This window comes from Callospermophilus lateralis, chromosome 3, assembly GCF_048772815.1.
Source record: "Callospermophilus lateralis isolate mCalLat2 chromosome 3, mCalLat2.hap1, whole genome shotgun sequence".
Lineage (NCBI taxonomy): Eukaryota > Metazoa > Chordata > Mammalia > Rodentia > Sciuridae > Callospermophilus > Callospermophilus lateralis.
This window is the reverse complement of record NC_135307.1, coordinates 157,275,123-157,346,646: the sequence shown is the minus strand read 5'-3', so window position 1 is coordinate 157,346,646 and position 71,524 is coordinate 157,275,123. Positions and strand designations below refer to the sequence as shown.

Genomic DNA, 71,524 nt, shown 5'->3' with positions numbered 1-71,524 from the left:
ACACCTGCATGCAGAACATTGAGTCATCACCACCTGAGGGGTGGAAACAGGAATGGGGAAGAGGCACCCCATGGAAAAATTGGGAGGTGGGGTTTTTCTCCTCAAAAGCAGTTTTAACATCTAGGTAGACAAAACTCAATGCCTATCCACTCTAGCTTATCACACCTTTCCTGACCTCACAAGGGAGCTACTCTGATGACCATAAATTTCTTTGGAATTGAGTCAAATCCTGTCTCCCCATCTCTTCTACTTGCCACCTCTGGTTTGGCCTCACTGTTCACCTGAGAGTGCTGAAAGGTTTGCTGGCAGTTCTCATGACCCCCGCCAAACCCCACCCTGCTCACCTCGGTGCATCCTTGGTCCTGCGCTCTCACTTCTTCATGTGCCACCACTTCAGTTCATGGATTATAGACCCACCCTGTGCTGATGGCCTGCCACAGAAACCTGTCATTCCCTAAGCACGGATTGCCCACTTCTCAGTCCCTCAAATGGGTCCACATTATCTACCACCACCACACCAAAATCACTCTGGTTCCTGATTAGTTAGCTTTCTGTAATTAAAACAAAATACCTGAGATAATAAAAAAGAGGAAAACCTTCTTTTGATTCAAAATTTTGGCAATTTCAGTCCATGGTTTGCTGGCCCCATAGTTCTTGGCAAGGCAAGTACATCAGTGTTGGAAGTGTATGTCAGAGGAAGCCTGTTCACTTCATGGCAGGGAAGCAACCTCCTGAAAACTTATTTGCCTGTGAGTGTGTGAGAATATGTGTGTGTGTGTGTGCATTTGGTGTGGGAGGTATGGATTCACATGTAGTGTGTAGAAGAGGCTAGAAGGATATTTTGGAATTATCACCTCAGGGTGCTGCCATTGCAGTGACTTTATTTGTTTTTCTGTATTTTGTACCTTAGTATGGAATTGGGGGGAAATTAAAAGATCAATTCAAGAAAATTAAGCTGGGCAGAGGTTGCATAAACCTGAAGTCCCAGAGGCTGTGGTCAAAGGATCACTTGAGTCTAGGGACTTGAGGACAGCCTGGACAACATAGTAAGATCTGGTCTCAAAATAAAGAAAAGAAAAGGGTAAGGGGGAGGAGAGGAAAAGCAGCAGATTGTACTGGAAAAGACAAAAAACTTGAAGTTAAATAGGATTGGGTTTTGCCATATTTGTATGACCTCAGATGAGCAGCTTGTGCCTTTAGCCCTCTTAGCCCTGGTTTCTCAACTGAAAATAGCAGAAATGGTTATGATCTTTACAACTTCTCCCATCAAAATATGGAATTTATTTTTCCGGCTTGAACATAGGCTGCCCTTGTGAATTGCTTTGGCCAACAGAAGGAAGCAGAGGGATGGTGCCTGTTCAGAGTCCACCTGATGGGCCCTGCAGCTTCCCTTGTGCTCTTGGATCCCCGCCCAGCTGCCATGAAGACAAGCCTGAGCTAGCCTGATGGAGGATGAGAGCACACATGGAGCAAAGTCCACCCCTGCCCATGGAGACCAGTCAACCTAGCCAGCTCCAGAAGACCTACCAGTTGATCTACAACTGAGTACAATCACCTACCAGAGGAACTGCCCCACTGAGTAGAGCCATTAAACACAAGTGGCTGCTATGGTAAGCCCCTAAGTTTTGGGGGTAGTTTGTAATTGTATCAAATTAAGTAAACAGAAACATGCTTCCCCAAAATGTGAAAGGTTGTTAAGTTGAAGACAGAACACAGGGAGCTCTCTGCTTACAAGCAGGACAGAGATTCATAAAGATAAAAGATATTTTTATCCTCCCCGCATCTCCAGCCTAAAGGCAGGATCTAAATCCTCCTTTACAACCCTTAGCAGCTTAGAGATGATGGCAGAGGACTCAGCAGACTTTACTCCATTAACATTTTCCATACACAGTGCTTTCCACGGTTTCCTGCCACTGGAAGCCTGGGACTGCTTTCCTTTGTCTTGTCACTTGTCTAAAATGGCTGGACTTCTAAACCATTGCCTTGAGTTACTTTTCTGCCTGGCATGCAGGGCATGAATTAATAAACTTGTTTGTTTCTCTCTTGTTAACCTGTTTTAATCAGATTTTCATCACAGTAACAAAACACCTGAGAAAGACAACATAAAGGAGGAAAGATTTATCTTGGTTCAAGGTTTTGGAGGTCTCATTTTATGTTTATCTGGTTCCACTGTCTTAGGCCTGAGGTGAGGTAGAACATCATGGTGGAAGGGCATGGCCAAGAAAAGCTTTTCAGCTCATGGAAGCTGGGAAGCAGAGACAGAAAGAAAGTGAGGGAGGGTAGACAGCAAGCTTAAGGGTTTAGGACAAGATACGGTCCCCAAGGGCACTCCCCCAAGAACTCACTCCCTTCAACTAAGTTCCTACCTCTTACAGCTTCCACCACCTCCTAATAGTCCACTATGAATTCATCAGCTGATAAGACCAGAGCCCTCATGACCCAATCATTTCCTAAAAGCCCCATCTGTTCCCATTGCTGAATTGGGAACCGAGTCTTTGGAGTGGAGGACAGTCCAGATCTAAACTAAAACACTGTAGGATTTTGTCCCAACTGTCCCAATTCGTGAGGATTGAGGAAAAATTATTTTTCTCTCCTTTAAAACAATAGCTAACTAATACATCTCTATCTCTAGAGTAAGGCTTTTGCCCTTACTCTATCCAAAACTCTCTTCCTACAAATTCCAACTGCCTCCCTCCCTCACTGCCCCAGGTGAGGGGCACTGCTCTGGAGGCCTCCGTGCAGGTGGAATGAATGAGCTCATCCTACACCCTAGTGATTCCAATCCAGTTGGCCATGAACTTCCACTGAGACATTCTGGGCCTTCTCCATCTGCTGCCTTGCTCTGGGCCCTCATCTCATCAGTCACAGTAGTGACTCCATTTGAATAACCCTTCAGAGTGTAAAAAGGGACTTCCACACTTATTTATTTGATCTTTTTCCTCAATCTGCCAGTGGAGTCTGCAGGCCCTGCTTCCTACCCCTATTTTTCAGATGAGAAAACCAAGACTAAGCAACTTGTACAAGAAAGTAAGGGTATTTTGAGGTATACCTTGCCCACAGCTCTATTGACCAATGTACAGAGGTGCCTCCTCCTTCTGCCAAAGGTCCTCCCAGGCCCCCCACTGAAGACACCCATGTACTAGCCTTTTCTTTCCTCAAATTGCATTGAGGCCTGAATTGTCCTTAGTATGGAAAGACAAAAAGTAAGAAATAAGCAGCCCCGGTGCTGGGATTGTGGCTCAGTGGTAGAGTACTCGCCTAGCATGCATGAGGCCCTGGGTTCGAACCTCAGCACCATATAAATGTAAAATAAAAATGTGTGTCCACCTAAAACTAAAAAATAAAATAAATAAGCAGCCCCTAACATTCCCAGCACTACTTACATTAACTTTACATGGTAAACCCACCAAAGGAAAACAACAAGGGCTATTAGACCTTGCCCGCCTCTCCGAGCCTCAGTGAGACTAAGGGAAAGGCCCAAGAAGAAGGGTCTGAAACAGGGAAACCTAAATAAACCCTTGAGCTTCACTTGCTTTCAAGCTACTTGTTTTGGGCACCAATCTTAGAGGTCACCTAGCTTTGCAGTATACTCCCATTAACTTTGCTATAGATAACACCTCTGATATATGGCCCCTGTGGAAATGATTGCTTCAGTTGTTTTTCAGGAATTTGGAGGTAACCTTGTATAGCTCAAAACCATTGAAATTACCTATCCCTCACTTGGCCCTATGCAGGTGTCCAGAGGATGACCTTTTGAGGTCAGAGTGCTGAAATTCCACCCTCAAGGCATGCTGACACCACTATTTTCTAAGCATGAATCTTAGAAGAGCCATGTACTTTGACCATGTATGGGCAGGGCAGAGGGCTAATTACCTCATTTTTCCTGCCTCAAATCACCTTTCCCTATGCCTCAGTCCACCCTGCTTCCTTTTTTTTTTTTTAAACTGTAGATGGACATAATACCTTTATTTATTTATATATATTTTTTAAAGAGAGAGAGAGAGAGAGAGAATTTTTTAATATTTATTTTTTAGTTTTCAGCGGACACATCATCTTTGTATGTGGTGCTGAGGACCGAACCCGGGCCGCACGCATGCCAGGCGAGGGCGCTACCGCTTGAGCCACATCCCCAGCCCTATTTTATTTATTTATATGTTGTGCTAAGGATCAAACCCAGTGCCTCACACATGCTACGAGAATGCTGTACCTCTGGGCCACAACCCCAGCCCCCACCCTGCTTCTTTACCTCATAAATAGCCATAAACCCTGTCCTCAGGGAAGCAGATTGGAGTCTCAGGGCTGCCTCATTTAGTCACCTTGTGAATAACCCCTCTTTTGCAAACTGCTCACTTCAGGGATGGGCATACTGCATGGTGGATCAAAGGGGAACAGGCCCACCAAGTACGTCCCACAGCACCTCATGGCCCAGCTGAAAATGGCTGCAGCTTAGTAGCCCACCCTCCATCCTGGGCACATTAGGGGGGAATCCAAAGGAATTTGAGAGGAAAACCACAGAGTCTCTTAATTTCCCTTGTAACTGCTTCGTAGTGTTGCCTTAGTTCAGGCTTTCCCGAAGTCCACCAAGAGGAAAATACAGGCAAAGCATTTGATAGGGAGGTAGCCACAGGAAGCTCTGGTAGAAAACTATGCAAGTCAAACAGGGTCATCGAGCAGACCACTGCTATGGACCCATGGGGCTTGGCCCCCACTCTGGGGCTTCCTTGGGACTCTGTAGAGCTTGCCTCTGATTTACTGCAACTGGGGGCAATAGCCCACCTGTTGCTGCCCCTCACTGGGTAAGGAACACTCCTAGGGCACCAATTCTGGGCATTCACTGCCTGGCAGAGCATGTGCTGTGGTCAGGGATGCCACTGGACAGAGGCAGGTAGGTCTTGAGGTGGGATGCAGATGTGTGTTCAGGAAGGTGCTGCAGGTGGCCTAAGTGGGCCAGGTACCTGTAGAAAACTGGGAACAGCATTCTTGACTTCAGGGGACCTGCAAGGCCCCAGGGCACAGAGCGCAAAAGATAACTGGGGTTGGGAGTGCTTTTCAGCAGAGCAGACCAACTAGGAGCAGGAGGACCCTCCACCTTCAGGCTGGATATTAAATTTTCCAAGCCTACCTGGCTAAAGGTGCCCACTGAGGCACCTGAGCAAAGGGTCAGCACTTTCAGAGAGGGTTCTGAGCCACTACTGGAGCACTACTCAGCCTTAGAAAAGCCACAACAATCACCTCTGGTTACATCCTTGAAGTCCAGAGATTAAGACTCTTCTGCAGAGATGGAACTCCTAGAATTAGCCCCCAAACCAATGGCATTGCATGCAAAGGTACAGGCAACCCTGATTAAGAGCCTACTATGTGCATACCCACACCAAAAAATGAGCAGGAAACAGTAATATAAAGCCAATATCACATTTATGAAGAACTTGCTAAGGCTTCATATCAGTTACCTCCCTTTGTCCTCCCAGCTCCTCTTGCCAGACAGAGTTACTATCCTCATCTAGGATGGGGCCAATATTCCAAATGCCTCTCAGGGAGGTAGGGGGCACAAACTGGATCCCCCTTCTTTGCCCAGAGTACTTTCCTTCATTTAAAAAAAAAATTTTTTTTTTTTTAAATAAGTGTGGAAAGGTTTGAATTCCACATCACCACTGCCAGAGAGTAGAAACCACAGGAAGTCTGGATGAATCAAACACATCAGATTTCTTACCTTAAAGGAGCCACCAGGGAAAACAAGACCTTGAGGAAAATCAGTAAGAGACATTAAACTGGATTGGAGGCAAAAGGACAATAGAGACAGGTAAAAGGACAAGAGTCCCAACCTAGAGCCAGTTGTGCACATTCAGGTGTTGGATCCCATTGCCTTTTATTCACTCCTAGGATGTCCTGCCTCCTACTCTCTTTACTGGTCTGTGGAGTTTCTCAAGAAGTATCTATCCAGGCAGAATTGCAAACACCTGTAATCCCAGAGACTCAGAAGATGGAAGCAAGAAGATTGCAAGTTCAAGGCCAGCCCGGACAACTTGAGAGACCCTGTCTCAAAATAAAAATAAAAAGGGCTGGGGATGTAGCTCAGTGGTAAAGCATCGCTGGGTTAAATCCCCAGTACTAGAAAAGAAGAAGAAAAAGACCCTAAAAAAGTACTTAGAAAGGGGCTGGGGATGTGGCTCAAGCGGTAGGGCGCTCGCCTGGTGTGCGTGCGGCCTGGGTTCGATCCTCAGCACCACATACAAACAAAGATGTTGTGTCCGCCGAGAACTAATAAATAAATATTAAAAAAAAAAAAATTCTCTCTCTCTCTCTCTCCCTCCCCCACTCTCTCTTTTAAAAAAAAAAAAAGTACTTAGAAGGGCTGGAGATGTAGCTCAATGCTTGCTGAGCATGTGCAGGGGCTGATACCACCATCACCAAAAAAAGTATTTAGAATGGCATTTGGTGGAGCTGGTGGACACAAGGGGTTGTCACCTCCTGTTCTAAACATTTGCCAACACATTTTCCCATCTCGTGGGCTCTGAAATGAGCCAGCTGCCTCTTCCTTATGCCAGGGAGGGACCTCCCCAGGTCCCCGGAGTTGCTGAAGGAGCAATCAAATGAGAGGGAAGCACTGTGAGCAAATTACAGCGGGAGAATGGGCAAGATGAGAGAGGCTTTCATTAACCTGATTATCTATCAAACAGACCCAGCCAAAGGGAACAAAGCAGTTATTATCTACCCTTAGGGTGGGAGGTAAAGGACAGGGTGTCTAAAGTCTAGGGGCTCTAGTCCACGGGGCCCTAGTCATAGGCCTCTGCCTTCTGATCAGACTCTGCCTTTCACTGAACGGAGAGGACCCCAGGGAGGCCCAGGTGCACTGTTTCTCACACGTTGATCCTGGGCACCTGGCCTGGCCTCCCTGCACCTTAATCTCTTCCTCTGTAAGGTGAAGCTGATGAGAATCCCCAGCTCACAGGATATGACTGAGACTGAACAATCAAGTGATCTCAACGTTGGTTGCATATCAGAATTGCCAGATATATCTGTTAAACTACCAAGATCTGGGCTGTACCCTGTGCCATTGGAATCTGGTGGAGGTGGAGGGGGAACATTCCAGACAAGGTGGCCATTGATACAAAGGCCCTGAGGCAGGAGGGAGCCTGGAGTGTTCAGGAGATTCAAGGAGGCCCAGGCTGGAGTGGAATGAAGGAGGGGACAGCACATGGAAAGGTCCAAGAGGCTAGGGGATTTCCGGTTACAATTATTGAGAAAGAAAACACCCATACTGAGTGCCTGAAATAACCACCATTTTATTACCATTTGGACATTTGTGGTCAAGAGTCCAGACAGAGCTTAGGACGAATGACTTGTCCCTGTTACACAATGTTGGGGACTTTGGCTAGGAAGACCTGAACATCTCAGCCAAGAGTGGTGATGATGAGTCCCAGGGACTCAGGAGACTGAGGCAGGAAGTTCAAGGCCAGCCTCAGTAACTTGGGAAGATCCTAAGTGACTCAGTGAGACCCTGTCTCAAAATAAAAAGGGCTCAGTGGCTAAGTGCCCTGGGTTCAATTCCCTGTAACCCCCCCCCCACCAAAAAAAAAAGTCTCAAGGTGACTTCCCTTCTGTGGGAAGGGATGTAATTAGAGTATTCACCTAGCACTGAGAGGCCCTGGGTTCCACATCTAGCACATATACCCTTCACCGACGCCCCCCCAAAAAAAAGGAAAAAGAAAAAAGAATGCCTATTGGCATTATCTAGAACTCACTGTCTAATACTTAGCTACTAGTCATATGTGCCTATTTAAACATAAATTAAAATTAAACAAAATGTAAAATTCGGTTCTTTAATTGTACTAGTCCCATTCTGGGTGATCCAGACAGAATTGCAAGGCTTGGCAAATAAAAATGCAAGACACCTTGTGAAAATTTGAATTTCAGATAAAAAACACACAGTGTGACATTATATGGGATGTATTACACTAAAGTAGCGTATATGTTATCTGAAAATTAGATTTATCTGACAGGGCCTCTTGTGTTTTATCCAAACCCTAACTAACACGGGGCTAATGGCCACCATCCTGGATAGCACAAACACAGCATTTCCATCATGCAAAAAGTTCTATGGGACACTGCTGATGGGAAGACATCGTCACTCATCTGCATTCTTGGCTGGAATGACTGGGAGGCTCCACAGACTTCACTGGGACACCAGGCCTCTCATACATGTGGCTTGGATCCTCACTGCAAGGTAGCCAAGTTCCAAAACTTCCTCTGCCCTATACATGAAAGTTGCCCCTCAATGTTGCTTCTGTCCTATTCTCTGGGTTACCTCATAAACCACTTCAGATTCAGGAGGAGGGCAATTAGATTCCTTTTTCTGGGAAAACAACAAAATTCCATTTCCAAAGAGCAAGTAGAATTGGAACTATTGCTGTGGACACTTTTGGAAAGTATAATCTTGGAGTAGCAGGCATCAAATTAGGTAAGGCCTTGTAGTCATTGGAAAGATTTGGGCTTGATTTGGGTATTGATGAGAGTGCACAGACCCCCCTGATCCAGACCCAATTCTCAGAAGTTCAGAAGTTCTGCTTCTGCCTGTTCTATGTCATAAGGATTAGCTGCCCACTGAAGCCTATCTTTTATAGATACTAAAGTTAGCTAAGAAGGCATAAAATCCTCCCTTCCCACACTCCCTGGTCCCAAGTTACAAAAGAAGGTCACACCTGGAAGAGTGCTTGCCAGAAACATTGACCACAACAAAAACCAGACACAGGTCACTTTGATAAGCACAGAAACTTTGATCATTTGTGTCTTTAGATCCGCTGCACTGCAAGTCTCAGCGGACTACGTGAATGAGATAAGTACACAGCCCACATGTCAAAAAAGCTACTTTAAAAAACACTGGACAACTGAGGCGCCCACTTGTCTGGGACCCACATACCTTCCCATGAAAAATCATATCAAAGTGTCTCCCTTAGGGTAAGGACATTGGAGGAAAGAGCCAACCGTTTTCCACCATGCTGCCTTGTTGCTCCTAAAAACTCTATTGGGTGGCAAAAAAAGGTCATAACCTGACATACATTCTACAGATACCTTTTGGGGCTGGGGATATAGCTGTCGGTAGAGGTGCTTGCCTCACATGCACAAAGCCATGGGTTCAATCCCAGCACCACACACACACACAAAATCCCTTTTGTTTATTTGTAGTTATAAGGACTGAACACAAGGGCATTCTACCACTGAGTTACATCCCCAGACCTTTTTATTTATTTTTTTTTTGCAGAGCTGAGAATGAAACCCAGGGCCTCACACATGCCAGGTAAATGCTCTACCACTAAACCACACCATTAGCCCAACTTTTTTATTTTTTAGAGACAGTCTAAGTTGCCAAGGCTGGCCTCGAACTTGTGAACCTCCTGTCTCAGACTCTTGAGTGACTGGGATTATAGGCATGTACCACTACACCCAGCCTAAAAAGATCCCTTTGATTGCCTTAAGATATAAGTGTGTGATGGCAGGGCTTGGGACTGTATTTAAGTCAAGCTCAGCCTTGACTAGGCTCAAATCAGACCCCAGCCAAAGCCTTTGTGATTGAGTCAACATGAGGATCCTGGTCTCCAGACTCCACGTCCCTCATGAGCAAGAGACACTTCACATCAGCTTTCTCTTGTCCTAACTCTGAAGCAATTCATGTGTGATCAGTTTCATTGCTCCAGCCTCCTTACTGTGCAACGAACATTTTAACAGTGCAGAAGGGGTCACAATGCACTACAGACACAAACCAGACTTTAAAAAAACATGTAGTGCAAGGCCTGTTGAGATTCACAGCAGGCTTTTCCAGTGTTTCTCCAGCCGTGAGCCACAGGCTCAGGATTTCCTGTCTTCTCAGGCATTTGTTGAAGCCAAGATCAGCTTCCCAGGGAGGAAGGGATGGGGCTTTGCATTTTTACCTACTCTCGTTCTCTTTCATCTGTCCCTTAGGATTCTTTCATGTATTTTTCCTCCTACTCCTGCCACTTTTTCTTCTCCAGATAAATGTCTGGCCACTAGTCTCCAACACAACCAAATCATGGGATCATGATAAAATCAACAAATCCAAGGAACACCAAGAATTGCAGCTGGGTTCTAGAAGGCCCTAGCTTGAAGTTTCCACTCAAACGTTCAAAACCTCCCTGACCTCAGCAGGGTGGGGCTAGGAGGAGCTGAGACTTACAGGAACTATGCCAAGAATTATCACATGAATAGGTCTGAATCTGGAACCGCTGATACACTGTCTGACTCCCCAGCAGCACCATTTGTACTTGCTTTTTGGTAGGATGAATTGTCCTCTTCCGTGGTTTTGCAATGTGGAGAGAACATGGCAAACAAGTTGGGCATGGTAGCACGCACCAGTAACCCCAATGAATGAGGCTGAAGCAGAACAATCTCAAGTTTGAAGCCAGCCTCAGTATGCCCTAACCATAGTGAGGTCTAGGGATGTAGTTCAGTGGTTAAGCACCCCCAGGTTCAATCCCCAATACAACTACTACTGTTACAACTAATAATAATATTGCCAGTAAACAGTATATGGAACATAAGTAGCTGGCTAACCTTCTAGTTTCCTTGAAGCAAGCTCAGTGGAAACTCCACACTCGAAGCCCTCCAAATTCTCCCCTTTGACTGACGCTAAAAATTCCCCAATAGGCACTTTGTTTCATTAGCCAAGTTTCATTAGTGCAACAGGTGAATTAATGCAACTAAAAGGTGACCATCCAGAAAATGGCTGTGGGGTGGGATTATAGATTCTTCTTTTCATGTTTTGACTATTACAGCCCCCATGCTTTTAATTCCTTAAAAGGATTCTTATAAAGCATGCATTAGAAAACAAAATCCCAGTAAAAATCAAATACAGCTTTGTAAGTCATTCAGAACTTCCAGCTAACAAGGTTTTTGAAAGGGTGGGAGTTGCTGAAGGGAGGGAAGAGTCTGGGAGGACTGAGGAAAGGACCAAGATTCTCTTATTCATCTGCAGGGAAATCTGCCCTTTTAATGGGAAACTAGCAGTGGAAGGACAAAGATACACAAGTAGTTTCAAGTCTCTGGAAGTTTTATTCCTTAAGTCTGTATGAGGCCTAGCCCATGAAGAAGAGGGACTGCAGATGTAATTCAGTGGTAGTGAACTAGCATGCACATAGTCCTAATCATTAGCACCACTAAGCAAAACAGCCAGGCATGGTGGTGCACACTTGTAATCCCATCAGTTCAGGAGGCTGAGACAAAAGTATCTCAAGTCCAAGGCCAGCTCTAGAAACTTGGCAAAACCCTGTCACAAAATCAATGGTTAAACACCCCTGGGTTCAATTCCTAGTACCTGCCCCCCACCCAAAAAAGATTCAAGTCAACCAAACCTCCAATAAATAATCACTTTGGGAGTGCCATCTTAGCAGAGGACACATGTGTTAGGGGGTAAGTGAATAGGAGAGTGCTTCCCTGGACCTTATAGTTCCAGCTGTCTAAAGTTCCACTGTACAAAGTTTTTGTATAGCTGTGGTCCTCTGCTTCCTTTTCAGGCACCTGACATGGCCAGGCTTTGAGCTCCTATTAACCCTCACTAGCTGCTAAACAGGCTAGGTTCTCTTCCTGGAACAGAAAGGCTTCAGCCAGGGAGGTTTTCGTGGGTCACTGAGAACCTGAGGCCCAGAAGTCTGGGCAGACACAATCCACAACTACTAGAGATCCCAGGTAGCAGGACACTCTTCTTCCTGGTACAATCAGCACCTGAGCAACAGGACATTGATCTGAGGAACTCTGCAGGAATGCTGGGTTCCCTCAGTTGCAACAGAGGGCCCACCTGCATCACCAGCCCTGGGCCTATAACTGTGCCGGGTCTGGTCTGCCATCTACAGGTAGAAGATTGGTGGTGCAAGATGCTTACTTCACCTGAAAAGACCTTCAAAGTGGAAATCCCCCCTTTAGGGATGAGCCCAAGCATTACCTCAAATGAACTTCCAAAAACATTGTGCAAGAAACATGAAGAGAAATCTGGAACAAGTATAGATGTGGAGAGGTGAGCTGCCTACTGTTTGTAGTGTTACCCCATACAGCATGGATCTCAATTTGTCTACAAAGTTTAGACTACTGTTTTTTCTCTTGATCATTTTAAAATTTTTCTTTAGGAATAATGTATAATCTGAATTTGGGGTCTGTGAGTTCAGTGTGACCCCAGCAGATGAGATCCTTAGTACTAGACTTCATTAGGTGGCCTATCTCCCAAACTATTCCCCATTCATTCCATTCCTTGCTTTTAGAATCCTTCTCGAAGGGTTCCATAAAAACTGTGCATACAACCAGTATGAGATTTCCTGAGGGATGACTAGCTAATTTTTCAAGACAACCCTTAATCTAAAAGCACTCTAGCCAGGTGGCGCGGTGCACATTTATAATCAGGAGGCTTAGGCAGGAAAATCCTGAGTTGAAAGCTAGCTTCAGCAAATTAGTGAGGCCTAGTCTCTAAATAAAATACAAAACAGGATGGGGATGTGGCTCAGTGGTTAAGTGCCCTGGGTTCAATACCCAGTACCAAAAACAATTTTTTTTTTTTTTAAAAAAAAAGCACTTTAAAAAGATAGACCAAAAGCTCTGCATCATCTTTAATAGTTCAAAAAATTTCCCATAAGGAGTAATTCTACCTAATTTCCCATAAGAAGTTCCTCAGTAGCTAGTTTCCCACATTGAATTATCCCTGCTGAGGCTGTGCAGAACCTGCTTGCCCAGATCTCAGCTCCAGCATTCCTGCATCTGATCCCAAAGGATACAGTATGCATCCAGTCCCAGCCTTGCCTTCACGATTCAAGACACCAGTGACCTCTCCTGCCAGTTCACTTACTTCCATAAGGACACTATTATTACAGCCTAATTCACTGCATATAATATTAACTGTAAGCTGACTGACATGGGTAGAAGAAAAAGGACTATATATAAACACCCCTGACCCACTCAGGCTCTCTCATCACCATCAAATTTGGGTAGTGTGAAGCAACATTATAGCAGCGTGGAAGGTACACACATCCAGAATCGTGAAACAAAGGCCAATTTAGAGACTAATGGTAGTTAAGGTAACTTGAGGGGCACCTAGTCTAAAATGCCAACTCCAGCTTGCACAAAATTCAGCTGGTTCACATGGGGAGGCTGCTTAAGCCACTATCCCACTTTTTTCTTAATCAAGTTTTATTTCATATTTGAATAACACAATTACTATATAATCCCACTATCTTATAACCAGCAAAAGATCCAGTCTGAAGAAGTGTAAGACCCCAAGCCCAGTAACCAGACAGCTAAGTAAACCAGGTCTGATCACATGGGTACTCAGAAGCTATGGTCAAGGTCTGAGTACTAGCTCTGTACTGTCTGTCACCCATCCAAATACAGGACCTGTGGTTGTGCTACTATGAACACTAATGGGAATGACAGAGAAGGAGAACAGAAGCTAGACTGGAGAAGTAACTTAAATTCATCCATTACATGAATCACACTTCCCAAATAAATACCAGAGGCAGTAGAGGACAGTGTGGCCAGCCACCTGTACCTAGCTGGGAAGTCAAGACATCAACACCTGCTAAAATAGAAAAGTGCTCCCTGTGATATTCAAATGATCAGCTAAGTAACCCTTGTAGCAGCTACTGATTACACTATAATAAATACTAAAGATGCTGGGTAATAAGATTTTACCTAATGTCAAAGTATCTTATTACAAAGGTAAAAATTAAGATTTAAAGTAAAGAAAACCTGACAGACACAACAACCTTGGGTCCTTTGGATTCATCACCAATAAAAGATGACACAAACCGCACCACATACAAGATATTGTGTCTGCCAAAAACTAAAAAATAAATATTAAAAAAAAAAAAAGATGACACAAACCCAAAGACACTAGTGTCAGACATGCCCCTGTCAAAAAATACAAACCTGAATAAAAACAGGAAAACAGACCAGGATTAAGAGACCTCCTAACTCACCTAAAGTCCTCAAAAATTAAGATTCGATAGAAGGAAGGATCGCCTCAAAAACTCAGGAGACCCTGTCTCTAAATACAAAATAGGGCTGGAGATGGCTCAGTGGTCAAGGCTTAGCTTAGATGCAAACGCATTTCATCTTTTCACAGAAAAACTCCATAAGTAGTATGATTTATTATTTTATTGCATACTTTATAAAAACAAAAGCCCAAACACATTCCCCCCAACATCAGGGAAAGAGCTTACATCTTTCTTGTGTAGCCATCTTTAAGCAGGCCATACTGTTTATTTCTATATATACCCCTACATACTTCTCTCCCCTCAAATATTTATATCCCAACTATAAAAATGGAACTGCAAAGGGTTTTTAAAAAGATAAATGAGATCTTTTTTGTCCTTGTTATTATACAAACACTTTACGTGACTCAAGAACATGAAAGTAACGAGGAGAAAAAAAACCCTAATGAAGGAATGGAATGTCTGTTAGCTGTAACAAGTAGTTATTATCATTTGTTGAACTGGCACCTCCCTGACAGATCAGTCTGTAGGGACATGGGCACATGAATCGGGGTGATAAGACATGAGCCTGGTGATTGCTTCTACATATTTCCAGAAGGCACATGTCTTCCACACCCTTTCTTAAGTAACTGAAAACAAACTACAGGAGAATCCAGTATTTAGATTCTGTCCACTCTGAGGTATTAAACGCATAAGGAAAAGATTAGTTATATCCAAGTTGCATGCAATAAAAATATTTTCAAACCAACATGGTTAAGTGTTAAGATTTTTAGAAATCAAAATATTTTTTATTCACATAATTTTAAACTAAAGTCAAAGCTAATCATATTCTATGGTAATGATTTAAGTGCAAGTGATGCAGTTTTCACATTTGTTTCCTTCAGCGAAAAGGCAGATAGATCAGTTGTTCTTGAATAGGTCAATGCAGCTCTGCAAGAGGGAGACATTGTTCTGGGGAAAAAACAAAACACAAGTAACATCAAAGTCAAAGTAGACCAAAAAAATCATTCTAGAATTGTTATATACTCAAGAATGAAACATAAATTCAACTGACATAGCATGTCTATAGAGAACTAAAACTAGCCCAAGTGGGTTGGCATTTTTCTCCTCTAAATCCCAATTAAAGTGCACAAACTACTCACCACCTATTTCATGTGGAGAGTTTCTCTCCCTTAAGAGAGTCTGTCTGGAACTACTGGTCACTACTCTACCATCTCCCACCCTATCTGCTCCCAAATGCAACCATGCCTATTCTGCTTTACAAGGCCTTAAAAAGACCAGATAAAGAGTTGCTTAAAAATTAGTCATTAATGCCGGGCACAATGACCCACACCTATAATCCCAGTGGCTAGGGAGGCTCAAGTAGGAGGATCACCTCAAAAACTCAGTGAGACCCTGTCTCTAAATAAAAAAAGTCATTGGCAAGATTAAAAATTGCTTTGCGAAGTAATCTCAGTGACACAGGAGGCTGAGGTAGGAGGCTTGCAAGTTCAGAGTCAGCCCTCAGTAACTTAGCCAGACCCCGTCTCAAAAAGGACTGGAGATGTAGCTCAGTGGTAGAGTATCACTGGGTTCAATATCTAGTACCACCCCAAAAACAACTTAAAAAAAAAGTGCCCAGAACATGGCTGATTTATGCAAAATTATGCTTTAAGCTCCAATGAAAAGTTATAAACAGAAAGCTGGACCCAATTAAGAAAAAAATGAGGACTGGGAATGTGGCTCAGTGGTATGTACAAAGGCCTTGGTTGGATAAAAAGTAAGCACAAACTGAAGGCCAGTGACAGTTCCTTCCAAGGGAGGAATCCCTGTTATGGCCCTTAAGGTTGACGGGCTGACCTTGTCCACAGCAGTCTGAAGCCAAGTCCTTGGAATGGCCCAAGGAGATACCCTCAGGTACCAAAAACTCTCAAAAGACCCCATTAGATCTAACATGTTCCCAGCATTGAGAACAGTGTCCTCTCGCTTCTGTGCTAAGCTACAGACACATGCAACACAAGATTGTCTTCCTTTCTAAACCAAGAAAAGAGTACTGAAAAGAAGCTTGGCAAACAAAAAGTTGTTTCTTCTGAAAGCCAATGAAATCTAAGATACTAAAGAGCTTACTGCTTACTAGAGCAGGCGTGTCAGTGTGGCTCACAAGGCCCGTGAGGGGGTCAAGGGAGCCGTAACCAAGAATGCTCTTCTCAAAACTATTTCAAGGCCAGGTACTGTGGCACATGCCTGTAACCCCAGCACCCTGGGAGACTGAGGCAGGGAGAACCACAAATTCAAAGCCAGCCTCAGCAAAAGCTAGGTGCTAAGCAACTCAGTAAGACCCTGTCTCTAAATTATAAAAAAAAAAAAAAAAATGGGAGTGTGGCTTAGTGGTGGAGTGCCCCTGAGTTCAATCCCTAGTACCACCCCCACCAGGCAAACTGTTTCAAGATAAGGATTTCTGATTTGCAGTAACAAAAATATTCTGATGGGTGGTTCCCATTTACTAATTAACACCACACGGCAAACCCTATCTGCCTGACATTGGGGCAATGAACTGGGAAAGGGGTGGAACCTAAAATGTTATTGGTTTAATTTGAAAACACTTACTCTGGCATGCTTTATTTCCAGTTCAGACATCTCAATTAGATTTTTTCTAAACGCTGCCACTCTCTTCCGTTTGAAATTTATAAGTTCTACAGGAAGAAAGAGTTAATGTTTATCAAACCAAGCAATGTTAAATTTTCATATTCACGTAGCTTCCAAATATCATTATGATCAAACCACCATTATTTCCTCCTTCTTAAGCAATCTGACTGGGACATATACTAATTGTCTTCTTGTTACTGTGATCCTAAGCCGGCCACACACTACTCAATCACCAAGCACCACTGAAGAACTTGTGAGGAACTGCCTCACTCTTGCCCTCAAGGAACTGCCTCACTCTTGCCCTTGCTTGCAGAAAGGGTCTTATTGTGGGAGAAGTGAGTCAGGAGGATCCCAGGGTGAAAACTCTTCTCAAAATACAACAGTCAAAAGCTTCTTGAACTCTCACTGCAACTTTACTAACAATAGCCAAGACATGGAATCAACCGGTGTCCATCAATGGACAACAATTAAAAAAAAAAAAAAAAAAAAAAAGAATTACAGACACAATTGAGTATTATTCAGCCTTAAAGAAAAAAAATAAATAAAGCAAAATTCTAAACTGGTGGAGTACACCTGTAATCTTAGAGACTCAGATGACAGCCTGGGCAACTCAGCAAAATCCTGTTTCAAATAAAAGATAACAGGGTAGTATAGTGTAGAGCATTTCTGGGTTCAATCCCCAGTTTAAAAATCAAACAAACATGGGCTGGGGATGTGGCTCAAGTGGTAGCGCGCTCGCCTGGCATGCGTGCGGCCCGGGTTCGATCCTCAGCACCACATACAAACAAAGATGTTGTGTCCGCCGAGAACTAAGAAATAAATATTAAAAAAAAAAAAAAATCAAACAAACAACAACAACAAAAAAAATAGAATTTATTTTTTAAGAAAGAATAGGGCAGTAAAAAGATACTTTGAAACAATCCAACACAGCCAGCAACATAAATATTTGCATGCAATTGCCAACTTGCAATAAAAAGCTCTTTGCCATACAGTTAAAGCATTAGAAGCAAAGCACAGACATGAAGCAAAGCAAGATATTATACTCTACAAAATCTAGGCTTAGACATGCCAGGTAGTTACAAGCAGGTTGTTATCAGACCACTGTTATTATGAAGACATTTCCAATACACATAAATGGCTCTACCACTGGCCAAAAGAAAACCAAAAAGTCCCGTGACAAATATGCTTTAAAATGAGATAGGGATGGACATGGTGGCACGTGTCTGTAATCCCAGAAACTTAGGAGGCTGAGACAGGAGGATCCCAAGTTCAAAGCCAGTCTCAGCAACTTATTAAGGCCCTAAGCAAGGTCCTGTCTTAAAAATAAAATGAAAAGGGTTAGGGAATGTGGCAGCTCAGTGGTTAGGACCCCCTGGGTTCAATCCCAGGATTTTTTTAAAAAATAAAATAAATAAAATAACCTGTTCTGGAATGGGGTAAAGGCAAGAAAGAATATAATGGACACAGACTGGAATTGAGTCATCAGGATAGACTCATGATCCCTAAAACTTGCCTAGGTGTGCAATCACATGTATTCACCTACATCTCCCAATTCTGTCTCCTAAAGGGCCTAGATGCAAAGACACTCCAAACAATAAGTGCCCCAGCACACCCAGATCTTGGCTACTATTCCCTAAGAAAAAGAACCTCGGCTCCTTGAAAAATGGTCAAATCCAGGGTTGGAGTTAAATGTCTACTGATTACATAGAACAACTAACTACTTAAAAAAAAAAAAAAAAAGTGTGTGTAATGTGTCACAAAGACATGCTAGTTTCAAGATGTTCCCATTGGAAAAGTTTGGACACTTTGAGCACCAAAATAATTAAGGACAGTAACAAATTAAAAGAAAAGGAAGGGCTGGGGATGTAGCACAGTGGTAGAGGGCTTGGTTAGCATGTTCAAAAGCCTAAATTCAATCCCCAGCGTCCCACAAAGAATTAAGATGATATTTTAAAAGGGGTGGAGGGGCAGGGCTCTTGTTTGAAGTACGTAGGCAACTGCTGACCTGCAGATGAAATGCTAGAATTGAGGGAGGAGGCATCACCTAATTGCAACCATCAGAATAAATGCTGGTTAGGAAAGAATCATACACACTAAGACCAGGGAAGTTTAGTGAAAAGCAGGACATGTATGTGATCTTCAGTTATCTCTCCTATAGTAGGTGATGGGGAATATTAAGTGCAGTGGAGAAAGTGGACACTTGACTAAGTAACCAAAATGAACACCACAAATGGAAAGAAGATGCACACAAACATTACAATCTATTTGTAAAAATCTTTTTACAAAGAGATATTTATAAAATAGTTAAAACATATAATTATTGCAAACAACAACAAAATCTAAATAACCAAAAACTTCCTCATAAAGGAGACTAAGATCTAGGATAACTAGACAGGAATCCCAACAAAGTTTTTAGGACATTCATATGGACTAGGAACACCAGACATCCATGTTTATGCCATGTGAAGGCAAGTGTTAGTGTCCAAGTGATAAAGGATATGTGGAACATGTGGTTATTATTGCACTTTTGAAAAACTTTTCCTCTCTGTAAGCTTTTCCAAATAAAACGTAAAATAAGTAAAGAATGTTCCTGCTCAACCTTCTTTTGCAGATTCAGAAAGCTGTTCAAATTTCTGGCAACATTCCTGTTGGTGTGCCTCAGCCAACTTGACATCTTTGCTTTTTAACCGGGCCTTATCCAGAGCTTTGTTTGAGTTCTCATAGTCAATGAGGGCTTTGGTGCGTCTGTATAAGAGATCCTGAGAAGAAAATTAACAGTTATAACATACAAATCTCCAGAGAACAAAACAGGAATACCAAATAGCTTACACAATCTAGAATCTAATCTACCTTTATGCTTATATCTACCTTCATAAGATTAGCAGGGATATGCCACTCTTATATTTGAGGGCTTTCCCAAAATTCTTTATGTGTAAGGTTAAAACAGAACAAAACTCAACAGTGGGGCATGGTGATGCATGCCTAAATCCCAGCAACTCAGCATGGGAAGAATCCCAGGATCCTGGTCAACCAAGACAATTCAGCAATATTTTGTTCCAAATTTAAAAGGGTAGGAATGTTGTTCACTGGTAGAGAGCGCCTGGATTCACCCCTGGGGCAGGAATGGCGGGATGATCCAACAGAGTAAAAATAAGAATTATTTTCTAGTTGATTCAATAATTGAAAGCAATTAACAAAATTAAATGTTGTATACTAAAACACATGCAGCACAGTTGGTTGTGGTGGCACATGCCTAATTCCAGTACTTGGGAGGTTGAGGCAGAAGGATCACAGGATTGAGGCTAGCCTCAGCAACTTAGTGAAATCCAGTCTCAAAAGAAAATAAAATTAGAACACTTGACTAGCAAAACATGAGGCACTTGGGTTCTACCTCTAGTATCACAAAACAAATAGCAGAAAATCTAATAATGACAACAACAAACCACATGTTACTGCTGGCGAGTCAGAGCAGAATACTGCAAGAATACAACTAAGCAACAAAGCAGTCTGGATCACATATAACCCTACACTGCAAATCCTGCTTCTGGAAATATATGCTAGGGACTAACCTAATTTGAAATAATGAGTAGAAGTCACCTAAACACCTAACATCTACAATTAGAATGCAAGTATTAAAAAAAAAAAAAAAAAAAATCAGTCACACTTAAGTACTGCCAAAAACTATTGAAGCTCAGAATGCAAGTATTAAAAAAAAAAAAAAAAAAATCAGTCACACTTAAGTACTGCCAAAAACTACTGAAGCTCAGTGAAACTACTGTACCTAGTTTTGTAAGTTAGCTCTTAATTCCATGAAAATCTATAAAGCATTAAAAATGTCCAAATATAAGAATAAGAAAAGGTATGCTCAGGTCAAGAGATTGGAGTTTATTCTGCATACTACTTATGGATCCAATACCAAAAACGGGCACATCACTTAAGAAGTCTGATAAAATTCCTATCTCCCTCCTAATATAAAGCAACTTTCCTTTTTACCAAAAAAGGAATAGCTCTAGCATTAGGTTTCTGGTCACAACAGGTAGTCTAGCACTGTGTTGGGTTTCCCGGTTCCTCATCTTACCTTTGCAGCCTCTATATTGAGCATGTAGTATCGGAGAAGCTCTGTCAGCTTTAAATCTTCATCTGATGAGACACGACCCTCTACTTTCTATTTAAAAAAGTAAAGGTCACCATCAAAGCAGTTATCTACAGATTACAAAATATATATTTTATTAAGACAGAAACAAAAATTCTTACCCTAAGTTTTTCAAACAGTTCAGCAACCTTCAACAGGTATCTGAAAATAAACACAGTTGTGGTTTAAGGTATTAAATAAATGATCTTATCAAAACTCAAGACATGAATGAGTACAATGTGCTTTGATTTTTAAAAGTAGTGTTTTCCTTCCAAATGACTATAAAACTGAGCACATTTTCAGTGCCACAGCCTACTGGCATTAGCCTCTCTTTCTTGCCATTCAGTCACCTTGTGTCCAGGATGCTGTTATCAAAGGCCTATCCTATGTTCAAAGAAGGTCAGGTTCTAATGAGCTTCCTCCAAAGGCATCATAAAGCAAAAATATGCTACCATCTCATCTTGGTTCTACTATTAGCATGACTTTCAACTTCAAGTTAGAGGTTGTATCACCTATTATACCAAGTAGAGATGTGTTAAGTTAAAGTCTTATACTCAAAATGCCCAGTACAGAGAAAAAGTGGAAAGCAAATGTAAAAGTCCAAGATCAGGATAGAGTCATTGAATTGTTCCCCAAACCAGCAAGAGCCAGGTGTGGTAGTGCTTGTCTATAATCCCAGCAACTGAAGAGAGGATGAAGCAGGAGGAATAATAAATCTGAGACCAGTCCCAGCAACTTAGACACCCCAAGCAACTTTATAAAAACCTGTCTGAAAAAATTTTTAAAAGGGCAGAGGGGGTGGGGGTGGGGGAACGAAGAAAAACTGCTGGGGTTATAACTCAGTGGTAAAGTATCCCTGTTCAAACTATAGTGCAAAAGAAACAAACAAACACCCCAATAACAACAAAAAGAAATCTCTTCAAAAGAAAGACCAGATAGAACGGCAAGAACCAATTAACAAAGAAAACCAAGGCAAACTTCTCTCAAAGACGACCACAAAATTAAAATGAACAAAAAAGAAGTCATTTGGGCTGGGGTTGTGGCTCAGGAATAGAGTGCTTGCCTAGGATGCATGAGATCCTGGGTTCATCCTCAGCACACACAAAAATAAAGGTATTGTGTCCAACTAAACTAAAAAAAATATATTTTTTAAAAGAAGTCATTTAATGTGACAGAAATAAAGGCTCTACACCATATCTATTCAGCTATATACAGAAGAATCCAAAGTCTCCTATGATTCTCTTACTAGTGCCTTCCAAACACTTTAGTGCTGAACAGTGTAGTGTTTTTGATAAGTTTGTATTCCAGGGAAGAACTGCCTGACAGTACTCTTTATTCTTTAATTATATCACTCAGTAGTCCTCAATCAGGAAGTCAGGGAAATGCTTTCACAACAATAGCTTACTTTTTGATGACTGTGGGTTCTTCTAAAGCCAGGCTCTGCAAGGAGGCCGCAGTGTGAATATAGTCATCAGCAACATCTGGAGAGACAGTGCAATCATTATTATATGAGCAGAGCAGGCACACTAACAAAGCCAAAAGTGGCTAGTGGGTAAAAGATATTTACTTTTGTGAGATCTGGTCATTCTGTCAGCTTTAGCACAGGAATCCTTGATCCTGTTGTAATAGTTAATAAGGAAGTTCTTCTCTTGCTCAAAGAAGTCATCTACTTCCTAAAAGAAGAAGAAGAAAAAAAAGAACTTTAGCATAAATTACAAGAATGTATTTTGTGACAATTTTCTAAGTAAAAAGTTTAACCTCGATAGATAAGAGGATTGCAAACTTAAAACACAGTGATAATACCCAGGACTAGCAATAATCAAGAAAATGTCGACAGAGAATCATTTTGAAGAACAATCTCTGGTAACCCAAGACCCAATGTTTTTATTACTATTGTAGCAGTTCTGCCAAGTCAGGTACTGCCACCCAGACTTGAATACTAGAATATCCATGTGGTTATATTTTATTTAAATTTAGATGGCTTCAGTTTGAGAGGCCATACTGGTACACCTGGTAGGCACTGGCCAAAGATGCTAAATATCATTCAATGAATTGATAGGACAGTCCACACATCTCAGCACTGTGCCAAAGAGTTTCCAAATTTATGAAACTACCTTCTCTACTATGCACCTGTACGGTTTCCCACTTAAGCCTTACCCTGGAAAGACAAAGTCAGATTCTGGTAGTAAATATTAAAGCATCTCAGTTTAAAAGGAGGGAAATGGCCTGAAGAGTAAAAAAGTTTGAAATCACATCTATGAGGGTAATGAGAGACTTGTGCTTTAATTCTTATTTTCTAGAACAGCACTACCCAAAAGGAATTTCTGATGCTAACTTCTCTACTGGTATTCTGGGAAGAGTAAAATTAATATTAACATTATACTTAACCGCATAACTAATGTAAAACATTAGTAAGACATTTTATATTTTTTTTCTTTGTAGTAAATTCTTAAATCCAGTATGTAAATAAAACAAAATCTATTTTTTTCACCATGCCTACTAAGCTACATGTCAAGTGCTCACCTGCCACCTGTGGCTGGCGGCCACCATACTGGAGAAAGGCATGAAATACTGATCTTCTAGCTTATTTTCTTTTTAAAATTGAGTAACCTCTGTCCTTACAAAAGGAGAAAATACTCAAGTGTGGAAAGGTTCACGTCACTTCTCCTGAGAGAGAACAAGGTGTTTTGGAGAAATAAGCAAAAACTGAATTAAGTAAATGAAAATAACCCATTCCTTAAAATTAGTACATTGTGGTATTATCTCATCCAAAGAAATAGATGATCTATTCTGATAAAGTTATCAATTTTCTTAAAAAGCTCAAGTCCCTTACCTTAACTCCAGAAAAAAGAACTTCATCAGCACTTTTCACCACACTTTTAAAGAAGCCACCAAACATTTCTTTGGTATTTTTCCGCCTAACACTTAGCTAAAAGAAAATTCCAAAACAGTTTGTTACATATTTTTTCTAGGCTCTCAAGTTAAGAAAAACATTCCAAACAATTCTAATACAGAAACATAGATATCTTTAGTTCTGCTTTACCAACTAAACTGAAAAACATAATAAATGGATAATGTTAAATGTAAGTCATCTCTTTCTAAAAGGATCACATATGTAGGAACCAAGTCTTTGAGGATTTTCAGTCCTTGGCAGAATTACATTCTTTTCAATCTACATTGTTGATTAGGCTTTAAGTTTCAGAACTCTAAATCAGGGCTTGTTTCATCAAGGGACAATAAATATAACATGTTAAAAAAAATACAAAAATAAGGACACAAGCACATCTCCTTTAACAGAAAGGGTAACCAAAAGAAATCAATGTAAATCATTTCCATTGTGTTTCTGTGATAAGTCATTTTTCAGAAAGAATAAATTTTTCTTTTCCAGTACTGAGCTACACTCTCAGTCATTTTTAAAGCTTAAGACAGGATCTTTCTAAGTTGCCAAGGCTGGGTTCAAACTTGCAATCCTGCCTCAGTCTGAGTAGCTAGGATTACAGGCATTTGCCATCATGCCTGGGTCATAATCATACATTTTGACTGAACCATGGAAATGTGAGTAAAATTGCCTTACATCCTGATCATATTCCAGGAAAACATGAAAGTTTCGATCTTTACTGAGAACAGGATGAGAAGAAAGCCGCTGAAGAAATACTTCATGAGAGGACACAGTCTTCTTAAAGACAGCGAGATATTCACTGAAAAAACAAATGCATACACAATTCAGTTGGCATCACTCTACTACCTGATGGATACTATCATGTGCTGCTGGTCAACTATATATAATCTAGTGATCTGCTCATTTTTATTAAGTAAAATACTACAACTAGGCCAAAACAACATACTGGTTTGATTTGGTAGTTAATCAGTTGGCATTTTAGAATCTGGAATGAACCAATAGAGGAGGAAAGTGGTGCTTTTCTGCCTTCTGAGACTCCCCAAGCCTACATGTAATTACTTGAAATTCAGCAGCTACATTGACATTTGTTGCTTTAAAAAGGATGAGACCCCTTTAGGCAGTCATGCACACAGCACAAATCCTTAATAAGGATTGGAATCAGCAGAAATTACAAAGCAGTGTTACCTCAATTAAGGCATTCAAGATGTTAGGGTTTGGAAAGTTGTGTTGAGTGCTTTATCCCCAGGGCTGGACTCACAGGCACTCCAAAGTGCACAGAGTTGTTCAGGTGTGAGCCCTGCCCTATGCAACATGGGCTTGGATAGAGCATTGAAGAGTTGCTGAAAGGAGCACCTGAATTCCAACTTGCTGATGATGATAAAAGGAAAGGATGAATGCTTTTGAGCCAAGATAAAGAAGTTCAAGAGTAGAGGAACAAGAAATTTTTTTTAAAAAAATCATCTATAAGTAACCAATTTAGCAAAGTGAAATACATAGTTGCACACACATATAATTCCATGGATTTGAGAAGATGAGATAAGATGATGGAAAATTTGAGGCTAGCCTTGACATCTCAGTTAGATTCTGTCTCAAAAAATAAAAAGGGCCAGGCACTTAGCTTTACAATACAAGGTGTGGTGGAGAGAGCACAGTACCTTTACTCTAACCTTCCAGTACTTAAATGGTATGGTATGTGATTTTAGAATTCATATTTGATTTGTTTTAAGGAGAGAAATAATAGCTGAAAAACATCTGCTATAAGCTTTTCAGTACTCAGTAATGCAAACCTATACCTATGATACAGAATAAAGAATACATTTTTGCTTTAAAATTACAACCAGATTAAAATATGCTGCCTATGTACCTGACCTCTTTCAAACCATCAATATGGTTATTTAGAATGCTTTGTAACAGCATTTGTTACAACCTAGTTTCTTCTAATACTTCTTGTAAAAAACCTTCAAGGGAGAAATTTTTATACATTTTAACACTTTGAAAATGTTGTTTATGAAGATTTAAAGGTCTACTTTCTTCCCTATGCCAGACCAGTATGCCCTAATAAAAGTATGGTTTATGTGGGAGAAAAAATGAACTTCAAGGAATAAAGGTCAGAAGTACAAAAACTGTACCCCACAAAACTATATTTACAAAATGTAGTTTTAGAAATCAACACTAGGCAATTAACAGCTACACTGTTTAAAAAGAACCCACCAGGTGTGGTGGTACACACCTACAAGTTCACAAGTTCAAAGCCAGGCTCAGCAACTTAGTGAAACCCAGTCTCAAACTTTAAAAAGAAAATCCACTTACGCTTCCAGTTCTTGCTTCATCTTTGCAAACTCTTCTTTGGTCATAGACCCTTCACCCTCTCCCAGTTTCTGCATCTTTTCTCGAGGACCATCAAAATCTGGTTTTGTAGGAGCAGGGGGAATCTGCAACATAGTCAGGTAATACATGATGAGCATTTCTAGTTGATGCGTCATTCAACTCTGGCCACCCAAGTGGGGCTATTTAAAGTCACTGGGTTTCACCCAAACCTTAAATCTTTTGACCCCAAAGTATGTTTCCCACAGTTGGGCATTCTGACATAAATATTTGTCCAGTTTATAGAGAACTAGCAGCTTAAAATTAGCTTAAAATTAAGATAATCAATGACAAAAATGATTAAATAAAAGCAAATTTTTCAACCTCTAAGGACAATCAAAAGATCCTAATTTTAAATGAAGGGAAGACCCCTGAACAGAAGTTCCCACGACCAAAAATTAATTCTCAAAAGGTGACAATGGCCTCCTTACTCTGGGAACTATAACAATACTGAAGTATCCTAGAAATCAACTTACTAATGCCCAAAAATGATGCCAGAGAAAAGGTAGATAGGACTTGAATCATTAAACATGTTTACCTACTTATAATGTATATACTATATTCTGTGTATGCTTCATCTCACAGCACTATTCACAGTTAAAGACTATACCAACCTGGAGTTAGCAAATATTCTAATAGGCAGATAAAAACCAAGAGTTTTCACAACCCATTATAAAATGTTGGTGAAATCTAATACCAAGGTAACATAACTTAATTACTTGGTATGCTAAAACATACTCACAATAAGCCCAGCATAGTCTGTGGTTTCAATAAGCGTATCATGTAGCCATACGAAGTCTTCATGTTGCCTTGTAACAGAAAACTCTGGGCTCTGAAAAGTGGGCAGTGTAGTCTGTAAAGAGGAAGAAGTTAATTGCTAACCATCACCTGATAATGTGGTTTGGGTTTCCTGGGCTGCACTATGGGAAAATTCTGCATAATACAACATCATGATAAAGAAGTAGCAGTATATGATCTCCAACTACCACTTAGCCACAGCTAAGACTCAATCTGATCTTCAAGGAAGACTTTTCACAAAACTACACTTTTTGGAAGTTTGCCAAAGGTATCAAATCAAAGAGAAAAATATCTACTAGTAAAAGAAAAAGTTTCAGGAAGTTAAACAACCCTACTTCCATCTTAAAAAAAGAAAAAAAGGAACTTATCCCAGTTATGACCAAAAAATATCAATCATCATCATCATCATCACCATCATCTTTTTAAAAAAGTCTTAGCTACTAGGGTGGTGGAAATCATCCGTGGCTTCCTTTGAACTCCTGTGAATGCTAATTTTATCTACTATGATCAAGTCAACTCAAGCAGAGAATCAGGTTGCCCATCTTGACACTTCCCCTGAAGTATACCTGAGGTATACGAAGAATACCACAAAGAAAAAAGGGCCTTCCAAACTTAAGATTTAAAGCAAGCCACAGACACTACCTTCAGATGCAAATAAAACCAAAGGTGCAAGGTTTGAATTATATAAATAGGCAGCACCCAGCTACATCACTTTGTCATTGTGGCTTCACCACAGCAGAAGGATGCTGAAGCAACAGCACTTGCTAACAGCAAGCTATACATATGAGAGAGGTTCACACTTTGCAGTTGGTACACAGCAAACAGTAACCACTGTAGTTAATGGAATCAGTCTTCTCACATCCGAACAAGGCTATAGCCTAGCACTGTTAGTATTACCAAAGCCATTTTTTCACTTACCTTGGTGTGCACTGTAAACTTGACCTTATCTCTCTCACTGAGTGCATCAGGTATGTCAATCTGAAGTGAGGGATCAACATTCAGGTCCACAGACACAGACCTCAGCTGAAACACATTTTTTTGAGTATTAATTTCATCCCTAAAAAGTATTCTTGATATACATCATTTAGAACAAAGTCAGTTTTGATATTTGAAATTATAGGGAAACCTGCTCTTTAAGTCCAATCCATGTATACAAAGCATTCCTGTAAACTGAACAAAGCAATTAACTGTATGATTCTAATATTATGTACATGAGATTGCATTTCTTATGACGGTACGCTAACTAGATGAGGATGAAATCTTGAGTTCTTATGTAAATGTTAATGACAACATTCAAAAAGCATTATTATTAAAAAATTTGTAGTTATGTGGTGCAAAGGATCAAATCCAGTGCTTCATACATGCTAGGTAGGTGCTGTGCCACTGAGCTACAGACCCAGACCCTCAAGAAGCACTATTAGCTGGGCACAGTGGTACAAAACTCCCAGCAGTTGGGGATGGGGCGGGCCAAGAAAGGAGGAGTTCAAAGCCAGTCTCAGCAACTTAGTGAAACCCTAAGCAACTTAGTGAGACTGTCTCAAAAAAAAGAAAAAAAAGAAAAAGACTGGGGATGAGGCTCAGCGGTTAAGCACCCCTGGGTTGAATCTCCAATAGCATTATTGACTGTAAAGATTATATATCATAAGGATCCAAAAGACTAGAAAAACCTTGGAAAATGACAGAGAACAGTCTCCTGGTATGCGGTCCTAGATGGAGAATAAATGGACCTAATTATATTCAGACAGTTACAAACAGCTGAGAAATCTAGACAAGAAGGGTGTATTACAGAAACCAGATACTAACCAAAGCAGAATCCTACTATGGTTACACATGTGCACAAGTGTGAATCCTGCCCTGGAAACTAAATGACTGACTTTATGAGCTGTAAATCTGGAAAAAATGGGGTGGGGGACCTACACACCCATCTTCATTTTGCCAGATTTAAGAAAATATTTCTTTTCAGAAAAAGGAAAAAAAATAGTACAAACACTAACACTGAATTACTAGTAAAAAGCAGTTAAATAGTTTTATTACTAAATTTAAATCAAGTTAAATTCTTTAATTCTTTTTTTTTTTTTTTGGAGAGGGGGGACCAGGGATTGAACTCAGGGGCACTCAACCACTGAGCCACCTCCTCTGCCCTATTTTGTATTTTATTTAGAAACAGGGTCTCACTGAGTTGCTTAGCATCTCACTTTTGCTAAGACTGGCTTTTGAACTGGCTTTGTAGGTGTGCAGCAATGCACCCAAACAATTCTTTAATTCTTAAAGCTCAAAAGTATCTCCTTTCCCATTCCTCAATGTAACTAATGCTAAAGTCATAAAACTCTAGAAAATGTTCAGTGAAGTCTGAGGTGTTTCCCTTCTAATTCTTGTCTTCAAAGTACAAAGTCTAGGAACTGATGAACTTAAATAAGAAACCTGGCCCAATCAGCTATAAAAGACTACATTCGTTAAAAATATATAATTAGGGTATGGTAAAATGCTTGCCTACCATGCATGAAGTCCTGGGTTTGATTCCCAGTACCAAACAAACGATAAATATAATTACTTCTCTCTCTCCTATCTTAGAAGTTCTAAGTACTTCTCTTTTCTGTAAGCATGGTGACAAAGAAAAGGTTTCAAATTGTAAAAAACAAACCAGAGGTAACCCTATAAAGATGGTTTTGAAGGGCTGGGGATATGGCTCTGTGGTTAAACAACCTGGGTTCAATCCCAGGTACCACAAAAAAAATATCAAAAACCCAGAAAATGGCAACCAAGTAACCAAGCAGGATATGCTTCTCATATCACCACTAGAAGGAATTCAAACAAAAATACCAACAACTTGACATGATAGTCTTAACCACCAAATAAGCAGGTCTGCATGTGGGCCTTAAATAATGATCTGAAACAGAATACTGGCAAAATTCCCAGGGGAAGGAGGACATCAAACTTTCTCACACTGTAGCAAACAATCCTCCAGATGAAGCACACATCATCATGGAATAAAAAGTTGTAAATGTACTGGGGATGTCACTCAGTGACAGAATTCTTGCTTATCATGTATAAGCCCTGGGTTCAATCCTCAGCACTGGGGGAAAAAATAACTGTGAAATGCTTCTAAGTCAGCATTCCTTCTTACACTTGATTAACAAAACCAACACCCTTCAGACCCATGCCCCAGTACTTGCTACATAAATTGCCAGACTCAGGGGTTTTTACCCACCTCTACCCCTTATCTTGATTAAACCACCCAGAGTACTACTTCTCATACGGTGAGGCCAATATTGTGAACATCTGACTTGACCCACATATTAAATGACTTAAACAGATGTTAAAATACCTAGAATTTACATAGACATTTACATTCAGCAGGGTAAGGAAGGCTTCAGAACCAGATTCAACCTTGGACATTAGGGACTGGGAAAATGGCTCAATGCCAGACATGTGACATGTAGAGTTTCAATCGTCTCTCAGACCCCTTGTCATTGAGAGAATCAAATTTCAAATACCTACACCCAAACAATGGAATTGAGTTTTAAACTGACTCTTCTAGATTTCCCTATAAACATCACACATGCAACATAAAGTTCCTCTCTACCAGATCCGTTTTTCAATAAGAGATACAGCCAGGTACAGTGGTACATGCCTATAATCCCAGAACCTCAGGAGGCTGAGGCAGGGGGATCAAGAGTTCAAAGCCAGCCTCAGCAACTCAGTGAGACCCTGTCTCTAAGTAAAATACAAAAAAGGGGTAGGGATGTGAGTGGTTAAGTTCCCCTGAGTTCAATCCTCAGTACAAGGGGGGAAAAAAGGGGAGGCTGAAATATATCTCAGTGGTAAAGTATTTCTGGGTTCAATCCCCAGTATTAAAACCAACAGACTACAAGCACCTTCCTCAAGGCCAACAAGGGGTAAAGAAGCATTGCTTTGTTTAGAAACAAACCTTGAACCATTTTTAAGAAATCTGAATGCTTTTGGTAAGAGAGCCAGGCACTTTCCTGAAGGGAGAAAAACTGTTAGTGACTCCCCTGTGCATTTTCCTCCACTTGTCAATCAGGCACTGGTGGTAGGACAACCCGGCAGATCTTTGGGACCTTCACTTTTGGTTCAAATCTCTTGTGACTCATTCTGGCTCAAGACTGACTTAATGCCTCTTCAAAAGATCTAAAGGATCACCAATGGCAAAGGGTACCTTCATGACAAAAGGGCAATGTTCCAAAATTCAAAACCCACAGGGGAAACAAAAACACATGAATTGATAAACGCCAGGATGTTATGCTGCTTGCAAATTCTGATTTAGACTAGTGCCATATAGCCAAAATTAAACTCCATAAACAGGGATATGCCAGAGTGGGAGCTAGTGAAATAGCTACTTTAATCTAATCAGTTTTGTACACCATGTTACAAAGTTGTATGTCAGTTCCAATATTCCCCTATGTATCTGAATATTACAAAGAAACTACTACAAAGAAAACACTATTTGTTTTGTATAAGTGTACAAGGAACTGAGAGGGGAAAGATGCCTTCTGGATCAGATTTTCATTTTTTTCCCCACAGTAAGCAAAAGCAAGGCATATTTCAGCTGACAAGGCACTAATACCTTCCTTTCTAATACTCACTAGTATGAAATAAAATGCAAAAACATTCTACCATAGATTGAGGAGATCTGAGGCAGGAGGATTTCAAGTTCGAGGTCAGCCAGAGGAACTTAAGAGACCTTGTCTCAAAAAAGACTGGGGATGTAACTCAGTGGGAAAGTACCCCTGGGATCAATATCCAATATAAAAAAAAAGAAAGAAAAAAGAAAAATTTGTCCAAATACTCCAGATTTATACTATTTTCTGTAAACATTTGAGATCCATGCTTATAAAACATTAATTTGGTACTGTTTTAACTCACAAAGAAGAAAGTGCTCTAAGAAATACCATAGCCTTCCCTATACCTCCTTCATGGTTTAAGTGTATTAAAGGGCAAAAATGATTCAAAGTATTGATATTCTGAATTGTTACTGTTTTCTCCTACCCTAAAAATAACTAAGATTTGGGGCTGGAGTTGTAGCTCAGTGGTAGAGCTCTTTCCTCGCACATGTGAGGCACTGGGTTCAATCCTCTGCACCACATAAAAAATACATAAACAAAATAAGTTTTTGTGTTCATCTACAACTAAAAATATTTTTTAAAAAACAAATAACTAAAATTTAATCTCCACTGTAGCACTGGTACATAAAACAACTGAATCAATTATAACCACTACACTAATTCTCTCTGCCTTTATGGGTAATTCGCTCTTTCTCCCCCCCTGATTGAGGCCTATAACCATATATCTATCCTCAAAAATAAGAAAACTGGCTGGGATTGTAGCTCAGTGGTATAGCACCTGCCTCACATCTGAGGGGCACTGAGTTCAACTCTCAGCACCATATATAAATAAGTGAATAAAATAAAGATCTATCAACAACTAAATGTGTATAATTTTTTTTTAAAGAGAACTTAGGACTTCTAGATCTCAGGCTACTAACATGAAAATTACTTAGGCACAGGCTTAACAAAAACCTGGAAGGGCTGCAGCAAGTGATCAGATTTGCACCACTCATCTTGGTGAGATAGGACCCAGAGGGACCCATCCCTGCTGACATCAACCACTCTTACCAGTAGGCTACCAACACACAAGCAATCTGCAATAGAACATTACAGACTGCAGGGCATTTGGAAGCTACATAGCACCAAAGTTCCTAGAACAGGAACCCAGGTTTGGAAGAAGGTCAATGCAGCACACTCAGCGAATGGATAAATCGAATCATCATTTCACAAGGCTGCAGTCCATTCAGTAGTCAAATCTGAACATAGAAATAGAAAAGAGATTCTATTGAATTGCTTTAAGTTCATATCTAGAAATCCATCTAATTAGTTGCTACCTGGACTATCTTCAAATGAGTTCACAAAGCAAAAAGGTTTGGGTGAACCATATGATCTGCAAGTATCTCTTGGCACAAAAATCCTACTGGAAAACAACCACAACACTGCAAGAGAAAAAGCTCCCATAGTTGAAAAAAAATATTTCTTTCATTCAGAGCTAAAGCCCTTCACCTCCACCCAAAATTTGCATATTTATGATTTGCCTTTGGGGTTTTTCTTAAAAAGCTCAACAAATGCCAGTGCAAAGTGATGCATGCCTATAATTCCAACAATTCCAGAGCACAAGGCAAGAGGACTGCAAGCCTAGCAACTTCATGAGAACCTATCTCAAAATAAAGAGCTGGGCACCGTGGTACACACCTGTAATCTCACTGCCCAGAAGAAAACTGAGGTAGGAGAACCTCAAGTTCAAAGCCAGCCTCAGCAACTCAGCAAAACCCCATGTCCAAATACATACATAAAAAAAAAGCAATCAAGCAAAAGGGAATGTAGCTCAGTAGAGCACTCTGGATTCAATCCCTAGTACCAAAAAACAAATTAAAAAAAAAAAAAAAAACCCACCAAAGCCCATGTTCCTCTTTTAGAATTAAGACAGCTATCTTAGGAGTAACGTGTCACCTGATCAGAAATAGGTTGGAGGCTGAGAGAGTGCTTTTTTTGAAAAGCTACATCAGAGAAACTTCTTTTTTTGGTGCAGGGGAACAAACCCAGGAATGCTAGGCAAGTGCTCTACCAGTCAACCACATCCCCAACCCAGAGACTTTAATTATTATGGTACTTAAATAAGTTTACCACATTCATGACACATGATGTCCTACAGCCATCTTCTTTTCCTGTTTCAAAAAGAAAAAGCAGAACTTACAAAGTTCTGAAAGTCTTCTAAAAATATGGGTATCAAGTTTACAAGTTTCCTTAAATACTAACTTTTGCTGCATACTTCTTTGACCACTGGCTATCTGAGATATTCAGATTTCTAATCTATATACTGTTCTTAATTTGCTCAAGCAACAAAGCCCTGGTAGTAAAGATAGCAAGCAAAATTAAATAAACAGTAGGATTTAAAATCATCTCACCACAGCACATTTCTCAGTGAGCTTCAATTTTTGCCCACAGAGCTTTTACAGGTGTTATGGCACAAGAACCCAAGATTTACAATGTCCAAACCCAGGACTTCATTCACAAACATAACATATACAAAGTTGCCCCTTTATAACCTTTAAATGCCCCCAGAACCTGCTGAAGAGAACCATTTAACATTTTTCAACAAAGTTCTTCAATGTTGGTGGAAAAGCTACCAAAGATATCAAATCAATTATCTAAGTTTTATGTTACTTCCTTACACAATCATAAACCTTGCATCAAACTAGCCAACTAAGATTAGCATCTATAACACAACTTTACTCCAGCCATTAGCACATCATTTTAGAGTCAGTTTAAAGAGAGATTTTCAATCAAGGGTGAATCTACTGGGCCTCAAAGGACATTTGACAAAGGCTACAGATATTTCTGACTATCAGAATGAAGGAGAGAAGGCTGCTGTTACCCAGGAGAGGCTGATAATGTTGTTCAACAACCTACTATGTATGTACAAGACAAGTTCCCAAAACAAAATGTCAACAGTGCTCAAGTTGTAAACTTCTAGATTAGATGCTGTCACTAGGTCTTACCAAATGAGAATTCAGATCTCAGAAAAAAGTCAAATCTAGAAAATTCTCAAATAACCTCTTGGTCATTTCTTCCTGTAACCAAAAAATAGGAGATCATAAATTGTCAAAATAGTATTCACAAATGGGGACCTTAAGACACTGTGTGCAAGTTACTGATCCAGAACAAGGGCGTGGGCAGCTTTGATAAGTCATACTTCCTGGAAAAAATAGTCATGAGTGTAGCAAAAAAAAATTAGACCACAAAAATTGGCAAATTTGGACTTACAAAGCTGGTTAAAATTCAGGAATGGCCCTGCAGGACATTTCTCCATCCTAGCTTAAGTGCCCTCACCCCTAAAAGTTTCCAAATCAATTAAGAACAGCTTTCAATCTTAGACAACTTTTCCTTTCCAAATGTTCAGCTTACTTCAGTCCACTCACAATAAAGGAGAGAAATTTGAAGCTTTTCAGAACCAAAGAGACTCTATCACCCACAAAAAAATGCTGTTACATTTGATTTGCCCTTACACTAATGGGAAAGACCAAATTAACCATGCAACTTTTCCCCTGAACTCTGATTTCTGCGGAACAAGCAAACACATTAGGCATAAGGATATTACAAATACTGGAGTGTTCAGCTACCAGACACAAATCAATACTTTTTAGTTTTGCTCACTTTGCCAAAATGAGTATGTACTAGCATTCAAAATCCTCAATAATCAATTTTACCCTCTACTTTTGTTTTAACCCCATAGGGTGGTAGGGTCTATGCAAATCCATGAATTCCACCCTTGTGGAAATTGCAATCTAAAGCAAATACATATAAAAATTAAGCTAACATGTAAATGTTTCTGAGTGATGCAGGCACATACACCTGTAATTCCAGCATATTGGGAAGCTGAGGCAGGAGGATTTTGAGTTTTAGGCCTGACTGGGCAAGTCAGCAAGACTGTCTCAAAATTTAAAAAAAGAACTAAGTAGGCATGTACCTCAGTGATAAAGCAACCCTAGACTCAATTCCAAGTACCATCCCCCTCCCCAAATATTTCAGTTGACTAACAAACTATAAAACTTTTTTTTTTTTTTGGTGGTGGTGGTGCGGGTTGCACCAGGGACTAAACCCAGGGGTACTTGGCCACATTACCCAGCAGTATTTTATTTAGAGACAGGGTCTCACTGGGTTGCTTAATGCCTCCCCTTGCTGAGACTGGCTTTGAAATAGTGATCCTGTTTCAGTCTCTGGAACAGCTAGTGTGCCACCGTGCCAGGCTAAAACTGTTTTTTTAATCAAGATTTTACCCAAGACTTGGCCACAAACTCCCTGTTGGATAAATTGTAAAACTATCTAGACCTGATCCACCACAGCACAGATCAGGCAGCAAAATGAAGGGCAATTGATTTCTGTAACTTTGTCAGAAGGATCCCAGGGACACCAAAGCCAGCCTCACCAACTTAGTGTGACCCTGTCTTAAAAGTAAAAAGGTAGCTCAGTGGTAAAGAACCCATAGTTTCCAAAAAAATATCTTAGCTACTGATAGACCAAGTTCCTGGAACTACTAAAACCAAGAGGCAGTTGATAGTGTTCATAACCCTCTTCCAATTTTGATGGAGGATCAGGGTGGTGGGGAAGTCATTTTAAAAATCAATTTAAATAAATAAGGTGAGCTGAAGAAATCAAATCTTTTTTGTTGTTGCTGTTTTGGGACAAGGTCTGGCTAGGTTGCTGAGGCTGGCTTTGAACTTCAAATCCTCCTGCCTCAGCCTCCTGAGCTGCTATGATTCAAGTGCCCCTAGTTCCAATCCCTGGTACCCCCCACCAAAGAAAATAAGAAAAACAAACGGCTATAAAAACTTCTATCCAAAACCTACATTTTGAAGAGAAAAATAACCAGAATACTCAAAGAAACTAACTTCAAGTTCTCACTTTGACTTAAATGAACCCCTGTCAACTTAAAAAAAATCAAGCCCCTCCCGTGTACAAAGCTCTGTTTCAATAACTAATACAATGGCGCCCTTGTTCCAACAGTCCAGTCGCTCAGCCTGCAACTTCGGTATTTACTTACTAGAAGAATACTTTCTCCAAAGATGCCTGTGAGTTCCAAAGAGCTGTTTTTAACATGGATCCAAAGTTCTTAAATTTGAGAGCGCCTAATTGTTTTATATTTTCTTTTTAAAATTTTCTGTCAAGAAAACTATATGATGATTCTGCATTTAAGATAGCGGCTCCGAACAATTCAAACTTAAAGGACCAATAAAGAGTGGAGACTCACCTCTAAATCTTTAATTGGCTATAGTAATCTCAGTTTATGGCACTTGCAATCTTTTGGACTTCAAGAAACGAGCCTGGGGCTTACATAAATACACAGAATTTAAAAATAAAAGCGCAGCTCAGTAAACATCTCAGACCTACTAAAAATTGCACAACTCCCACGAGGACGCATTTAGCGTTTACGAAGTTGCAAGGAACATGCTACAGATTTGAATTTCCCCAGTTGTTTGGGCCAAAAAGACCCTTTTCTTAAAGGGGGTTGGGAGAGGCGCCAGTTTGGAGACAACAAACCACTGACTTTTGTTTCATAATGAGTAAAGTTCACGTCCACCTTCCAGTCACCAATGGAAACCAATGGAAGTTTTATGAACTTCTAATATTAAGACACATTCTGGGGTTTCCGAGAATTAAGTCAAGGAGACTGGCCAAGAGACTACTCGGTATCGGTATCAGGCAGTGGAGGAGTGGTTCCTAAGGTCCTTCCAGCATGCGTGGTCCACTCCCTAATGGGAGAATCGGGGGTCACCGGGATGACCCCGGGCAGTCTTCAGATGGAACAGAGCAGAAAAGGGGCACCAGGTCTCGCAGGTGCTTCGGTACTGGGGGGGGGGGGGTTGGAGTCCAAGAGCAGCCAGGCCCCTGGGAGAGGGTGGAGAAAGGAACAAGGCTCCGGGAGGTCGACTGGGCCTCCCGTCCTGGAGACTGAGGGGAGGACCTCACCTTGTTACGGTCCTCCTCCTGCTGCTGCAGCAACTCGGGAACCGCGGCCATGGCGACGCGGGCCTAGAGCAGGGGCCGCCTGGCTGTGCGAGGAAAGAAGAGGCTGGGCCACCACCGCCGGGGCGCCTCTCAGGGGCGACCGCGGCCCCGCCTCCGCTGGCCTCCCTGCCCGACGGCGGCAGGAGGCCTTGGGACTCCGCCACCATCCCAGCAGCCCCGGGAGCAGGCAAACGGCGCGCCACGTGCTCCCCTAGAGCGGCCTCCCCGTCCCGGCTGCCGTCCATCTTGGAGCCGGGCAAAGAAGGAATGCGGGGCCTACCCTCGCTCCGCACCACGCGGAGACCGCTGACCCAAGGACTGCGACGCGGAGCGGAGCCACTGACACTCTTCCTGCGAGGCACGCTTCGACAGAGAGATCACGAACCTCCACCAAGCAATTTATTGCTCAGCCCGAGTCCAAGATGGCGACGAGAGGTGACGTATGCAAGATCTCGTGAGAGAGAAAGTACGAGATTTGGAGATGCCCGCGCTTCAGCACGAGGGGTGGGACTCCCTATGGGTTGCTTGCCTATGGAGGCTTGAGAAAGGACAGGGGGTGGGGCGTGAGCGCCGCAGTGCATGACGGGGCTGTCTTGCCTGGGGCGGGGCTTGACTCCAGGCCAAAGCGCGGGACTGATAAAAGTAGGATTCCCGAGAAGGTGTTGGCGCCCTGGGAGTTAACAAAGCGTGGTGGCGTCCAAGGTACTAACCCTGCTGTAGGCTGATGTTCTGTTTCAGTTGTAACTCTTCCCTGAGCTACATTCTCCCCACATGGCCCACAGCCGCTCTGTCCCCGCCGTGGGTCTGCACCTGCGGTGGAGCGGGAGACCACGTTGTCCGGATAGGTCGGCGGGCCCTGCTGACCGCGGCTTACTAGCACCGACCTGTAACAAGGCCACCTTTCAGAAGTTCGAATTTCACGTCTGTAAAACGGCATCACTATAATGCCCACTTTAGAGGGTGTGAGAATTAAATAAGAAATATCCGTACAGAATATTTAACAAAAAAACCTGATATTTAGAGATCCATAATTACGACTCGCGGCTTTTAGGACGCTTTCCATTGTTCTGTTTTGCGGTCTCCCAGGAAAACCTTCCTTTCTGGGCGTCGCATCTCTTTAGATTAAAGATTAGGGGCGTCTTGCCTAAACTATCTACTAGTGGGCATTTAATAAATGCTAGCCTTTCTGGGATTGATTCTTTCATGGGAAATAGCTTTCTGCAAACACGTCGAAAAGGTTTACTAAATACAGTTAGATATGCAACGTGATTCCAATGCAGCTTTCACTGGTGGTTCAAATATGTTATAGGTCTGGTATCTAACACCACTTTTCTTTTTAATAGGAATACAAAATAAAAAAGGTTCTCGACATTGCAGAGATAGAAGTGAAAAAAAAAATCTAAAGATGAAGGCATTTCAAACCATTTGCAGGCATCTCAGAAGTTTAAAGGGGTTTTCTGTAGAGCCAGCTCCCCTTGTGAATTTCTCCACTTCCCTTTATTCATGTGGCCGGAAGAAAAAAAACCCTTATGAAGAAGTGGACCAAACAAAATACTCTAGTTTAGTAAGGTCTGTTTTGTCATTCAGAGGCCTTGCCCAGACTCCAGAATCATTGTTTGAGGAAGATTGTTTACTATATGGACCCGTGAGTAAACATAAACTCTCAAAGCAAGATAAGGGGGCAAGAGTCCCACGAAACTGGTTTCCCATCTTCAATCCAGAGAGAAATGACTCTTCTGATCCAAATGATTCTTCAATGCCTTTGAAAATCCCTTTGCAAAGGAATATGATACCAAGTGTGACCCGGGTACTTCAGCAGACCATGACATCACAACAGGTTTTCTATTTGGAGAGGTGGAAACAGCGAATGATTCTGGAGCTGGGAGAAGATGGCTTTGCAGAATACACCTCAAGTAATTCTCTTAATTCTGGTTCTATAATTTTTAGAATATAGAAACAGTATTGGTATCAAAAGAACGAAGCTGGTTTTTGTTGAGAGGTGGGGTACTAGCTTACTATCTCAGCCTCTCAAGTTACTGGATTAGAGGTATATACCACTTTACCTGGCAGAATGAAGCATTTTTAACCTTACCAGTGAGGAAGTATTTATTTAATTAGCATAAAATAGCACTTCATATGTATTAACGCAATCCTCATGACAATCCTGTGAAACAAACTAGTTCCCCATTTCATAGATGAAACTGAAGCACAGAGATCAATAATTTGACTGCATGAACATAAAATTAATTTGTTTTATAAGCTACAAACTGTATCAGAATTGGTTATTTTCCCTGATTATGGGAAAAAAAGTCATTTGATAATAAAATTCTCATTTGGTAGGCATCAGAATCAAATAAACACCTGTTCAGTAGATCAAGTGTAAACTGACTGGTAAATTTAAAGTTTAAATTTAAAGTTCCTGGCAATAAGCCAGAACACATGGCCCATTATTCAGATATTCTTGATTAAGAACTAAAAGTAAATTAACTTTAGCTTTCAAGTCCTAAATTTCTTAGATGGGTAAGAATAGCTTCCATTCAAAAACAAATGATTTGGGGCTGGGGATGTGGCTAAAGCGGTAGCACGCTCGCCTGGCATGCTTGCGGCCCAGGTTCAATCCTCAGCACCAAGATGTTGTGTCCGCCAAATAATTAGTTAATTTTTAAAAAGTGGGGCTAGGGAGTTAGCTCAGTGGCAAGATTTGCGTGTATGTTTTGTTCAAACTAAATTTTACATAGACATTCCTTAGCCCATGCTTCCTTAAGATCAGTACATATACCCCCAGTGGTACAAAGTGCTTTTCTTTTTGTTTTAAAAGTAGTGTGCTTACTAGACATAGGGGCACTATGGTGTTTATAATCTAACATAGTGGCATTTGTGATTCCAGCAACTCAAGAAACTGAAGAAGGAGGATCACAAGACTGACCTCACCTCAGTATTTAGGGAGACCTCTAAGTCTCCAAATAAAAAGGGCTGGGGATGATGCTCAGGGGTGGAGTACACCTGGGTTCAGTCCCTAGTACTGAAAAGGTAAAAATAAAAGTAGTGTACTTCTTCTCAAGCATTTTAGAAAAGATGATGTAACCATGCACACATTTTAAAGAAAATTAAGTATGTACCAGTACCTGGTGAAGGCCTTACCCCCTTTTCATATTCCTCAGCTGTGTAGGGCAAGAATTATATGCAGGGGCTGTTGCCATGACCCGGCCTTTTTTTTTTTTTTTTTGGTGTGTGGTACTGGGGATTGGACCCAGGGGCGCTTTACAACTAAACTACATCCCCAACGTTTTTTTTTTTTTTTTTCAGGGGAACTGGAGATTGAACTCAGGGGTACACCACTGAGCCACATCCCCAGCCCTATTTAGAGATAGGGTCTCACTGAGTTGTTCAGCGCCTTGTTTTTGCTGAGGCTGGCTTTGAACTTGTAATCCTCCTGCCTCAGCCCCCCAAGTTTCTAGGATTAAAGGCATGTACCAGCATGCCAGGCTCAGGGGCTGCCTTCTTAAAATGGGTAACTAGGGATAACCATGAAATTATTCTCCACTTTCTAAACAAGCACCAAAAAACTCTTCTAATGACCTAAGTTTTATATTTGTACCACTAGAATTTATGTTCCTCATGAGGAGTTGTTTTGATTTTCCTTAAACAACTTTCAGGAATCTGAAATTACTAGTAATTTAAGAATTGTAAAGGGAGAAACCTGCTGGGTCACATGGGAGCCTAGGGTCTGCAGCTCTTGGCACAGAGTAAGGAAATGCACTGGTGGCCCCCTAGGTAAAGGAAAGGAATTTCTCTTTGGATTGCAAATGTGCCCCTGTAACCCAGGGCGCATTTCAGGGTCAACTTTGTGGATCTAGATGAGCTTTCTGCTGTATTTTTCTGTTAACTCTAAGTCAACCTTCAATTCACTCTTTAAGAAAATAGGGACAGTCACATACAGATTAGTGTCATGTCAAGAAAGAGAAAAAAAGAAGGAAGGAAAAAAGTCACTAAATTGATTACTGGGTCTAAAGAGGCAATCTGAATACTACTGGATTGATAAATTCTCTTTAGTTGATCCAAAGCCCGAAGCATAGGGATGTGCCCAGAGGCTCACCTTCTTCCAAACACTTGAGCAATTTCCAAGTATCAGTTCACTTTTTAAAAGAAGGGTGAGGATGAGAAAGTCTGTTATACTCAGATTTAAATGTTGATCATGATGAAAAAGGCTGAAGTTTATTCTAATTTGTTTATTTTTGTTACACTCATTTGTTTTTGTTTTGTTTTAGTGGTACTCTTCACATATTCTGGGCAAGCACTCTACCACAACTACACCCTCCAGTCAACGCTATTTTTTTTTTTAATCCTAAAATAACAACTATCCTGCCAGTTCTAGCATCAGAATATTGACAATGCATGATTTCTTTTTAAATGCACTTGTACTGAGACTTAAAACATTTCACTTGCATTCCTTTATTGCATAAATACTCTGACTTGATGATACCTGTAATCTATTCTTGAATTATTTTTTTTTCCTGGTGCCAGGGATTGAATTCATGACCTCATCTCAGACCAAATTTATAAACTGAGTCATGTTTGATGTTCTGAGCCGTATACTCTAAGGGACTCTGAAGTCTAGATTTCCTTGTGTGAGGTTACATATATTGAAGAATCTAGCCACAGGTCAGGTCGGCAGCAAAGAATGAATTGCCTGTTTGCATGGCAGTAGATAAAGCAACATTTTCTTTTGTATGTTGCTAGGGAATACTGGCCACTTCACATATGCTGAACAAGCGCTCTATCACTGAGCTACGCCCCTTAGCCCTCTTCCTGTTTTTGACATGTTTATCTTCTGATTCATTAAACTAGTCTATAGATAAATACCACATCTCTATTCTTTAGGTTTTAATTCCATCAGTCTTAAATTTTTTTATAAGCCTTCTATGGGCTAATAATCCAAATTGAGCAAAGTATATGTAGAATAGAATAATTTATTTACTAAGTTGAATTCATCTTTAATTCTCTAAGTAATTTCCTAGAAACAATGCCATTTTTTTGCCAGTGGTAGAATTCAACTTTCAAAGTCTTCATAAAAATACTTGACAAGGGCTGGGATAGAGCACTTGCCTAGCATATGTGAGACCCTAAGTTTAATCCCCAGTAGTGCAAAACAAACTTGAAAAACTTAATATGGTTTAATTTTACCTATTGGATGAGATTGTTTTTCTCCTTTTATGAGGGTCTGTCTCCAAGCATGTATTATCTCCTAATTGTTGTGTGTATCTGAATGGTATTCTCTGAGTTTAAACTTCTTTCTTTGCTTGGTGTGAATTAAAAAGAACAAATTCTGGTACCAAAAAAATAAATAAGTGCAGAGGAAGAATGCCACATATTCTTCTCACCTCCACCATCCAAATTCCACAACATCCAAATATTTTTAATCTATGCCTGTCTTAAGTTAGTTGTAAAAAGAACTAAACAGAACCATAATGCCCTAAATTTCTAATGGTTTTTATTACAACCAGTTAAAACTCTTTAAATTGGGTACTTACACAGACAGTACCATAAATTAGATGTGGTCCTTAAGCCCCACAAGCCACCCCCAGATCTTCAGTTCTAGCTTTGGCTTAATTCTACTAGAAATATTTAATGTGTTTCATTTCTAAACAGATCTGATCCCTTTGGTTTTTGAAAATACATTCTTAGGGTCCACCAGAAGCTAAATTTTGGTATCATAGGGGTTGCCCCTTTCTCTGTTTTTCTTTTTTTTTTTTTATTGGTACTGGAGTATTTCACTAAACTACTTCCCCAGTCCTTTTTAATTCTTTTTTTTTTTTTTTTTTTTTTAAACAAGGTCTTGCTAAGTTTAGGGCCTCACTAAATGTCTAAGGTTGACCTCAAATTTGTAATCCTCCTGCCTCAGCCTCCTGAGTCACTGGGATTATAGGCCTATGCCACTGTGCCCTGCTGGGGTTGCCTCTTAAAGGTAACTTTTATGGGTTGTGTGTTTTTGTTGTTGTTGTTGTTTCGGATTTTGGGTTTTGGTACTGGGGATTTAACCAATATCATGGGTGCTTTACCATTGAGCTACATTCCCAGTCATTTTTATGTTTTTATTTTGAATAAGGTTCTAAATTATTGAGGCTAGCCTCCAATTTGTGATCCTCCTGCCTCAGCCCTCCCCCATTCGCTGGCATTACAGGGCTGTGCCACCATGCCTGGCAACTTTCATGTGACTTTTAGTTTGATGATTCAGAGTTGTCTATAGCATTGGTTTTTAGTATTAGCTTTGTTTTTGTTTGTATCTTTTTTTTTTTCCTTCTTTTTCCTTGATTTTTCTTTCAGACATCTTTTTACAAGGGAAACAGTTCCATGAAGCCTTGGAAAGCATACTTTCACCCCAGGAGAGCATAAAAGAGAGAGATGAAAAACTTCTCAAATGTGGCTACATCGAAAGCATCCAACATATTCTGAAAGATGTCAGTGGAGTGCGGGCTCTTGAAAGCGCTGTTCAGCATGAGACTTTAAAGTATGTAGGTCTACTGGACTGTGTGGCTGAGTATCAGTAAGTATGAAATTGTTTCTGTCACAGTATGGTGGTGAGTGAATGTCAGGTAGGACAGATGGTGCCTGTCAAGAGACACTTCTTTTCCTGTTTTTTTATTTTTTGTGTACTGAGCATTGAACCCAGGGGTACTTAACCACTGAACTATATTCCCAGCTCATTTTTATTTTGAGACCATCTTGCTAAGTTGCCCAGGCTGGCCTTGAACATGCAGTCTTTCCTCAGGCTCCCAACTTACTGGGATTTTAGGCGTGCACCCAGCTTACTTTTTCTTCATAACCCCTGCTTCAGGGGATACCTGTAGGTGTTGTGGCATTTCTTCTTTAAAGTCAAACCTATATTATAGGTGAAAGTATTGGGTGCAGGGAAGGAGATATACCAGATACAGAAAAGAAAGGTGCATAGTCCTTGATAATCAGTATTTCGTAATCAAACTGGTGGGGAAAAAAGTCTAGTTTTCAATATCCCCAGCATGGTGCCTTCCAGCCTTTCCTTTTTCTCCTCTCTCCAAACAGGATACCAGCCATAAGATCCAGTTTGATTCTTACATTTCCTTTTTTTCTCAAATTTTTTTTTATTTTGGGTTTTTTTCTTTTTTCCTGTTTTCCTAAACGTAGTATCATGACCTGTTTGCCCTGAAAATCAACTCTCTTCCTGTTGAGTTGTTGACATGATAGGAAGAATTCTAAACTTACTGAAGCTTCCTGCAGTTTTAAAATTGCTGCTGTTACTGTTTTTTTCCCAGTTAGTCCAGATTCCAAGAGTAGCTATAACCTGCAGGCACCCTTATTCCAAATAAAGCATGTGAGCAATGATAACAGGATGGGGAGTGGGGGCAGTATCTGTGTGTATAGCCCATGGAGCTCTAGTTAAAATTTAACTTAAAAAAAAAAAAAAAAAGACAGGGCTGGGAATGTAACTCAGTGATAGCATATATACTTAGCAGGCATGCATCAGGCCCTGGGTTCAACCTCCAGCATCACCCCACACGCCAAAAAAATTTTTTAAAGAAATTCTTTTGGCAGGATTTGGGGTTGTGACTCAGTGGTAGAGTACTTGCCTAGCATGTGTGAGGCACTGGGTTCAATCCTCAGCACCACATAAAAAATAAACAAAATAAAGGTGCATTGACAACTAAAAAATATTTTTTAAAAAAAATTCTTTTGGCAGGGGGAGTACTGGGAGTTTAACTCAGGGCGCTATACCACTAAGCTACATTCCCAGTCCATTTTATTTTTTCTTTTGAAACAGGATCTCACTAAATTGCTGAGGCTGACATTGAACTTGTGATTCTCCTGCCTCAGCCTCCCAAATCACTGGGATTAGAGGCGTGCACCATCATGCCTGGCTTCTTTGCCCAATTTTTAAATGGAGTTATTTGTTTTCTTGTTATTGAGTTGAATTTCTTATATATTTTGGATAATAGCTCCTTATTACATGTATCGTTTATAAATATTTTCTCCTATTCTATGGTTTGTCTATTCACTATATTGTTTCCTGTCCTGAGTAGAAGCTTTTTAATTTGATATAATCCCATTTGTCATTTTTGCTTTTGTTACTTGTGCTTTTGGGGTTATATTAAAAAAATCATTGCCCAGACCAATGTTGTAGAACTTTTCCCCTGTTTTCTTCTAGAAGTTTTATAGTTTCAGGTCTTATAATTAGGTGTTTAATTTTTAGTCAGTAGTTGTATATGGTGTGAGATAAGGATGCAGATTCGTTTTTCTGCAAGTGGATATCCATTTTTTAAACATTTATTGAAGATACTGTCCTTTCCCTATTGTGTTCTTGGCAGCTTTTTTAAATCAATTGGCTGAAATGCATGGATTTATTTCTGGCTCTGTCCTGTTCTATTGGATGGTGTGTCTCTTCTTTTTGCTGGAACCATGCTGTTTTGATTACTAAACTTGATTTATTTATTTGTTTATTTGGTACTAGGGATTGAACCCAATGGTACTTTACCACTGAGCTATATTCTCAACCTTTTTTATTTTTTATTTTCAGAAGGGTCTCACTAAGTTCCTGATAGTGGCCTTGAATTTGAGATCCTCCTGACTCCGATCCTGAGTCTTTAGAATTACAGGTGTTAGTCACCATGCCCAGCATATAATTTTTAATTTGAAATCAAGAAGTGTGGTACTGGGCACAGTGGTACACTTCTATAGTCCAGGCAACTTGTGAGGCCGTTGCAAGTTTAAGACCAACCTCAGAAATTTAACAAGGCACCAAGGACTTAGCCAGACCCTGTTTCAAAATAAAACATGAAAAAAGGGGCTAGGGATATGGCTAAATGGTTAAGGTCACTGGGTTCAACACCTGGTACCAAAAAAAAAAAAAAGTGCAATGCTCTGGCTTTGTCCTTTTAGCTCAATTGCTTTGGCTATTGAAGGTTCAAATTAATATTTTAGGATTTTTTTTCTATTTCTATGTAATATGACATTGGAATTTTATTAAGGATTACATTAAATCTGTATGTTGCTTTAGGTAGTGAGGACATTTTAATAGTATGTTGTCGATCCATGAACGTGGGATATCTTAAATTTTATTTGTGTCGTCTTCATCTTCTTTCATCAATGTTTTACAGTCTTTGATATGCTACTAAGATATCTCACATTTCAGGTTGAACATCTCTCATCTGAAATGTGAAATAGTCTAAAATCTGAAACATTCTAAACCTGAAGTTTTTGGTTTTCATTTTTGTTTTTGTACTAGGGATTGAACCCAGGGCAATTTACCACTGAGCTACATCCCCAGCCATTTTTATTTTTTATCTTGAGACAGGATCTCGCCAGATTGCTGATGGTCTCCCCAAGTTGCCTCCAAGGCTAGCTTCGAACTTGTGGTTTCCCAAGTCACTGGGATTACAGGCATGTGCCTGTGGCTTAAATCTTAAATACTTAATGTCCTAAGCATTTTGGTTAAGGCTATATATCCAACCAATGTTTAGTTCTATAATTGTAGTACATTTCTATAAACAGTGGTCCATGGCAGAAAGTTGGGGTTTTCTTTGTTTTGTTTTTTTGAGGCATTTTGATTTATTCAAGTGAAAATTAGAAATACTATCCTTATGGAGTTACTGGGGCTCTCTTCTCATTTAGGTAGAGTCTCAGACTTGGCAATGTTACAAAACAACTATAAAGACAATAAAATTATCTCTAGACCTGTATTGAGTAGTCACTACCCATAAATGGCTATATAGAATTTGAAAGTGGGCAATACAAACTGAGGTGTGCTGTGACTGTATACAAACTAGTTTGCAATGCTTTAGAACAACAACAAGGCAAAACACCTCATTAGTAACATTTTCACATTAATTATATGCTGAAATGATAATATTTTAGACATCTGGGGTTAAATAAAATACTAAATACCTATTTTTTTCTTTTATGTATTTTTTTTATTTATTTAATGGTGCTGGGGACAGCACCCAAGGGGCACTTTACTGCTGAGCTCTATCCCCCGATTCTTTTTTATTTTTTATTTGAAATAGTGTCTTGCTTATGAATTGCTGAGGCTGACCTTGAACTTACTTGCTCCCTCCTCACCTCCAAGTTGCTAGGACTTCAGGCATCTGACATTTTATTTTATTTTTTAGTGGTACTGGAGATTGAACCCAGGGCCTTGTACATGTGAGGCAAACACTCTACCAACTGAGCTATATCCCCATTCCTATTTTATTTTATTTTAGAAAGTGCTACTCTAGCTAGGCAGGGTGGCACACCTTTATAATCTCAGTGGCTCAAGAGGCTGGAGCAGGAAGATGTCAGGTTTAAACCAGCCTCAGCAGTTTAGCAGGGCTATAAGCAACCTAGTGAAACCCTGTCTCAAAATAAAATATAAAAAGGGCTGGGAATGTAGCTCAGTGGCTGAGCACTCTTGGGTTTAATCTCTGGTAACAAAAAGAAAGAAAGTGCTGCTCTATTTATATAAGCCTGCATAAATTGTAGCTATCTAGCATTATATTGACATGAAAGTAACATATATACTTCGTACAAAATTACTCCAAACTGCGGTTTTATTTTTATTTATTTATTTATTGGTATTGGGGATTAAACTAGGGGCATTTAACCACTGAGCCACATCCCTAGCCCTCTTGATTTTTCATTTTGAGACAAGGTCTCACTAAGTTGCTGAAGTTGAACTTGAATTTACAATCTTCCTTCATCAGCCTACCAAGTTACTAGAATTACAGGCTTGAGCCACTGCACCCAGCCAAACTTCTGATTGTGCAATGAAGTTTTAAAAGACAGATTGAACAGAGAGCACCAATGATCTTTCTCCACTACAATCCCTTTAATATCTATAATTGTAATATAAGAGCCCACCAGGCTGGGCACAGTGATGCATGCTTATAATTTCAGTAACTTGGAAGGCTGAGGCAGGAAGTAGCATAGCAATTTTGAGACCAGCCGTAGCAATTTAGCAAGGCCCTAAGCAATTTATCAAGACCCTGTCTCAAAAAATAAAAGGAATGGGGAGGTGGCTCAGTGGTGAATATACCTGGGTTCAATCCTCAATACCAAAAAATAAAAAATAAATAAGACCCCCACCAGGATTGGGGGAGTGAGGAGGGGTATACTGGTTACCTGATACCTCCCTTGGGGGAAAAAAAAAAATAGCAGGCTGGGCACAGTGACTCAGGAGGCTGAGACAGGAGGATTGCCAGCTCAAAGCCAGCCTCAGCAACAGCAAGGCACTTAGCAACTCGGTGAGACCCTCTCTCTAAATAAAATACAAAATAGGGCTGAGGTGTGGCTCAGTGGTCAAGTCCTCCTGAGTTCAATCCCTGTTACCAAAAGAAAAAAAAATGGCAAGAAATTTTTATTTTCCCAATATCCCAGATTCCCTTCCTTGTATGTAAACTTTTAGTAGAGGAATCAGTGCCTATTGATTGTTAATGAATTTGAACCCCAGCTTTGGTTTTTGAGCAAGAAAATGTTTGAAGTGCCATGATACATAATCTTTCATGATGGGGACTTCACTATTGACAATCTTCATTCTGAAGATTTTGAAGCAAAATCACATTTTAATTCATCTGTCAACTATTAAACAAGTCCAAGGAATTACAAGAAAGTTTAGAAACTTAGGGCAAGGGTTGTGGCTCAGAGGTAGAGCGCTCTCGCCTAGCACATGCGAGGCCCTGGGTTCAATTCTCAGTACCACATAAAAATAAATAAAAACAAAGAAAATTTAGAAACTTAAACTGCAGAAAAGTTGGTTTTTGGTTTTTTTTTTTTTTTCAGTTTGCCCACGTAGTTCACATCTGAAGTTCTTGTTTATATTGCTCAGGATCAAAGCCAAGACCTCATGCACCTTAGGAAAGTGCTCTTCACTGAACCATGTGCCCAGCTGTATCATGCCTTTCTAATCCTAAAGAATTGAAACTAGTTTTGGAAAGTGGTGAATAGAAACAGTGGTCATTGGGTAAACTAAGTAGTAAATGGTACAGAAGAGTTAACCTAATAGAGCTTCTCAGTTTGGACTGTTACCTACAAAGACTTCCTTTGGTTTCTCCTCAGGGGCAAGTTGTGTGTGATTGATTGGAAGACATCAGAGAAACCAAAGCCTTTTATCCAAAATACATATGACAACCCTCTACAAGTTGTGGCATATGTGGGTGCCATAAACCATGATGCCAACTACAGTTTTCAGGTTAGGGCACTGAACCTCTACTTACTTAAAGCTTTGCTCAATGTTTATTTACAGCTGCTTCGCTGGTTTTGGTTTTTACCCTATTTTTATCCCACTGCTAACTGTCTCTTATCCTTGTCTCACCTAAATATCACTGTTTTTCCTTTCATTCTGGGCATTTGTTTAAATAGTTATTTAATGATCACAGACCATTCTTTAGTGTTTTATCTGTCATCTTTGTGTTCCATGTGTCCTGGTGAAGTCTTTGATCAACCCACCTTAGAAACTGAATTAGAATTATTATGCTTAGTACTGATTGAGTTTGCCCTGGAGTAAGAAGAAAATAAACCTAATTCTGGACTTAATGCAGAAATACTGGTATCACCCTGTGTTTCTTTCTAGGTTCAGTGTGGCCTGATTGTGGTAGCTTACAAAGATGGATCCCCTGCCCACCCACATTTCATGGATGCAGAGCTCTGTTCCCAGTATTGGACCAAGTGGCTTCTTCGGCTAGAAGAATATGCAGAAAAGAAAAAGAACCACCATATTCAAAAAACAGATTAGAGTTGTTTCCAAATAAAAAATAAGGGCTGGGGGTGTAACTCAGTGGTAGAGCACCACTGGGTTCAATCCCCAGTACTGGGAAAAGAAAGAAAACAGGATAGTATACCTTTTAGGAATATTAAGTACTTTCTCATTGTTTAGACAGATTCATTGCTATTCACTCTTCTAAAAGAGGAGATATCTCTGAATCTTAAAACCTATATGAATACAAGAAGAAATATTAATTTGTTGAAAATGTGGTGTTGGGCTAGGGCTCTATCTTAGTTGGTAGGATGATTGCCTAGCACATGTGAGGCACTGAGTTCAATCCTCAGCACCACATAAAAATAAAATAAAGGTATTGTGTCCATCTACTATAAAAAAATATTTTAAAAAGAAAGAAAACATGTTGTTACTAAAAAGCCAGAAAAATTTAAGATTTAAAGAGCTAGATATTGGCATGTGAAATACAACTATGCTGCCTCTTATTATTTACCTGAAAAGAGGGCAATTAGGATTGGTAACCACATTTGTAGAACTTTTGTGTTTCTGGTACAATGCCCAGTCTTTGAATTGAGATTGGAAGGCATTGAGGCTTGATGTGCTAAGCATTTCCCCAAGGTTCACAGGGAGAGAAGGGGCATATCCCCAGGGATGTAAAGGTTGAGAGAGACCTTTATACTTGTTCTGTACAATTCTGTATTTGTGTGTGTTCTCCTCACATCCCCATACTGCATATATTCCTGTAACCTGTAATTTCCCCAGCATGTATGTAGAATGAGGATATATATTAGCCAGTCACCACTGCCAATGCAATTTCCTAAAACTTGCTTTTATATATTGGGGTTATCTATATATTTCATTTAAGGGGAAAAACTTATATTGAACACTAACTGCATACACATGTGATTATTTAACCTGGAGTAAGCATTGCTATCTGTAAAGATGGAGCACACTTACCATTTCATTGACAGTATGGCATACCACATAACCCCTAGAAGTAGCCAGACATGTGGAAATTGTCACTGTAGGTGGTTATTAACTGCTTCTAGTGTCAGTCAGCTGATGCTGTACATAAAATTTTTATTTAGAACTTTGTAGCTATGGGAACACTAACAAAATCCATTAAGTTTTTTCTATGTTTGATAAGTAATAAGTTGTTCTTGGGTTTGAGAAAGTTAAATGCCTGTTATTGCCCTGGGGGAAGTTCTTCTGTTTTATGAAGTAAGTCTGGTAGCATTTAAGTTACAGTTGATGACTTCAAATAATAGGCTGCTATAAATTTTATTTACTTTCTCTGGTGCTGGGGATCAAACCCAGGTCCTTGTACATGCTAGGCATGTGCTGTACTACTGAGCTACATGTCCAGGACTTTGTGGGTTTTGTTTGGGTTTAACCCAAAGGTTCTTTACCACTGAGCCACAACCCCAGCCCTTTTTATTCTTTTTTTTTTTTTTTTGTGTGTGTGTGTGTGTGTGCTGGAGATTGAACCCAGGGGCACTCGACCACTGAGCCATATCCCCAGCCTTATTTTGTATTTTATTTAGAGACAGGTTCTCACTGAGTTGCTTAGCACCTTGTTATTGCTGAGGCTGGCTTTGAACTGATAATCTCCTGTCTCAGCCTCCTGAGCTAGTGAGATTAGAGGGGTGTGCCACCGCACCCAGCCCTTTTTATTTATTTTTATTTTTTTAAACTATTTCTCTTCTGTTTAGTTTCTATTTTTTTTAAATATCTTTATTATTTTTATGTGGTGCTGAGGATCGAACCCAGTGCCTCAGACGTGCGAAGCAAGTGCTCCACAGCTGAGCCACAATCCCAGCGTCCCCTTTTTATTTTTTGAAACAGGTTCTCATTAAGTTGCTAAGGCTGGCCTTGAATTTGTGAACCTCTTGCCTCAGCCTCCTGAGTTGCTGGGGTTACAGGTATGTGCCACTGCACCCAGTTTGGACTTTGTTTTTAAATTCATTTTTCTACCAACCCAGTAGCTTACTTGGTTCTCAGCAAGCTCTCAACCATAGTCACCTGTTAGAGAATACAGTACAGGTAGGAGAGAGGAGGGTTGTGGGAGACCTTTATACTTGCTCTGTACACTTCTGTATTCATGTGGAGTATGGAGGATGGATTCCCATACTACATATATTCCTGTAGCAAATAATTGAAACTGTTAAAACTTGAGCTAACTATCTGGGTGTGGTGGAACACACATGTAATCCCAGTGACTTAGAAGGCTGAGGCAGGAGAATTGCAAGCTCAAGGCCAGTCTCGGTAACTTAGCAAGACTCTGTCTGAAAATAAAAAAGGACCATGACTGTATCAGTGATAAAGTGCCCCTAGGTTCCATCTTCAGTACCATCAAAAAAAAAAAAAAAAAAAGTTATTGCCCTAGATATGGTGCAGGAGACTGAAGCAAGAGGGTCACCTGAGCCTAGGAGTTCAGGATCAGCCTGGACAACATAATGAGGCCCTATTTCTTTATTTAAAATTTTTTTTTAAAAAGTTATCACTATGGGCTGGGGATGTGGCTCAAGCAGTAGCGCGCTTGGCTGGTGTGCGTGCGGCCCGGGTTCGATCCTCGGCACCACATACAAACAGAGATGTTGTGTCCGCTGAGAACTAAAAAATAAAAAAATATAAAAAAAAAAAAGTTATCACTACTAAGACAGGAGGAGAAAGCCAAATCTGAATTTCTGAATTGAGTCACAATTTTTCAAGAATTAATATGTAACATTGATTTTTGGATACTACCTTTTCTCCTAAGTGATACACAGCATATTAAAATTCTGTGAAATGAAACTGAGATTGCACAATAAGGAGAGATTTTCTAATTAAGCATTACTAAAACATTTTTTAAAAGAGATAAATATTGCTCTTTAGGAGGCTTCCTCACAGAAGTTCAGGACATAACCTTGTAGTTTTTACTTTTACAAAAAATGTATTAGATTCAAAACTAACTATATTCCCTTTTCTGATGTAATATTGCTCTTAATATATTCAGCAGCTGACAAAAGCTTCAAAGTGGTACTTAAAAACAATTTCAATTTAAAAATAAAAGAATGGCTTTTCCCCCCCTTGAAACATGGTCTGTTCCTCAGAGCCATTAGACCATGACATTCTGAGAACATTAACCCCTATAAATCTATTACAATTCCAGGAAAACTTGTCAACATATGACCTCTGGTTTTTCATATGTGTTGACCCTGGTAAATACAGGAAGAGGGTTTGTCACAAGTCAGTGTTTCTAGGTAACCAATTTGCCTGCTGACTTTAAAAGGAGCTGGAGAGGGGTAATTTGTTTAAATCACTGCAGCTTTCCACCTGAACAATTAGACATTTGATTATAATCTGCCCTATACCCTCCCTCCCTACCTCCACACAGAAACGTGAAACAAGGGAATAATGGGAACTTTAAGAAGCACTTCAGGTGTTTTGAGCTGATACCTAAAGAAAAACATTATTTAAACATTTGCTAAATACAAGGTAGAACTGACTCTTCCTTCTAGTCCCACAGGCCTAAAAGTTAAGCACAAATTTGCTGCTCCTGGATGTCTAACCAGCTGATCCTCTTAAATAGAAGGGAGATTGAGAGAATCTCTTTGGGGAGATGCTCATTATTGAACAAAAAGCTTGTATGTCACCTTGACACTAACAGTTTTCAGGTTTGAGTAATGCAGTTGTGAAAAAACTAATCAAAATGATGTTCTGGGTTAGGGTTTGAGTCTTTCTTTTTTGATTAAAAGAAAGAAAGAAAGTAAATAGAACATTACAGATAAAGCCCTTGTGTTTGTTTCCCTAATCCCATTTCCCTCTGCCTTGGGACAAACATCATAAATTTGGTATGTATCTTTCCAGTGTATCCTTTTTATAGTCTTATTATATATATGGTCTCCATGAGTAATATAGTCCTACTTTCTATGCTCTTTTAATTTTTACTTGGTTTGTCTTGACTCCTCCCCCCACAGTGCTGGGTATCAAACCCAGGCCTTATACATAGTGAACAAGCTTTCTACCACTAAGGTTAACCCACCACTCTCAACATTTCTTTCTGAGATCTGTCCAGGTTGACCACTTCTAGATCTAGTGCTTGGGCTTTAGCTGCTCTGTAATATTTCCTCATTTTTTAATGTCATACTAATGGTCTCTAAGGCTGACAATGTTTTGGTACTATGGACAATACTGCAGTGAACACCTTTGCATGTGTGTCCCAGTACATACATACAAGGCATATGCAATTAGAGTGGAAAGCAGAGTGTGAATCATGGCTTTGCCATTTACTAGTTCTGTGACCTCCTGACCTAATTTTTTCATTTGTAAATTCAGAGGTATTTTAGTCAGCTATTTCACTGATCTGACAAGAACAATTTAGAGGAAAAAGGTTTATTTGGGGCTCAAAATTTCAGAGATCTCAGTTCACAGCTGTCACCATTGCTCTGGGCCTAAGGTAAGGCAGAACATCATAGCAGAAAGGTATCAAGGAGGAAAGCAGCTCAGGATGTGGCAATCAGGAAGCAGAGCTCTACTCATCAGGGACAAAATATAAACCCCAAAGGCACTCCCCCAGGACCTACCTCCTCCCAACACCCAACTGCCCACAGTTACCACCCATTAATCTGATTAGGTTACAGCTTTCCTAATCCAATCATCTCACCTCAATTTTCTTGCATTGTTTCACATATGAGCTTTTGCAGGACACACAATCTAAATCATAACAAGAGGGAATAATAATCCTTAGAGTTGTGAGAATTAAATGAGCCAACCACTTAGAACAGTGCCTGCCACAGAGCGGGAACAAAATGTCAGCTGTCCTCATTGTCAAATTATCAGACCTGGTCATGTCTTTGCTCGGTGACAGCTTGAACAGTACTGCCAAATTTCTCTTCATAATGGTAATATCAACTTACACTCCCACGAGTAATGTCAGGAATTTCCTGATTTTCCACATATCTTAAGACCTTTTAGGGTGAATGTTCATTTTTTATTTGCAACACCATTACTGCTTGCCTTTGAAATCTGCTTTAAAGCGGGATTGCCCTCTAGTGGTGAGAGAAGTACACTTCAGTTATGGGGCAGGATCCAAAAAAAGAACAGATTTTCTTGTATCTTGGGGTAAATTAGGCAATTTTGGTTGCTATTAGGTTTGAATAAGATCAATTACATGATTTTTCCATTATCTACTCTATTTTTAGGCAGCTTGTACTTTTTACTTTTTCCTACTATGGTGATAGCCTTTTCTGTAAGTCCAAGATGAAGGAAGATCTGTCTGCAAAGCCCAGCCAAACCTCTTGCAGCTGAATGCATCTGGGTCACTGCTCAGAAAAGAGGAGTGAGATAAAATAGGAAAGAGGCTACTTACCAAATGGGCAGGAGACTGCCATTCCTTGAGCAGTCTTGAATCTCCAGTGGAAAAGACGGTAATGTGAACATCAGTGCTAGTCACAGAAGCTGAGCTGAATTGGCTCAAAAGGGTCCCCATTAATATCTTTCTAGATTGGCCTCAGATTACCTGCTGTGAAGACTTCTGGAATCAGTCTGAAAGAAGTTAAGAATGTTTAAGATGTTAAATATTGATCATCAAAGGCATAGATGCATTTTAAAATATCTGTACAAAAATGTTCATGAGAGTTAAGGATATAAAGAAACTATATTAGCTATGGCACACACCAGCAACTCAGGAGGCTGTTAGGAGAAGGGCAAGTTCAAGGAAAGCCTGGGGAATTTAGTAAGAACCTGTCTCAAAATCAGAAGTAAAAAGGGACGTAGCTCAGGTAAAGTGCTCCTGGGTTTGGGTCCCAGTACCACAAAAAAAAAAAAAAAGTTTTGGAAATGTTACATATCTTTACATTACTGTCACTAAATTTATATCAAAATTTACAATAAGAAAATAAAACCTAAACAACAGCAAGTAAAGTTTGGTTGTAAGTCATTTCACCCCTCCATGTTTGTTTCTTCAGTGGTAATTTGGGGAGAGTAGTGAAATCAGTGCTGTTGGATATTAACATGAGAAGATGTGACAAACAACATAGAATAGGCATTGGGCAAATATTAGTTTGTCCCTCCTCAGAACTGGCTCCACCTTGCTTGAACTCCTGTGGTGCCACTATTTTTATCACCCACTTTAATTTTTTGTTTCTAATTTTGTCTGTCACTACACCGATTCAGATATGAATATCATCTCCCCACTTCATGAGAAATGTCTACAGTGCCAAAGAAATGTGAGGCATCCAGCATACTGTCTATTAAATGAATTTTCCTACATGTGGACACCTTATTTTCCATTACTATAATCTCCAATTAAATGTGTGTATTGTGCTGTATACAATGGTGCATGCCTATAATCCTGGCTACTTGGGAGGCTGAAACGAGCATCACAAGTTGGAGGTCAGACAGGGCAACCTAGACCCTGTCTCAAAATTTCAAAAAGGACGGGGGGTATATAGCTCAGTGGTGGTGTACTTGCCTAGCATGTGTGAGGCTCAGTATTGGAGGTGTGGGAAAAGTGCACATTGCTTTTTAACCTAAGACTTGGGTAATAGTTACACAACTTCATATGTAGTACAGGTAGTCACAAGTTGAAAGAATTGGCTGCATCTTGAATTCAAAGTCAAGCAAATGAAAGAAGTATTCAAAAGCCACATAGAAGGGTTCCTTAAGAGAGATAAGAGAAGACAAACAACAGGAAAACTGCCCTGCCCCATAATGACAGAAAAAGATCTAGGGGCCAGAATAACTTACCAGAGACTTTTTTTTTTTTTATCTTAAATATTCCAGTTAGTGCTGGTCAGCCCCTGACTAACAGGCTATGAGTACACCTGTGAACTCGATTTGAATTCTAGGCTAGTACACTACCAACTGAGCTATATCCCCAGACCCTATGTGAACTCGATTTGAAAGGTATGTGTCAACTAGAGGTGTTACATTGTGGATCAGAATTTATAAAATAGGATGTGTGAGGCAACACAGTGGACATGATGCTATAAAAGTCATGGAACTGTGAGTTGGATGAGGTACGAGAGTTCTTCAGAGAGAGAACCAATAGGATATGTAGATAGGTATATATATATGAGTGAGGATTTATTTGGAGAATTGTCTCACATGATGATGGAGATTGAGAAATCCAATAATCTGCCATCAGCAAGATGAAGAACCAAGGAAGCTGACTCAATCCCAGTCAGAAGGCCTCAGAACCAAGGAAACTAATGATGTGATTCAGTCTGAGACTGAAGGCCTAAGAACCTAGGGACCTGATGCTCCTAGTCCTGCAGTTCAAAGACCAGAGAACCTGAAGTTCTGATGTCCAAGGACAGAAGTGTGTTCTGCCTTTGAGAGAAAGAATTTGCCTTTCCTCTCTGCCTTTTTGTTCTACCTGTTTCCTTCAGCCAACTAGATGGTGCCTCCTCACAACCACATTGGCTGAAGATGGGTCTTCCTTAGTCCACTGATTCAAATGCCACGTATTTTTTTCTGGAAATACCCTCACAAAAGGGCTGTGTGCAATGGCGTACACCTGTAATCCCAGCAGCTCAGAAGCCTGCGACAGGAGGATCGCAAGTTCAAAGCCAGCCTCAGCAATTTAGCAAGGCTGTAATCAACCTAGTGAGACCCTGTCTCAAAAAATAAAATATAAAAAGGGCTGGGATTTGGCTCAATGGTTTAGCGTCCTTGGGTTCAATCCCCAGTACCAAAAGAAAAAGAAAGAAATACCCTCACAAACACACCCTAAAATAATGCTTTACCATCTACCTGGATATTCCTTAATTCAGTCAAGTTAATAACTAAATTTACCATCGCCAATGGTAATTCATTCCTTCACCCAACAAATGTTTATTGGGCATATGCATCTATCTTGTGTTAGCTTTGTGCAAAATATGAGAGGCACCAAACAGACATAAAAATTTTACATCCATAAAATTCACGATCTAAAAGAGTAGCAAACAAAGTGGGTGTGGTAGCATACACCTGTAACCCCAGCAACTCAGGAGGCTGAGGCAGGAGGCTCATGAGTTCGAAGCCAGCCTCAACAACCTATTGAGGACGTATCTCAAAATAAAGAATAAAAAAAGAAGAAAGAAAGAAAATCCAGGAACAATTTAGCAAGGCCCTAAGCAATTTAGCAAGACCCTGTCTCAAAATAAAAAATAAAAAGGGGCCAGAGACGTGGCTCAGTGGTTAAGCTCCCCTGGGTTCAATTCCTGGTACCAAAAAAAAAAGTGGGGAGGGGGGAGTATACTCCAGCAAAAGTCAGGTGCCAACTTCTTATCTCCAGATAATAATGGATCATGATAATATGGATCTAATAATAATGATCAGAAAAATATAAAAAGCACTAACCTATCTAGGTGCAGTGGTGCACACCCTTAATCCTAGCTGCTGGACAGGCTGAAGCAGGAGGATCACAAATTCAAGGTGAGCCTCAGCAATTTAGCAAGAACCCATCTCAAAATACTTTTTATTTTAATTTATTCAAAATACTTTTTTTTTTTTTTTTAAGGGCTGGGGGTGTAGTCGAGTGGTAGAGCACTTGCCCAGCATATGTGAAGTCCTGGGATAAAACTCTGTACTACAAAGTAAATAAATAATTTTAAAAATAAGAAAAAAACTAACTTTTCTCTGTGCTTCTGTCTCAACTTCCCAAGTACCTGGGATTATAGGTGTGGGCCACCACACCCAGGAGAACTTGAGAATTCCTGCCTGAAGGTTTTGTTTGGGTGCAGATGGGACCAAAGTTCCACCCCTGGGGCAATTCTTAACCGAGGAAAATCAGGAGTTAGTGGATAAACAGCCAGCCTAGAGCAACTCTGGGCCAAGTTCTGCCAGTCACCCAGGGGTGCCCAACAGTACTGGGCCCCCATTTCCCATGGCAGAGACCTCTCCCTAACCACTCTGTACTGGCTTTCTTCTCTTCCCTATTCACCATTTCACTGCCTTACACACTTCCTGGGGTCACATAAATGACTTTCTGAAGGTCTGCTTCTTGGGGAACCCAAACGAAGATAGTCAGTGGACTGGTTGCGTGTGTGGATGAGTATGCCTTGCAGTAAAATGGAAGCCAGCTTGCCGGCTGTCCCCTAGCACACACTGCTGCTGCCACAGTGTGTCTAGACTACGTCGGAACACGTGCACAGCCAACAGTTCCGGCACAGGAAAAAGCACTTCTCAGCTGTCCCCACCATCCTGCTATTTGTCATTCCATCCATCTGCTGTCCCCGCGAAACACTCACCCACGTCAGCTAAAATGGTACTCCGGGCTTGGAATCGGCTGAGGAAATGTCAGGCTGATAGAACAAGAGGAGAGAATAGCAACTGTGTGGACCATGTGTGGACCATGGTGGTGACACAAATCTGCCCCTCTGGGGCAGAGGGAGTCCAGGAGGCATCTCATGGGGCAGTTGTTATATAGAGGGGACTCAGAGGTGGACCCTGGGAAGCATGAGCAGCTGGATAAGAGCCCTACATCCCCCTCTTCCTTAATACCTCAGGGCTCTTGGCCCTTTCCTGGAACCAGCCCTTGCATCAGTTACTACTTCCTGCCCCTCCACAACAGAGGGGATGCCCAAACATACAACTGATTGCTTAAAATTGCTGTTTATTTTAAAATATTTATGTGTAGTTTTCCAATCAGTCCTCCATGTAGCAGTTCAACAAAAATATGTGGATTTTCTTGCATGAGGTCAGTTGCAGGATGCACCTCAGGGAACAGTATGTGTCCTTGGGAGCTAAGAATGAATCCTCCCCCAGGCGGAAAGGGCCATTATAAAAGCGATGCTATTTGGATACACACACACAGAGAATTGAACCAGGGGCATTTTACCAACGGGCTACATCCCCAGTTCTTTTTCTTTTTTATTTTAAGACAGGGTCTTGCTAATTTGCCCAGATTGGCCTCCAACTTGTAATCCTCCTGCCTTAGCCTCCTGAGTGTCTGGTATTATAGCCACCACACCCTGCACTGTTTGGATCTTAGAAGATTAAATACTTACATAGTCATTCAACAAATATTTATTGGATCCCTACTTGAAGCTAGGCACTGTCCTAAACTCTGGGAATAAAGCCATGAGCAAATCACACAAAATTCCCCACTCTCATGGAGATTAGAGTCCAGAAGAAGAGGTGAACAATAAACAATATGGGTATAAATGTCAGGATGTTTTAAGTGCTGTGGAGAATAGCAAAGCAGAGGAAAGGAAACAGAAAGACACAGAAGCTGCAGTTTGAGCGAGGGTGGTCAGCAAAAGTACTCTGGCTATCTGTTTCGGCATCATAAACCACCACAAAATGACAATTATTTTATCATCTCTCAAGATTTTGTGTACTGCCACACATGGTGGTGTATGCCTGTAATCCCAGTGGCTCAGGAAGTTTGAGGCCAGCCTGGCCAACTTAGTGTCACAAAATAAAAAATCTAAAAGTGGGTGGGGATGTAGCCTGGCACAGGAGGCAGAAGGATCACAAGTTCAAAGCTGCCTTAGCAATTTGGTGAGGCCTTAAGCAGTTCAGCAAGATCCTGTCTGAAAAAAAATCAAAAATAAAAAAGACTGAAGATGTGGCTCAGTGGTAAAGTGCCCTGGGGTTAAATCCCTGGGACAAAAAAAAAAAAAAAAAAAAAATTACAGACTAACTGGGCTCTGCTAGATGGTTCTTCATCCACACAGGATTTTATGGGGGCTGCAGTCATCTGGGACTTGACCAGGCTGGAACATCTAAAACAACTCATTCACTTTTCTATGGCTTGTCAGGCAATGGCTCAGAGCCTGGGCCCAACTGGATGTTGGAATGGGACAACTAGGCTCTTCTTGTAGTCTCAGGTCCTTCCCTTCGACACAAGGCTGGTCCGTGGGGCCTTTTGTTAGGATGGCCTTAGGCCTGAGCCTAAGCAACTCCATTTTAAAAACTCCAGTTTGAAACCTGCAGTCTCACCAGGCACACCCACAGAGCCCTCCAGTATGGCCTCAAACAAGTTACTTCCTCTCACCCTGATAAACAGAATGAAACCCCTGGCAGGCTGTCCTCACCTGATAAGACAGAAAGGTGAGAAGATCAGGGTGGAGACCACCAGACCAGGGTTTCTGACCCCAGGGTAAATTATGTCACTGAGAAATCCAGTGATAGCTGATAAGGATTGAAAGGGGGGTCAAAAGCCCCCAAATTTAGTATAAATAATAGAGCAAATGAACAGGAATTCAGCCAGCCAAATTAAGGATGCACCCGAGCTAGAGTGCCTGATGAGGACCTGACATCCCATCACTTGTCATCGATTCCTAATCCTCTGCATGATCCTTACTGCTCTCAAATTCTACTGCCTCGTCTGGACCTTGGTGAGAGCCACAACTTCTCCCTAAGACCCTCTCCTCAACTGGTCTTCCACTCCATGCCAGGAAAAGCCTGCCTTGGTTCCGGACCCGGTCACCGTGGTCTGAGTGTGTGTGCATCTGCTGGACATAAAGCCTAAGGCTTAAGACTTTTGATCTGACATTTGAATTTAGCATGCAGAAGAAATGTCTGTCATTAGCCTATCATGATTACGTGTGTTTTGCAGTGCTTAGAATTAATCTAGAATTGTTTGCTGTGAATTGATTATGTCTACTGCTGTGCCTAGCATTGAGGATTATCATTTTCTTAAGAACCTATAGAGTAAAATTGTTCTAAGTAATTTGAGTGAATAAAGCATTGAAAGGGGCAGAAGTGCATGGATATTCTTTATTTCTCCCCTCAACTGCAAACGTCACAATTTTGCCCCCTCGCAACACCTTTCTAGCAGTGTGGCCAGACATGGCAGCTTGGGGCTCCCAACATTCAAAAGCAAAAGCTGCCAGGTTATCATAAGGCCGCACAAAAAAAAAAAAGAAAGAAAAGAAGAGAAAAAAGATCAGAGGACAGGCTGGGTGTGTTGGCTATAATCTCAGTTATTCAGGAGGCCAAGGCAGGAGGGCTGCAAGTTTGAGGCCAGCCTGGCCAACTTAGTGTCACAAAATAAAAATTTAAAAGGGAGTGGGAATGTAGCCTGGCACAATGGCACACTCCTGGAATCTCAGCGATTCAGGAGGCTAAGGCAAGAGGATCACAAGATCCAAGCCTCCCAGTGTCACCATGCAGTCCTCACCTGGCATTCTCCATACTTCTTCTCTGCTTGACAATTTCTCCATGGTGCTTGGCACCATGTGCATACTTGATATTGCATACATTTATTGTATTGGTGGTTGTCCTTCTCCCTCTAGAATGTGAATTCAAAAGAAGCAGGGATTGCTGTCTGTTTGGGTTATAAGCCCACAATTGGTATTGGTTATATAAAGGAACTGATCAGTCTTTGTAGCCCCAGCTGGATCTAACACAACGTGTGACACAATGTGTGAAGACCCTGGCCAATACGGAATGACTGAATGGATTTAGCAACAAGATAACTTTTATAGTTCCACTTGGTTTACCCAAAAGTCACATTCCCTCAAGCAATTATCCAGGGGAAATGAAGAAGGAAGCAGGAAGAGGCCTTGAATCAGCTCAAACAGTGACTAAAGGTCACAGGACAGACCCTCCTTCACCTGTGGTTCTTCCACACCTGATAAACTCGTTGTCAAGCAATTGTATCCTGGAAAGCCCAGGATTAAAGGAGGAGAGACCCAGGACAAGAAGGAAAACAATAGCTGCCACAAAGAAAGGGCAGGAAAAAGCAATAGAGGGTGGTGTTTCAGAGCAGCAATCTAGGGCCGCATAGCAAGAACAAGCCAGCCAGGGGCCTCAGCAACTCTGGAGGATGTGCCTACAAATTATTTGACAGGTGACATCTGTGGCATTACTTAAAAGAGCCAATGGTGCTGGATATGTGGTGCAGACCTGTAAACTCAGCAACTCAGGAGGCTGAGACAGGAGGATGGTGAATTTGAGACCAGCCTGGGCAATTTAGCAAGAGCCTATCTCAAAATAAAAATTAAAAAGGGCTAGGGATACAGCTCAGTGGTAAAGTGCCTCTGGCTTCAATCCCCTATACCAGTTGGTGGCGTGAGTCAGTGAGTGCTGTTGCTTCAGCAGCACATATACTAAAAAGTCAGACCCATGCAAAGATTGGCATGACCCTTGGGCAAGGATGAAGTGCATATTTGTGAAGTGATCCATATTTTTTATGTATTGTTAAATGTTGTTTGTTTGTTTGTTTGGCACAGGAGATTGAACCCAGGGGCGCTTTACCTCTGAGCTATATCCCCAGCTCTTTTTATTTTTTTAATTTATTTTTTAAATTTTTAAAATATTTTTTAATATTTTGTTTTAGTTGTAGTTGGACATAATACCTTTATTTTATTTTTATGTGGTGCTGAGGATCGAACCCAGAGCCCCACACATGCTAGGCGAGTGTTCTACCGCTGAGCCACAACCTCAGCCCCTATTTTTAAAATCTTGACACAGGGTCTTGCTAACTTGCTGGGGTTGGCCTTGAACATGCAATCCTTTTGCCTCAGCCTCCTGAGTCTCTGGGATTAAAGGCATGTGCCACCATCTCTAGCATTGCTAAGCTTTTTAAAATACATGTATGAAAGGTTGAAAACAGGCTGGGGATATAGCTCAGTGGAGAAGTGTTTGCTTGGCAAGCATGAGGCCCTGGGTTCAAGTCCCAGCAACACACAAAGTAGAAAAGACATAAAAGAAATAAGTTAGGAGAGACCACTTTGTAGCAAACTGTCATTCCTACTGTATTTTTATACTTTTGTTTGGAAGGATTACATATTTTTGTTAAATTTGAAAAAAGAACTGATAATCTTCGCTCTCCTGTTTAATATAAGAAGTACACATGCCTAAGAAATTTTCTCTTTCAAAACAAATAGTAACTGGGCATGGTGGTACACACCTGCAATCCCAGTAACTGGGGAGGCTGAGGAAGGAGAATCCAAGTTCAAGACCTACCTCAGTAACTTAGTAAGACTCTCAGCAACCTGTCTCAAAATAAAAACTGAAAAAGAATTTTTAAAAAGTGGAGGGGGGATTGGAATTGTAGCTCAGTGGTAAAGTGCCCCAGGTTTGATTCCCCAGAACCAAAAAAAAAAGTAACATCACGAACCTACCCTGTTGTAGAAAATACACCTCCACATAACAGTGACTCCACTGACTTCCACCACTTCCCCTCCCTTTCTACAGCAGCTCCATCTTACTGTGGCTATGGTTTGGATATGGGTCCATTACAGGTGAAGGTTTGGGCCCCAGTGTGGTGGGATTCCGAAAAGGAACCTTTAGAAGGCAGGGCCTATGGGAAGTTCTTAGGTAATTGGAGTTTTCCCCTCAGAAGAGATTATGGGACCCAGGCCTCTCTCTCTCTCTGACTTCTTGTTTGGTGATGCAAACTCACACACTCACTGTCTTGTGCTGTGAGATGACATAGCTGGGATAGGAGGTCTCACAAGATCTGAGCTGATGCCAGTGCCCTGCTCTTGAACCTCCAAAACTGTGAACAAAATAAACTTCTTCTTCTTCATACATAATCCATTCAGATATTTTGTTGTAGTGACTAAACGCCAACTAATACACTCTCCCTTGTTGATTCTTCCTCACTAAAACTTGAGGACATGAAGCTTTATGGCTTCCTGCTCCCTGTGATCCAGTAACACAAATTTTCTTTGCCTCCTCATCCCTCCTCCTTTAATTCTATCCACCACTCACTGTGTCCCTGTGCCTTTGAGACACTTGGATGTCTTATTAGCAATTTAAAAATCCAAGCCTGAACTCCTGATTCACACCCTCCCCAGACCCGACTCCCCTCACAATTCTTCCCATCAACAAATGATGCCTTGATTCTTCAAGTTGTACAAGGCAAAACCTTTTGGAGTCATTCTGTTATCCTCTCTTTTCCTTCTAACCAGGATGACCATATACTTTATTACATAAACCAGAAGTGCCCCAGACAAATAAGGATGTATGGTCTAGCCATTAACCCACATGTAGTCCATCAGCAAACCCAGTTAGTTCTATTTTAAAAAATATATCCAGCATCCGGCCATTTCTCACCAACTCCTCCACTGTCATCCTGGTCCAAGCATTCATTGTGTCCTGCTTTATTTTTGCAACAGCTTCTTAATTGGTCTCCCCACTTCCACCCTTGCCTCCCACCCCCAAGTCTGTTCTCACAGCAGCCAGAGCAAATCCATTAAAACATAAATGAGAGCATGTTATTCCTCCGCTCAAAGTTCTCCTTGGTTTCCGTTATAGTTTGGATGAGTGTCCTCCAGGGCCCATGCATTAAAGGCTGGGCCCTTTATTGGGATGTTATAAACCTTTAGGAGGTGGGGCTTTATGGGAGGTCCTTAGGTCATTGGGAGCAAGCATGCCCTTGAGGGGGATTATAGGACTCTTTTTCCTTCCTGGTCATGAGATTAGCAGTTTGCTCTGCCATGTGCTTCCCACCAGAGCAGATACTCTTCCAGGATCCCCACCAGATGCACAAAGCAATGGATTTGCCCAATCTTGGATTAGAGCTGCCAGAACTCTGAGCTAAATAGGCCTTTTCTCTTTGTAAATTAGTTATCTCAGGTATTCTGTTATAGTAATTCAAAACTAACAGTTTTCCAATTCACTCAGAAAGCAAGCTAAAGTCTTTACAACCAGCCTGCAGTAGCGATTTGCTGCCTGAATCTCTCTGACCCCCATCTGTTCCTGCTCCACATAAGCTAATGGTCATCATCCTCTTGCTCTTCACATAAGTCGAATATACTCCCACTGCCTCTTGGCCCATGACTTTGCTGTTCCTTCTGTCTGGAATCCTTCCCCAGATAGGAAGCTTCCTCCTCCACTTCTGTTGGGTCACACATCCCTTGCCCCCCTGCATACAATGCCACCAGATCCCACCATCATCACTTCTTTCTCATTCCAGACTTCTTTGCTTCAGTAGCAAATTGTATTTTCTAAAAGGGCCACAGCAATACATATGGTCCCATTAGCTCTTCAAGAACCATTCCTCCCATCAAAAGGGAGTCTTATTTTCCTCCTCTGGAATATGGGCCAGCCTTTGTAACATGCTTCTGACAAATTGTGGCAGCAGCAACATTTCACAACTGGTTAACTGGGTCTCAATCTATAATGCACCATCCACCTGACTCTTTTGAGATTACCTATATGAATCTACCATGTCACTGGAGCCCAAATTGGGCCACACAGACCATAAGGGACATTCATGTGGAAAGGAATCAAGGCTCCCAACCAATAGCAAACATTAATCACAAGGTACGTGAGGACTGAGCCTTCAGACAATTCCAGGCCCCAGCCTTCAGGTCTTCCAGCTAAGGCCCCAGATCTCAAAGGGTAGAGAAAAGTCATCGGCTATCCTATCTCCTATGCTCCTGTGCTGTGCCTTGTCCAAATCCCTGATCCACAGAACCAGTAAGTTTTGGCACAATCAGTTACACAGCCAAGGTGACTGGAACGTCTTTCTTCCCTATAATTCCTAACATGGTATAAATGTATTTACTTGCTTATTTATTGTCTGTCTTCCCCCAAGAGAACGTGAGCTCCTTAAGGGCAGGGACTATGGTCTATTTTCTCTAGCTTCAGTATCTAGAAAACTATCTGGCACACAGTGGACACTTGAGAAATATTTGTTGAACAAATGAATCTTTGCTAATTAAAGAAAACTGCTCCTTACTATAATTCGCAACACCTTCTGCTGAGGCACGTGACCTTTTCCTGAAGAAAGTGTTCTCTGGTGTGTTTTGGACCAGCTCCCTGTTAAAAAATATCTCTTGTCAGCCATCTGGAAAATGATAAAGTTGGATCCATACCTCCCACTATACACCAGGAAATAGTCCAAACAGATCAAAGATTTCTACGTGATAAAATGAAGCCATTAAAGTCCTAGAAAAAAAGCATGGCAGAATTCCGATATAACCTTAGAGTGGGTAGTCTTTTCTAACTACAACTCAATTTCCATCAGCCATAAAAGAAAAAGATGGGTCAATTCAAACTACATAAAAATCAAAAGACTTCTGCTTGGTGAAAGAAAAAAAAGACAAAACAAAACAATACTTTAGCATAAGCAAAATCAAAAGCTAAATGACAATCTGAAAGAAAAACCATCCAAAGGGCTAAACTGCCTGATACATTAAAACAAGCAAATAAATTAAAAAAAAAACTTTGAGAAATTAGGCAAGAAAAAAGACCAAGAAATTAGGCAGAAACCTGGTGGGAAAATAGACATTTAGGCAGTTAACAGCAAATGGAATCACAAGTGGCCTTAATCATATGAAAAGACCTTCAACCTCTTTCTCTCACACATAATAAGACAAATGTAAAATAAAACGACACTGAAAAACTATTTCTTCCCTATCAGATTGGCAAAAATTCAAACCTGGAGCAACACAACATTGGTCTAATGGTGAGGACACGGGGACTCTCACACATTGCAAATTGGCACTTTCTCCTTCTAAAGGAGTCCTATCTACCAACAGTATAAAAGTCAGCAACTTACATCACAAAAGACCAGACTTTCTGATAGTTAAAACACACACACACACACACACACATACACAACTTGTAGAAGTTAGGCAGAGGGGTTAGGGATGTAGCTCAGGAGTAAAACCTTTGCCTAGTCCACCATCCCCCCCCCGCCCCCCCGCACAGCAAAAAGAAAAAGAAAAAAGGATCAGGGTTCTGTGGTGCAGCCCTGTAATCCCAGCAATTTGAGAGACAGAGGCAGGGGGATCATAAGTTCAAAGCCAGCCTCGGTAACTTAGCGAGGCCCTCGCAACTTGGTGAGATCCTGTCTCAAAATAAAAAAATAAATAAAAAGGGCTGGGGATGTGGCTCAGTGATTGAGTGCCCCTGGTTCAATCTCCAGTACAAAATTAAAAAAAAAAAAAAACACCCAAGTTAGGTAGACAAAAAGACTACCAAATCCAGTGGGGAAAACAAATGGGGAAGGGAACTACAAATGGCCCTTACTGATGTGAAATTGTTAGCACTGCCAATTGCATTTCTGGGAATTTATCCCGCAGATATATTTGCACATATGTGACGTGACATATGTGTAAAGTTACTCACTGCAGCATTGTCTATAGTAGCAAACCTTTGGAAGCCCCACAAATGTCCATCAAGAGAAAACCAATAACCTAAATTATGGTGCATCCATACAACGCAATCCTAGATAGCTGTAAAGAACAAGAAGAACACTTTTTGGAACTATTCTGGAAAGAACTGCTGGATGTACTATTAAAAGAAAAACACATCTACTGTCATGTATAACTAATTAGAACAAATAGAAATAATAATAATAATAAATGGGAAAACAAAGAAAAACACAAAAGATCTGTCAATTACAACTTTACAAAAATAGTAGAAAGCAAACATACACATTCATATTACCTTACATATGGGTAAAGAAACTCGGGGAAGTTACACTAGAAACAAATGACAGTGGCTAACTATGATCAGAGAGGACAGATTTGGCAGATGAGGGAGATGACTTTTTTCTTGCATACATTATTATAGAAATATTTTTAAATTTTTTCCCCAAAACATTACCTAATTTTGCAATAACTGATTCACTCCTTTAGCTCCAAAAGCAGACTCTTCATCAAAATGCCAATATTCCAGGGAGAAGTCATCAGATCCTTTTTTACTTCTAAGAATCCATTCTGTCTTTTCTCTCCCCCACTTTGGAGATCTCCAAGTGAATCAGCCCCTAGGTGCTTTGAACATTGGTTACTAAAGAGCTTAGTTGCTGCTAACTGAAAATGCTCAGAGGTTATGTACTCCCCCTCCACACATATACACATTAGAGTACAAGTCACATGTGATAACTGGCTCCTTGCTCAAGGTGGAACTTCTATGGTGCCATTCACACTCCTCAGTACGTATGAAATCAGGCTGCAACTAGATTTTAGTGAACCCATATTGTTGCCTCGTTTCTTCCTGTTGGATCATGCTCCGCTGACTTCCTTATTGGTTTCTTATGAGAGCTGCCTGCAATAAATTACTCACCTCTGAATCCCTGTCTTTGGTTCTGCTTATGGGACCCAACCTAAGACACCCATGAAGTAAATCACACTGAAAGATAATAGATCCTTTTTTCCAAAATGAATGCTCAGTATGCACTTTTCTGCCTAGCAAGAACATTGGCCTTCTGTACTGACCTAATGCCACCAACATAGGTTATACTGGGCAAACAATACAAGTCAACAACTCATGAGTCTCCATCCCCGCCACCTACAGACTCGAGGTTCCAGGACCACCAGCCATTGAACCAATGCCCTAAATCATGAGCCTGGCCTCATTAGCTGGATTTCCTGGCAACTGGCTAAGCAGGACAGGACAGCACAGTAGGGTTAGGATGAGGAGGGGGTCGAAAAGTTGAGAGTGAACATCCATTGGTTTTGCCTGCCGTGAGAGAGACAGTGAGTCATCCGCCGTAATAATCCATCCCCCTATTTTGACACACAAAAGTGTGACTGAAGAGACTGAGTTTTTCCATCTAGTTAATGTGGCAAAATCCTCCCCATGGATCCTTCTCATGTGAGTGGAAAGGTCATGTGCCTCATCCAGGCTAGCACCTTCAGGTAGCAGGTGTGACTCTACCATACCCATACCAGACACGGCTGTCACTTTGCCCAGGTTCGCCAGCTTCCAGGTCTATATGCTGAAGGCTGCTTTTATTTAACTCTGCATAGAGATTTTCCAGGCATATAAAACATGCATGGCCAATGCACCAGGCAAGTTGGAAGAGCCCAGAAATGAATGCCCCAAATGGCAGTGTCCCTCCACCAATGATGGATGGGGAGTTAGTGGACTTTCCTCTTCCCAACCACAGGAAACAGACATGTTCTACACTGCTTCCCAGAGTGGTGAGCTCCAGTTGCCCACTGTAGGAATTCTAATTCTGTTGCTTTTACTGTCTCTCTTTCCTGTCCTACTTGCCCAGGCCCCTACAGATGCTTCCTGGGTCATCTCCTAAGCAATCGACTGGAACTTGACTCCTTGCCTCAAAATTGGCTTCTAGAGGAATCGAAACCAAGATGACTGTGCATTGAGACCCACAGAAACCCAGCTTCAACCATGCATATCTTGATAACATCCTCGGACATGGCAGAGCGATAGGAGAAATCTGGGTTCTTGAGTGATGCACTGGGGGAGAAGCAGCTGAGAACTGTTATGCGAAAAACAACCTTCTCTCTCCTTTATGCCACAGGATTTGCTGGGCATCTTTGTGAGAGCAGTTGTCCCTTATCTTAACTAGTACCCATCGCCTTCCCAACATCCATTCCATCTTCAGATCATGGCCTCTTCATTTTCAGCCGGGGAACCACCCTCCGACCACTTGCAGGCCAGGATGGAGCTGACCTGCTTACTGCACCTGATTCAGGGGAGGCAGGAGCATGTGACTGAGGCCTGGGCCAAGAAGGTGGCACATGTCCCAAAGGAGTGATGGTTCAGGGTGGATACCAGAGCCAAATCAACCCAAGATCTTAGGCTAAAAAAGAAACCCTCCTCCGGGTTATTGCACTGTGGGATACAAATGCAGAACTGTGGACAGCCATCTGGGCTTCACTTGAGAGCCTGAGAAAGAAACCACCATGGGTAAAACCGAGCTCAGAGACGGAGGAAAAGATGAGAGATGAAGCTGTCATTTAAGTACTAGTTGTGGGCACCCCTGAAACTAGAATAACCCTAGAGTTTTCAACTAATACATTCCCTTCTTTGCTGAAGCCATTTTTAAAAACTTTTTGTTGTTGATGGACATATTTCCTGGGTGAAACAGGCCACAGGCCATTTGTCTGAGCCTGCCACAGATATTCCTTGCTAGGAAGGCTTGTTTTGTCATCTGCATTACCCAGATAACTAAGGCAAAAGAAAAAAAAAAAAAAAAAAGCAAATAAACTGCCTTCTAACCTCTCTCTGTGGCAAAAGCTAGAAGATACAAGGTCAGCAACTTGTCCTCTGGAATTAGGACCAAGCCCTTCATGTTCCTGGCGTGCTGCACTCTGTGCCATTTGCAGTCCCCAGGTCAACACTGCTAATGGGTGAATGTGGTCAGTCAGACTGTGTTGTGCCACAACTCAACTCACGTACCTGGGGCTTCTGGTAAGGCAGAAAAGATCCTGCAGGCTGGTTAAGCCTCACCAGTCCTCACCAGTCAGGGGAGCTGAAAGGGACGAGGTTCCCCAAAGTCAGGAACCACCTCCGTGTGCTCCCATTTGAATCTGAAGCCTTTTTTCTCCCTCCTTGAGGGAGGGAGAAAATAGAGTGGTTTGAAGTAGACCTGAAGGTCTCTGCAGTGGCCTCCTCTGCTGGTGGGGACAAGATTGCTGACCCCTGGGGATGCCCTGCAGATGTTCCAGAAGACATCTGTGCAGGGAAGGTTGCCCAGCTCACCACCTGGCACATCACAGGTGTTTCACAAAAGGGTTTTGCTTCCTTCCTTCTGAAAGAAATGCAGAGATTTGGAAGAGAAATGATAACGCGAAACAC

General features: G+C 41.0%; 2 protein-coding genes and 2 non-coding genes across 7 annotated transcripts; 2 read left to right on the top strand and 2 right to left on the bottom strand.

Annotated features, from left to right (window-relative positions):
- Positions 1 to 14,133: 14,133 nt before the first annotated feature.
- Positions 14,134 to 37,794, bottom strand: Snx5 (sorting nexin 5). Of its 3 annotated transcripts, none has more exons than XM_076851495.1 (14): positions 37,658 to 37,794; positions 37,339 to 37,421; positions 27,722 to 27,826; positions 26,748 to 26,858; positions 25,952 to 26,073; positions 24,317 to 24,440; positions 23,576 to 23,671; positions 22,310 to 22,415; positions 22,148 to 22,223; positions 20,865 to 20,904; positions 20,689 to 20,775; positions 19,210 to 19,369; positions 16,572 to 16,657; positions 14,134 to 14,936 (listed from the first exon to the last, which is right to left on the bottom strand). In XM_076851495.1, exons 2-14 carry the CDS (start codon positions 37,387 to 37,389, stop codon positions 14,886 to 14,888), a joined length of 1,215 nt encoding a protein of 404 aa, XP_076707610.1. In that variant the 5' UTR covers positions 37,390 to 37,421; positions 37,658 to 37,794; the 3' UTR covers positions 14,134 to 14,885. The 3 variants fall into 3 exon arrangements, with proteins under 3 accessions (XP_076707610.1, XP_076707611.1, XP_076707609.1); XM_076851496.1 differs by lacking the exon at positions 37,658 to 37,794 and adding an exon at positions 33,496 to 33,536 and having other exon boundaries at positions 37,339 to 37,565; XM_076851494.2 differs by lacking the exon at positions 37,658 to 37,794 and having other exon boundaries at positions 37,339 to 37,565.
- On the bottom strand, positions 32,359 to 32,596 carry LOC143396159 (small nucleolar RNA SNORD17). The gene has a single exon (XR_013091032.1). It is a non-coding gene; the product is annotated as a small nucleolar RNA SNORD17 (small nucleolar RNA).
- Mgme1 (mitochondrial genome maintenance exonuclease 1) lies at positions 37,584 to 55,986 on the top strand. Of its 2 annotated transcripts, none has more exons than XM_076851498.1 (5): positions 37,584 to 37,881; positions 38,721 to 39,290; positions 43,702 to 43,921; positions 49,441 to 49,573; positions 49,955 to 55,986. In XM_076851498.1, exons 2-5 carry the CDS (start codon positions 38,783 to 38,785, stop codon positions 50,114 to 50,116), a joined length of 1,023 nt encoding a protein of 340 aa, XP_076707613.1. In that variant the 5' UTR covers positions 37,584 to 37,881; positions 38,721 to 38,782; the 3' UTR covers positions 50,117 to 55,986. The 2 variants fall into 2 exon arrangements, with proteins under 2 accessions (XP_076707613.1, XP_076707612.1); XM_076851497.1 differs by lacking the exon at positions 37,584 to 37,881 and adding an exon at positions 38,003 to 38,079.
- A 7,111-nt stretch (positions 55,987 to 63,097) lies between these two features.
- On the top strand, positions 63,098 to 63,205 carry LOC143396043 (U6 spliceosomal RNA). Its single transcript, XR_013090935.1, has one exon. It is a non-coding gene; the product is annotated as a U6 spliceosomal RNA (small nuclear RNA).
- The last annotated feature ends 8,319 nt before the right edge of the window (positions 63,206 to 71,524 follow it).

Excerpts from the sequence above, each read along its gene's own strand:
- Snx5 (XM_076851495.1), bottom strand. The coding sequence starts at position 37,389 with ATGGCCGCGGTTCCCGAGTTGCTGCAGCAGCAGGAGGAGGACCGTAAC. Across the intron at positions 20,776-20,864 it reads AACTGTTTGAAAAACTTAGG|AAAGTAGAGGGTCGTGTCTC; the intron begins GTAAGAATTTTT and ends TTTTTTAAATAG. Across the intron at positions 19,370-20,688 it reads TCAATATAGAGGCTGCAAAG|GATCTCTTATACAGACGCAC; the intron begins GTAAGATGAGGA and ends TTTTCTTCTCAG.
- Mgme1 (XM_076851498.1), top strand. The coding sequence starts at position 38,783 with ATGAAGGCATTTCAAACCATTTGCAGGCATCTCAGAAGTTTAAAGGGG. Across the intron at positions 39,291-43,701 it reads CTTTGCAGAATACACCTCAA|ACATCTTTTTACAAGGGAAA; the intron begins GTAATTCTCTTA and ends TTTTTCTTTCAG. Across the intron at positions 43,922-49,440 it reads GACTGTGTGGCTGAGTATCA|GGGCAAGTTGTGTGTGATTG; the intron begins GTAAGTATGAAA and ends GTTTCTCCTCAG.